General features: G+C 44.2%; 1 long non-coding RNA gene across 1 annotated transcript; it reads left to right on the top strand.

Moving 5' to 3' along the window:
* The first annotated feature begins 42256 nt into the window (after positions 1–42256).
* LOC116284341 (uncharacterized) lies at positions 42257–54300 on the top strand. The gene is made up of 4 exons (XR_012061474.1): positions 42257–42451; positions 52759–52829; positions 53429–53582; positions 54053–54300. It is a non-coding gene; the product is annotated as an uncharacterized lncRNA (long non-coding RNA).
* Positions 54301–72089: the final 17789 nt, after the last annotated feature.

The following is a 72089-nucleotide window of genomic DNA, read 5'->3' as shown; positions in this document are numbered from 1 at the left end:
AATCCAGATGTGTCAGACTCCAAATCTCTTTCCCCGGCACCATCCTTTTTTGCTAATGAGGACAATTAATAGCCTACTCTTAATAGGGTGACAACCCAGGCTTCTCTGTTGAGGCTCACATTTTCCATGTTACTTCAAAGTGTGTGAAACAAATGGATCAAATTTCATCAGAGATTATAGTCTGTGTTGCGTTCACCTTAGGCAAGACCTCTACTAAAACATCAGGCAACAATCTTATTTGCTCTATTTTTTTTCTCCTGATAACTGTTACAGTATTTCCAACAAGAGACTGTCCCTTTAAGAGTCAAGACGCCCTGGTTTGTTATAGATTCCCCCAGGCAACTCTGAGATCCTGCCCAAGGACCTCTTAGCAACTGATTAAATATAAATAGGGAGGTCGGGAGCTCACTCACTTGTGATCATTTCCCTGTAAACCCCCATTACCAAAACATGGCTGAAGAGGACTGGAAACAAGGCCAGCCCATTATCTATCCATTCTTCATCAACTGGCAGATTATAACGATACTTGGATGATGAGAAAGGATGGGTAGACAAGATCCTGTCTGTACCTAAGATCCGATCTGAACGAAAGCCAGGAAGCTAAAATGATACACTAGACACGCTAGGAGACGTGTGGGAGTCCATTTGCACTAAGTCCAGACATATCTGAGTGGGGGACCCCCTGGCTGTGTCTGATGGGCTCCCTGTGCTCACAGTCTGACGCCAAGCAACCTCCTTAAACAGGTGCTATCACCAAACTCTAAGGTAGGCATGTGCCTTAAAGTTTTATGTCCACCTCTACCTGTCTTTGCAGCTCATATTATTTCACACTTGGTCTGAGAATCAAGCGTCCAACCATTTTGTCGTCTACCTAAGGTCATAGTTTAAAAAAAAAAAGTTTGTAGTTGAAACAACCCAGGGGTTAGTTTGGAAGAGCAGTTTCATCTTAAGTGCCATCTTTAATGGGCTGGTACTGGCTGCTTGGAAGACTGTCAGAATCTCTGAAGCTTTGTCCAAGCTCAGCGGGAAACAGGCAGTAACGGCTTAGTGATATTTTCCACAGACACAGGGAGCAGCAGTGAGAGTAGCAAGTGTGTCTAACCCTGGCCACATCTGAGGGGCGTTCTCTGCCTCGCTAACGCAGACAGAATTTCCCGTCTGTGCAATTAGATTAACTGCCTGCAGCAAATTTGTGAGGCAGGCAAAGTCTCTGTCCTATGAAAGAAGCAGATTATGGGCAGGATTTGGAAGCAGTAAGCTTGAGATGCAACCTCATGGAGATGCACATGGCTCCTGGCCACACTTCGTTGCCATGATCAGTCTCACCAATATTCTCTCTCCCCTGGTCAGTCCTGAGACATGGACTTTTAAGTCCGTTTTGAACTCTTGGCTCTTAGCATTGGCTCCTGTCTTAATATCTGTGTGTACACATGTTCAGTATAATTCCCTAAGCAGCTCCCATGCCCTGATCAGGACCTGACTTCTCTAAGGATCTCGCAAATGATCTCCAGGGCCTCTTAGTTCTCCAGTCTTGGTACAGTGGGTAATATCCTTTCATGTGTCTTTATTTCAATCCCTTCACTCTGCAAAGGAGAAGTTTGAGATGAAGAAAGGGTAAGAGATTTGAGGGAGACCACCCAGAGATACGGTAATAGGAAAGCAGTGATGCTGACCTCCTGACTCCTAGTCCAAGTCACCCCAGTGTGATGTGTGTGACTCATCTCCTTCCAAGACCAGCAGCGGAGAGCAACGCCATTCCTGTAGGGTAACCCCCGATACTTATGATATTCTCACGGTCGTGAGCGTGATGGGAGCCCCTAGGCAAAGACTTCAGCTAAGTACTTCTGAGAGACTCTAGTGCATCTGGGGCATCACTGGGGAACACCATCGTGCTTCAAATTTCATGCAGTATGAGAAGTCAACTGGGGCCAAGCCAGAGCTTTGAGGCTGAGCTCTAGGATACATATGCTATCACGAGTAAAGACTGCCTCTGAATCCCACCCCAGCTCACCGTAAGGTGGAGGAATAACCCTGAGGGAGAGCTCACACGCTATGGTTATTCATTCGATGTCTTTCTCCCCAGGGGGCTTGCAAAGGCGTTTCAATTCTTCTCGAAATCTCTTGTTGAACTGTCTAGGTGTTCCTTGTGTGGGCAGGAATCGTATCTATCTTTATGACTACAGTGTCCCCACCCTCTTCCTCAGTGTCTAGGGCAGAGCCAGCATGTGGCTGGCGTGGATGAGAGAATACATGGACCTTTTTTCTGAAAGGTGTATGGGTTAGATAGCCTATAGCGGGAGAGACCTGCGGCTGGATATAGTCTAGGATTAGCTCAGAAAGGGTTCCTGGGAAGCCAGTGGCATTGTACTGACCCTGCGATATGACGACACGCAACATTCAAAAGCCAGAGTGTGGTGGGAAAGAGGAGAATTCAGAACCCAGCCTGCCTGAGTTCCAACCCCACCTTTAACACAGGCTCTGACACTTCACTTAGCTTCCTTTTCTGGAAGATGGAGATAATAATAGAACCTACCTCCTAGAGTTGACACGATTAACCAAGTTAATGTAGAAGGTCTTTGAAACTGTTCCTGAATTCTCTAGGCTGGCTGTGGGAGGATATTTAACAAGATTCAATACTTAGAGAAAAAAAAGTGAAAAGGAGCTGATAGTATAGTAATAGAAATTTATCTATCAACTGCTCAGCGTTATTGGGGTGACGATTCTAATTTTAGTTTAGAGACCTGCCCCTTTACCACCCTCAGTCTTCAAGATTTAGAAGGAGAAGGGGGTGGAGCACATGACCCAATGCATCTTCTTTCCAGGCTGTAGTTAAGGATGGGCACACGTCCTAAGTTTATCTGATCATGGAAATTCTCCAGACAATACAATACAGCTTTGACCACCTAGGACTTCTTTCAACTGGACGTAAAGCTGAAAGGAGCTGCTAGCAGCCACTTTACAGGAGAAGGAGAATCTACTGGGGAATGGAAACAAAACAGAAAACACATTTATTCAAGTTGAGATGTAAAAACTATATATACATATTAATGACATCATTTAACCCCCTTTATTGAGCTACATCTGACGGTTGTTACTCATGGAGTTTTCAGTCATACAAGCCAATAAATACCCTTTTCGCTTAAGCCATTTTGGATTGGGTTTTTCTGTGACTTACAGCTGAAAAAGTCTCTGGTTACAGATACCTGTGAGTTTGAGAGCAATGTCTGAGAGTTTGGCTTTGGGTACCACTTGTAGGAGTTACTGCCAAGCCTAATGCCTTGGAGTGATTAATAGCTCATCAAGGCTTTGGATACTTTATTCACCCTCTGGGACACTCAACTTCTTGCTATGGGAAAAATGGGAATGATTAAAGCCAACCTTCGGGGTTGCTTTAAGAATTAAATGATATACTATATAGAAAACACCTAACACAGTGACCTCCACATTTGAGGGTCTCAGTCAATATCCAGCAAGATGCCCTAGAAATGCAGGAGCTCATATGTAAATAAATTTGTAATTCAGATCATGAAAATTTCTACAAGAATTTTAACTGTCAAGATAAAAAAAGAGTGTGGAAGTCAGGATGGGTACTTGATGACGGGTGGAAGTTTAAAAAAAAAAGAGAGACAGAATGCAAATTGTTTTCTTTCCAAGACTGGAGCAAAATAATAGCAAAGCATCCTGGATTTACCATCAAGAAGTTTTATGTTCTAAAGCAGAGTTTGTCCAATTTTCGTAGGGATAAAATATAGGTGGTATACTGGTTCATAACCCAGGCTCCTGGGACCCACCTCAGACTTATCAATTGGAATATCTTGGGAATAAGCCTGAGAATCTGTATTTCATCATCATTATTCAATGTAAGTTTGGGAAAATGTAACATTCAAGATGCTTCATGAATATGTTACAACTCTTCTTCCCACTACAGCCCTGATTGGCTAAAGGTAGTGTTACCATTTTAGAAATTAAATAAACCAAAAAAGAGCTGTACAATTTGAAGAGTGCCAGAAAATGTCATAGAGACAAAATTTTCTGTAATTCCAAGGCTGGAAACTCCTAAGTTCCAAATTTAGATTGTGTCCCTAGATTCTCCAGAAAGGAGAGTGGGAAATTCACTATGCCCAAAGGTGCTTATTGCGATGAGATCTAAGTTAGGAAAACTGGAAAACACCCTTGAGCTCAGCGTTGTGACACCCTACCCAGATGTGCTGCAGGGGCCTGTAAGACAGCCCTCATCTATCTGCCCCTTTTGGGAACTTCCTCGCCTGAAAGTTACACCCCACATCCAACAATTGATCAATAGTGTGAAGGTTCTGTCTTCATGCCTCGACTTAAGACAATTCTGCAAGACCGTCCCAGTCTCAAACACCTACTTGGGATCAACTTCTCCCTCTGTCCAATTCTGCTTTCTATCCCTACCTTCCCCAGGTGTTGCCCACTCTGCAATTAACCTTCTGCTGCTAATCCCCCTCTCAGTGCCCTCTTCCCATGACACCCAACCTGGAACAATCCTCCATGTTTAGAAATGGAGAACTAGTTAAATACACCATTGGATGGAATACTTTCCGACCTTTTTAGAAAAATGTTATTTCTGACGACTAAAAAAATTAAAATAAAATATGAATAATAAAATATAATTGTTGAAAGCACTATACAAAATTCCATGGAGCTCATAATTACTATTAATGTAAGATTTATCCCCAGGGGTGGAACAGGAAGGAATGCACAAAAACTAAAGGGTTGTTTGGGGTGGAGCGGGAAGATGGGTTATTTTTTATTTATTTTGAAGTATTTGCAACCCTTGTTATGACATCATTTTCATAGCAGATTGAAAGACAGAAAGGTGCACTGAATAATGAGTCACAAATTAACCTGATAAAGAGAAGTCTAAAACAATGTTAATAGCATGTATCCTGTCTTGTCAAAAAAACATCTTAGGGAGAAGAGTTAGATGACATTGTTGATGTAGGAGAAACTGGGGTGCAAAAGGATGGCTGTGTCCCAGTTCTCAGGTGAGTCTCTGGGATGAACCTGCCAAGTGGACCATCTCTAAAGGCTATGGAGCAGGAGGCCACAAGGCACAGTGTTGCTAGTTATTATTGGCTGGGTAACTTCATATGCTAACAAGTAGGAGAATTATTCCAACTACTTTGGGGAAGGGGCTGGGATTCCTAGGAACTGGGCCATCACCCACTTTTTGACCTTTAGTGAGTAGACTTGGAACTGTCATGGCGCCTGTGGGAGTGCCATTTACCACGCTAACGTGAAGGTATAACGAAGCTCAAGGTCTACTGAAAGTCAAACCTCCTGCCATTTTGGGCCTCAGGTCTATTGGGAGTTGACTCTTCCGCCATCTTGGTGCTAACTGCTGTGTCATTCTTTTAATGGTTGCGCCCTGCCCCTTCCCTCCTGTCTCATTCTTATTGTCACGGTCCTCTGTTCTGTTGCTGTTATGCTCTCCCCTGGTTGGAAGATCAGGGACAGGAGCTGTCTCAGCCAGCCACGCAGGAGAGTTCAACCCCATGACTGTGTGCCAGGTGGGTCTGCAGGAAAATTGCACCATTTACCTTGCTCACCTCTGTGGTCCAGCATCATTTATACTTTCTCAGTTGGCTCGCAAATTTGCTCCAGTTTATCCTTCAGAGCATCAATACCTGCCCTCATTCTGAAAAGAAAAATTAAACTTAGAACAACTCTTGCCCTAAGTCCCTTGGAACAGGGACAGTTCTGAGTCTTGTTCTACAGTCTCCCAGACTTTGGTGGGGCTCAGCCCCAGGTGTGTGCAGAGCTGACCTGTTCATTAACTCATCCTGAATCAGCTTCCTTCCCTTTCTTATCTCACCTCTCCAGTCCCCTACTCACTCCCCAATTGCCAGATAAACCTCTCCACTCAAATTCTCATCTTGGCATCTGCTTCCCAACTTCAGCCAATCTGCTGCCTTTCTTCACTCATACCCTAAGAGAGTTACTAAAATGACACCCTTTAGTGTAGCAGACATTCACCAAAGGTTGATAGTGACACCAAGGAGATGATATAGCACGGAACATCAAGTTGAATGTTAGCTGTCATTGACTAAATATTCCTTGGCTGCCCCGACACAGAATTTCTCAGTGGTCTGCTTTCTCTCCCAAGATTCCGACCAAATGGCATTTTCTTGAGCTTTCTAACCTTTCTCAATCTTCCTCACCTTTCCTCTTTTCTCCAAGGTGGCCTATGAAAATACAAAACTTATCCCCACCCATCGGGACCAGACGATGCCCAGGAAACCCTAATGAAATAAGCACACCCCTTTCAACAACTATCACCCTTGGGTTTCCTAAAGAAAAGCAATTATCTACCCCTGAGTTGAATGCAATCCCTTTGTCTTATACATATTTTTTTCTACCTGCTTAACATCTTTGGCATTAGCATTTACTAGGCTCAAAGAAAAGACCCCTTTTTATGAATTCAGTTGCCACTCAATCTCTGACCCCAGGAGACAGCCACTCTCTTTCTCTGGAGGCATCTTCGCCACAATATGGATGATGACAGACTCCCTGAGCATCTTCCCCTAGAAGACCCTAAGTAGAGGTACTCCACTGGCAATGTCCTCTTGGGTGTGCCCCCACTATTTCTCCAGGGAGCTGAGCTCATTAGAGGAGAGTTCAGGAATGCTTAAGAGAGGTACACTCGGGTGCGGCAGTTTCTCAGAAAGTTAAACATAGAATTAGCATGCAAACCCACAATTCCACTTCTGGGTCTATACCCCAAAGAACTAAAATCAGAGACACAAATGGATGTTGGTACACTCCTGTTCATAGCAGCATTATTCACAATAGCCAAGAGGTGGAAGCAACCCAAGTGCCCATTAACAGATACGGGGATGAACAAAGGATGGTCTCTACATACAACAGAACATTATTCAGCCATGAAAGGGAGGAGACCCTGACACGTGTTACAACACAAACCTTGAAGGCATTATTCTAAGTGAAACAAGTAGGTCACAAAAGAAAAAATATAGTGTGATTCCACGTATGTGAAGCACTTAAAGTAGTCAAATTCGTAGAGACAGAAAGTGGAGTGGTGATGAAGGAAGGATGGGGCGTTTAATGGGTAGAGTCTCAGTTTATAAAGATGAAAAAGTCCTGAAGATGGATGCTGCTGACGGCTGCACAACATTATGAATGGACGCAATGCCATTGAACTGTACACTTAGAAAATGGTTAAAATGGTCAATTTTATGCTATGTATATATCACTACAGCTTTAAAAATAAAAATAAATGAAAAAAGAAAAGAGGAGCGCTCTCCTTCCCCGCTTCTGCTTCTTGGGAAGCTGGTGACCAAAAATAGCCCCCAAGCATTAGCATTGCGCCTGTCTTCTCGTTAATTGTCTTGTTTTAGATGCAGATGTTTTTCACTTAGAGACAGTGTTTGGGGGGGAAGAGGGATACAAAATGTGCTGGTGTAGCATTTCTGAACCCAGTAAAACTTTGATTGGTTTGAATGGCGGTGCTCCGCTCGAGATAAACATCAAACCCAGGAAAGCTACAGCCCTTTTCTTTTTTCACAAGCTCTGACTTAACGAGACCTCTTTTAAGCAGGAATGCCTGTGGAATCAAGCATTTTCTTTGTTCCCTGAGATACTATTTTTTAATGCTTATGAGGGATGTGTGTGTGTTTTCTTTTTCCTTTTTTTTTTTTTAAATGGCTTTTTGCCTGCATAAGGTAAAAAAGCAGAAATGATCAGTGAGCTGGTTATTGCTCGGGTCTCTGAAGGGATGCGGAGGGAGGCAGCCTGGTAGAGACTCTGACCTGAAATACCAAAGAGGAAACACAGCCCAGGGCTTGAGACCTTCCTGCTCATCTGCACCCTCACCCTTTGCTCTTACTCTGGTCACACATCAGCTACTCTTCAAAGAATTAGTGGCTCAATCAGGACCCAAAGGAACATTAAATTGGAGGGGTTCCCCTTAGGAGAGGGCTGGGTCTCTGAAAGTTGGAAGTCCTGGGTTTGACTCTAAGCCCTGTGACTTACTAGTTTTCGGACTTTTGGAATGAAAAATATTGCCAGCCATATCAGTAAACAAAGGATGCTGTGGCCATCAAGTCATCAGGCATAGCAAAGAAATGATTTCAATGAGCCCAGAGCTTTGCACCTTTCCATATATAGAAAAGCACTAACTTCCTTAACTTGTTTGTCTGGTTTTCTATAATGAACAGTCATCTCCTGATGTTCTGACTGCCTGGTCTTTATTGCAAAAACACCTACATATCCTGGCTTCTCTTTTGCCTGGGTGGCCCAGTCTTTCCCAGGCTCGAGTCCTCAGACAGTCCGCCAAATAAAACATCACTCTCAACTTTTAAGTTGTGCATTTTATTTCCGTCAACACTTTATTGAGCAGCTAAGCACCAGTATCAGCACCTGTAAAATGGGAATAATGATACAACCTACTCCATAAGGCAGTGGCAAGGATTACATGAGAAAATAACAAGAAAGCACCCAGAACACACCCTGGCACGTGCAGCTCAGTAAAGTTCAGCTCTTGCGACACAAAGGGCGTTTTATATTAGTGACTCCTGATTCTGGAGAAAGAGGGGAAAACTCACAGTTGACCTCAGAAGAAAGATTCTGAGCTCCTTATGATGTGAAAAATCCAAGCGTGCTCTTTAAAAACACAACTCAAACCGAAGGCGACTAAAGTGATGTACAATGGAATGTAAGGAGGTTTATCTTATTTTCAAGAGGGTTAGCTCATCCCCGATGTTTGGCAATAGTGATTTTCCCCACACAGGCAAGAATTTTATAGACTCCCTTTAATAGCGAGATGCCAGGATCAGTAACAGTGACAATATATCGTTTCATGACTCCAAATTCAACTCTTCTTAAAAGTACTGGAGCAAAATGCCAGCTAAGTGTGGGATTTACTGATTTAGCTGTGGAGGAAAGAAATTCTGCAGATCAGATCAATACAGCCAGTAAAAACGAACTGCACAATCCCCATTTTCTGCCGGAGGTCTATAAGTGAGGGCATTAGACGAGGCACCTGAATTATTCCTGAGCACTTCATCTTGAGTGGCTGGAAATGGTACTTTAAAACCATTACAGGGAAAGACTCTGATTTTAGGTCACCATGATTAAATTAAATGCCCTGTAAAAAAAAAAGTTATAGTTAACATTTTGGGGGGGTCCAAAAATGAAATCCATAAGAGAATAGTTTTAATCAGTCAGAGTACCGGGAGAAACCCAAACGGCCCCAATTAATTAGTTCAGTGACTTTTAGGAACCACATCTCCTGCAGTAAGAAGTTGTAAATTTAGAATGTAATTTTGGGGGGGGGGGGCAACTGACAACCTTATTCAGAAATATGATTACCCATGACTACTTTTAAAACTATTTCATCATTGTCATCACCATTATCATTATGTTTTTACTGATAATGATACTTCAGTACAAGGATACTTTCCCCTTTATTCACCTTAGGAACTTGTTATTACAAAGATCTGATACTATTGATTGCATTACGTACAATATCATGGCATACTATTGATAAGCGTGTAAATTAGTGGTTATCTCGAAGAACAGTTTAGCCTTGTCCATTATAATACAAAACCTATATTTGCTTCAACCCTAGAGTACTACTGTTAAGTAACTCCCCGAGAAAAATATTCACAGGTGTGTCCAAAAGTGAAAACATCCTGTAAGGTCCAGTGGAGTGTTGTGTGTGCAGGTGAAAACGTGAATATAATGTGCGTAACCATCTGTGATGTTAAAGATTTTGTAGCAATTAAGATAAATAAAATAAACCTACAGGGGAAAGAGACAGAGAAGTATGGGAGCCCATGGGTGATGGGCAGACTTGTCCAGGTGGGGCTGGTGGTTGTTGAGGTGTGAGAGAGTGGAATGGATAGGAAGCTGGAGGAGAAGGGCTGAAGGGACCTCAGGTAGGAACAAAGGCAAAGTCAGGTGCGCCTCCGTGGATCAGCCTGGTAGGGGAGGAGAAGAGGAAAGAGGGTGGGGAGCAGCAGCAGATCAGGGCCACGCTGGGGGGCGAGTGCAGAGGGTACCATGTAGCTCCGCTGCGGGAGGCGGGGAGGCAGGGGAGGGGGAGCTCCTGGGCCTGCCGGTGTGCTCTCTCATTGGATGGTGAGGAGGGCTTATCTGATGATGAGCTGAGGTCATCTGCTGACAGTAAGGGGTGAGGAGTTGGCAAAGTGAAGAAGGTTCAAAATAGTCCTTGGGAAGACTTGGCAGTAATGTGGGCTGAACCATCTAGGATTGCAGGACAGCGTTAAGGTCCGGCCTGAGTTAGGCGATGCGAACATATATTGAAACCGATTTTCCCTGTTAGGTAACCTTCTTCGATTTTGAGACCCTGGAGCAGACATGAAGAAAGGAAATAGGTGTGTTCTGAGGCAGAAGGATCCAGATTCACACATCTGCCCCGCACTCACAGTGTGACCAGGAGCATCATTTATTGTGTTCAGGCCTCGGTTTCAACATCTGCAAAAGGGGGAGAACAGCACGGCCCCCGTGGCTGTGACTTCTCGGGCTGTGAGGGGACCGAAGGAGCGACCGAGCGGCGGCACGGGGCGGGGCAGACATGCGCTGGGCGCGTCTTAAAATATCAGTGCCCGGCCGCGCGGCTCCCGCCTCTGAAGTCCTAATAAATCTCCGTGGAAGACGCAGGGTCCGTTGATAATGCGAAGCAGCTAAGCGAACGTGCCCCAGTCTGCAGTCAAGGGCGGGAGAAATTCCCAGTAAGTGGTGTTCCGAGAAGTGTCTGACCAAAGGCACCAGAGGAGGTGACTCTTCAAAAGGACACGGGCGGGGCCCTGACCCTCGGCTCCCGGACGGGCCCGCAGACGTCAGCGTGATCTCCCATGCTGATCAGTGATCTCCCATCCACCCGCTCCACCCAGTCTGTCTGTCTGTCTAACCTGTGCGATCTGTCTAATCTAGCTATCACCTAGCTATCTACCTACCCACCCTTATCGAAGTCCTACAGCAGGTTTGAGAAAGAAGCTGGAGAAAAGTGACTCTCAGAATTCTTGCTTCCATTCCCAGGGAGCTAACGTGGGGTTCCAGCTTCTGCCCAAGTTCCCTCTGTACTGGGGGGATCATAGTCATGATATAAAAATACCCTATTCTACAATTTGTAGAATAGATAAACAAGATTACACTGTATAGCACAGGGAAATATACACAAAATGTTATGGTAGCTCACAGAGAAAAAAATGTGACAATGAGTGTGTATATGTCCATGAATGACTGAAAAATTGTGCCGAACACTGGAATTTGACACAACATTGTAAAATGATTATAAATCAATAAAAAATGTTTAAAAAATACCCTAGTGCACGTGACACACATCACAATTATTATAATGATGAACACACCCCACAAAATACCTAGAATCTTCCTTCATAATAAATCCTGGGTGAATGAATGTTCAGGTCACCCAAATAGGAAAGGATGATTGATCATTACCTACCCCTGGCCCCCACAACGCATACTCACTTCCTTTCTGTTCTTTGAACAACTGTGATCTTTTTATACCTCAGGGCCTTTAAATCTGCTATAACATTTGCCTAGAATGCTTTTCCTTTATGTTTTCCCAGGACTAGCTTATCCCCGTCTTTCAGGTCCCAGCTGAAATGCATGACCTTTGAGGGGTATAAATGCAGCCTGGGATCATGACAGGCATCAAATGCAGTCCTAAGGAGTTAGGACATCATCCTGAAGGCAACAGGGAAGGCTTGATAGAATTTGAGCAGAAGAGAGACTTGTCTGAATCAGAGCTTTAGGTAAATCATTTTCATGGTGTTTCGTAGGATGAACTGAAAAGGGACAAGCCTGAAAGCAAAGAGACCAATTACAAGGCCATGGTGAAAGTCGAAATGAGCATGAAGAAGATCAAAAATAATGATGGGGAGGACTGACTGAAGCAAGGCTTAGGAATAAGTAAATGAATAAACACACATAAACACACACACACATAATTTTCACACACGTGCCTCAAACACAGAACATTCTTAGATCGAAGCACAGGGAGAAAAGATGTCCAACAAGGTGAAATGTGAAAATATGTGATGAAATCTGCACCTTGCAGGTTTCATCTGAGTTTTTGGATTTTAGGTCCAACTCAGCTTGGGGCGGGAACAGCGCAGAAAGATCATCACTCCCTTCCTTGAATCTACACGTGGAGAAGTCAGGTTTGCGTCTGAAAATCAGCTCGTTATTGATCTTAACCTTGTTAATATTCATGAAGCTCTATCAAGAGGTAGGAGATTTTAACACGATGGCCCCCACACTCTAAATCAATTCTCATTGATTTCAATAGACTTCTTCATCCAAGCATTGACATTGGCCCCCCTCCCATGAAAACCTGTTCCCAAGGTCCTTTGGAACACATCTGCCTTGCCTGCTATTGTCTGGAATTTGGGGACACTCAGAGTGGAGAGAGATGGTATTTGAGCACCATCAGCTCCTCCCTGGGGATCTGTGGGTCTGACTGCCCCCTAAGTCCATTTCACCCACAAAGCCATGCTCCCCTCAAGTCCCAGCTGCCCAGAGGGAAGATAGAGACCTTGACACCATTAAGCACATGTCAATTTCAGGACAAGGCTGATTTTTTTTCCCAAAAGCTTAAATGCTAACTTTCCTTAAAGGCTTCTAATAAGTTCAGATGACAACGCACTCTGTCCTCAAACACAATCAAGCTGAATTCAGAGCAGACTCTCACAACCAGACCCATAACTCTGGCTCAGGGCTCTTTTCTCTCCAAGGAAAGGGCTGAGCCTTTCCTCATCACAAAGGTTTCCTTTGAAGGTCTGGAAATCCAATTCAGGTGACTTTCCTTTATTTTTGTTATATTTTTTTCCTCTTCTTTTCTTTTTACCTCTATATTTTGTTTTTATATTTTTGTTTTATTTTATTAACCAAAGTCTTTGCCTCATCTGTCAGGGAAATGTTCACATGTTGAGTTGCAGGGAAACATTAGCTCCTGATTATACCCCAAGGAAGGAGAGTTATAACTGAACTTGGTAAAGTATCTGAACACCAGTCACATGCCAAGAAGCTGAAGGCAGCCTCTGGCCAAGAGCCTGCAAGAACCTGAATTCCGCCAATTACTACATAAGCCAATTCTTCCCCAGATGAGCCTCAGATGACACCTCAACCCTGACTGACACCTTGATGATTTATCGTCCCTTGTAGGAACCCAGCCAAACCCTGCCTAGACTCTGGATCCACAGAAACCGTTAACAGAATCAGCGTGCATTGTTTTCAGCCATTACGCTGTGGTAACTTGATACACAGCAATCTATAACCAACACAATGCCTGTGTAGTTTGCGTGATTGAAGGGGTATCATGATTTAGTAGTTGGAATATCAAATATCAGGTCCACCTAGAATCAACTAACACTCAAACTTCGTTTAAGAGAGTTTGGTAGGTATGTGGCACTGATTTTACCTTTTCTAATCTCCCCCAAACCCCATGAGGTCTATATAATCATTATCCCCATTTCACAGAGGAGAAGACTGAGCTACAAAGAAGTGAGTTAGCTTCCCCAGTGCTACACAGGTTTACAGTAGTGGAGCATTGCTTCAAACTGGGTCTGTCTAACACCAAAGGATGCTCTTCAACACTAAACTGTCTCAGGTGCCAAAACCACCCCACAGGGTGTGTGGCCCCAAAAAACAGATCGGATAGGTCTTGGCTATGTAGATGGCTGTGCCACCCTTGATCATGTAGGGGCTACAGAAGAGGAGACGGAGGCTCATGGATTTCAAGCATTTCCTCATAGGTCATCTACACACCGCTTGGGCCCAGGGTTGGAACTTGGGTGAGTTAACATCAAAGTCCATGCCATTCTTATCTCTTTTGCTTCTCCTTGCTCTGGAAAAAGTTTAGCCTGATCCTCCCCTTTATTTTTAGGTGTTATCCTGAGTGAGGACACTCCAGATTGTTCTTTCATGCGTTCATCCACCATGTACTGAGTATTTGCTTTGTGTCAAGGACGTTGCAGGCCTTGCAAATGCAGAGACAAGACAGCATCTTTGTCCGTGTCACACTGGAGAATATTCTAGCAGCCAACGTTCATCTGTGTCGTCATCTTCTTCTCCTCCTCCTCCTTCTTCTTTGGTAACATGGAGCTTGGAACTCAGTAAGTGCTATTGTTTTTTAATTAGTGGCACTGCGTATTGCTGGGGAAGCCACCTTTGTCCCTACTTTTGGCAGCTGCTTCTTTAACTTCACGAGACGATCCCAAAACATGCCACTAATTTTCAGACCTGCAGACCTCTTCCTGTGGGCCCTTTGCCCCCGCTCTACCTGCTTGCCCGCCCAGTCCTTCTCTGTCTGTCTGTACGACTCCTGCTACCCGCCAAAGCTTTGGAAGGTCACCGCCTTTCTGCAGCTCCTCCTTCCTCTACCAGCACAGTTATCTGCCCTGGTCACTTCTCCCCCAGCAATTTCACACACTTTGATTCTAGCACCTAGCATAGTCCATTATGGTTACTTTTTTTTTTTTTAATGTCTTTCCTCCATCTGGCTGAGAGTAACTTTGAAATCCAGCTCCCAACTCAGCACAGAGGAACACTTCAACGGACACAGGATGAATTGAATTCAGTTTATTCATTCCACAGATATTTACTGAGGACATCCTCTGTGCCAGGAATTAGCTTTGGGGATTCAGCGGTGAACAGAGTACGCAAAAATCCACGCCCTCTTGGAGCTGATACTGTGTTGACTCCACTTGAGATGCCTGGTTCAGCTGGATCCCACTGGCCGGGTTTTAATTAGCTTCCGTCATACTGCCTTTCCATCTGATGCCAGGCCCTGGCTATGAGACTTGGGATTTATCTTGGGAAGCCAGTTTGTGCAAACATCTCTCCAAGCCCTGGGAAATCCTCGAGAAGTCTGTAAATCGAGGAGACCGTGTTGTTAACAGACACACCAGCGCAAAGCTGTCCAAATGAAGTTGTCTTCTCAGAAGCAGCCTCCACAGGAAGTCACGCTCTCAGGGAGACTGCCAACATTTGGACTATTTTTGGACTCTTATTTTGGAACTGTATGTGGAATTTGCAGCCCATTTGCGAACAGACTCAGTGAGGGGAGATGTCCCTTTTCAAGGCTTCATTTGCCACTAAGGAACGCCTAGCAGTGTTTCATAGATGAGGCAGGTGAATGAGCTCACCCGTCCAGCTGTGCGGATGCAAGAAGGAGACAAGGAAGAACCAGGAAGGCATGCAGATGTGTTTCCTAGGCAGTGATCCCATCTCTTAGCAGAAGTTGCCCACACAGTGACCTATATCTTGATCCATAACCTCGCTTCCCTGGTTACAGTTTAATTATCCATCCCCCACTGGTTGTCATGGTTGCATTGATATGTATTGATGTGTGGATAGGATGTCACTGATATGTGTCACTGTTGCAACTGGTGAATCCAAAGTCCCTTATTCACAGGCAGCACTTCTGTGAGTGTTTGTGCCCATGTGTGAAAGATTATTGAGGGTAAATACCTAGCTATTGAAGTGCCAGGTCATCATAAAGTGTGCACAGCTTCAATTTTACCCGTTATTGCTAAATTGATCTCCAAATGAGTCGTACCAATTTACAGTCACTCTAGCAGCATGTGAGAGTGTCCTTTTCCCCACGTACTCAGCGAAAATCAGCATCGTGTAATGGGTGGGAGATGGGACCTCATTTTAACTTGCATCTCTGTGACGTTAACGCGGTTGAGCATTTTTTCCCCACATACATACTGGGTGTTTGATTTTCATGTTCCGTGCCTCCTCTGTTCGTATCCTTTGTCCGTTTTTTCCTAGCGGACTATTTGTCTTTATCTCATTGATTCATAGAAGTACTTCCTGTATTGCAGATAGGAACCTTTCGGCAGTTATTTATACAAATGTCTGTTGTCATATGAAAGACTTTATTTCATTTAGTTAAATTTATCAGTCTTATCCTCTATGTTTTGTGTTTTTGTTTATTGGCTTAAAAAAAGAACAACCACTTCTTGACTCCAAGATCACAAAGATATTCGCATAAATTTTCTTCTAAAAGTTCTATTATTTTGGTATTTATTACTTGAAGATTTGATGTTTGTATATGGTCCGAAGTAGGGACAAAATGTTCTTTTTTTTCTTTTCCTAGAAAGGCAGCCATCTCCCCTACAGAATTCATGGAATAAAATATTCTCCCTCACTACAGCTCCTTGTTTTCTGCCGCTGTATTTTACCAAGTTTCTGTGTGTGTTTAAGGGCATTTCCCACACTGTCCGTTCTGTTCCTTGGATTGGCTTGTTCATCTCTGTACCAAATTTACACTGTTTTAATTGCCTTACTTTTAAAATAAATATTTTGTATGGAAGACCCCCCCCCATTCTTCACAAGTGTCTTAGTTATCCTTGGACTTGTATTTTTCCAGGAATATCTTAGTATTAATTAGGTCAAGTTCCACCCAAAACAAAAACAAACAAAGAAAAAACATCTGTTTGGATCTGAGTAAATTTTCTTTGCTTTAAATTGACTTTATGTTTTCATCAGTGGATAAAATATGTCTTCAGGAAAAATAGATTAGAGAGACACATTTGGAATTTAGGACACTGGAGCCAGGAGTTTCCTTTGGTTTCTGTGCTACCATCAGAGACCTTCTCAGTGCCACCATTGCATCCCCAACCTGGGTCCCAGGCTGATGGGGGTCACCCAGCATGTGGGCATGGCTGCAGCTTACCACTGGGCTCCAGCTGCAGTGGTCCTACCCCCCCCCCCAGGGCCCAGCCCCAGACCTGACTCTAAGTGCAACACCTCCCTGCCAAAGTCCCGAATCCCATTCAATGTCCCAGGTCCCTGACCCTGGTTCCTGTCCTCGCCTGCTTTCCTGCCTTCACTATCACATCAGTCATTGTCCCTGAAGCATCAAGCCAGCCCACTCCCTCATCACACTGTCACTAGATCTTCCGAAAACATGATCATGACATCTCTCCAGAGATGCTGGCTGTGACTTCTCAGACCTGTGCTGATACAGTAGCCACTCCCTCTAAGGACCATTTAAACGTATGTCTTAATTAATTACAATTGAAAAAAGTTAAAATTCATATTAGACACATTTCAAGAGCCGAGCTGCTCAGTAGCCACACATGGCTGCCATCACATACATTTTTACCATCGCAGAAGGCTCTATGGGGCCAGGCCACAGAGACTCGCAGCATCTCTGGTTCCCCAGAGGAAGAGCCAGATGCTGCACATGACACCCATTGCTCCCGGCGTCACAGCCCCCACCTGTCTGTTTCTCTCCCTGCCCACCTGCTCAGATCAGTTACAATCAGGGACATTTTCACTGCCTTTCAAGCACCTTGGACCTTCCTGATCTGAGCTTGGGCTCATTCTGATTCTGTAACCTAGAAAGCCTTCCCTTCTCCAACTTTTCTCTCTCCCAAGTCATTTTCTTCCTTCAAGGCTCTGCTTAAACATCACCTCACCTCTAACATCTCATTCTCCCCCGTCTTCTCACGGCTTCCACAACCCCCTGTCTGCATCTCTATCACACTCAGACAGTATGTTATGGAACTAAATTCACACAGGGCAGCTTCTGCCCCACATGGCTCTCTGTCCCCCAACCCCAGCTCAGAGCCTGGCACGTAGAAACCATCAGTGCATAATTTCAGAGCCTAGTTAAACACAAAAGCCCTCCACCCCCACCCCAAGTCCATCTGCTGGCTCGAGGCACTGCTCTGTGCTATCACTTAGCCCCAGCCTACCCCCACGGCCCCTTTTCTATTCACTCTCCCACGTTTAATTACACTTAATTGCAAAATGGTCTGCTTGGCTCCCTTTGCAGCCAAAAGTGTTTGTGTAAACAGCAGAGAGATCCTGTTCATTATAAAGACTTCCTCACATTCATTGCAGCCAGTTCCGGTCTCCTCTGATTGTAGAGGAGATAGGACCAGCCACTTGGAGACAGGAAGGAGTTTACTGAAATGGCCCACAGCAGCCCAGGAGAAAGAGAGCAAGATATAACCATGGTGCAATGGAGTACATGCTTCTATCCCTTCGGAGAGACAGAGGAGGACCAAAAGAGCTAGAGAAAGAGAAAGAGAGAGGGCAGGAAGAAGAGCAGAGACGCACAGCAGAGACAAACACAGAGAGCAAGCAGACACAGGGCAAAGTCAGTATACAGAGAGACACAAGCACCCCCATAGATGGAGGTGGACAGACAAAAGTGGTCCCGGAAGCACAGCATCAGAGACGATGGATGGCAGGTAGAGATGCCCACGCCGCTACATCCTTCACCGCCCCCCAGCACGCCTGCTCCGGGCAGCACAAGTTACAAAGAGCACGATGGATGGAGAGTGCCACACACCGAGAGCTGGAAAAGCCATCAAGAGATCAAAGAGACACCAAACTCAACTGCAGCCACGAGAATCTTAAGGACCAGCACGATCGACCCTGCATGTCCTTCACGTTTACCTGATCCTGCCACTCTGAAAAGATACAGAAAGAAAAGCTTGCATGTGCAGAATGTGCTCTGCCCTAGGGGCTGGGGGTCCTTTGGAGTCCCCTAGCCAGAGTTCCCAGCAAAGAATCGGAGTCTTCGTGTGAACAGTGCCAAATGGAGGCTTTAGTGGAGCAAGCAAAGTATGATGCAAACTTTTTTTCCCTAAATCTGTGATTTCTGGAGTTTTCAGGGTTTCGACTGTGCCAGATAAAATGATGCCTGGTCACTGGAGAGGGGTGACTTTTTAATGACACTGAGAGGCTGCTTTGGAGCCACATTAAAAAAAAAAAATCTTGTCTCTTTCCAGATACCTCAAAAGTCTACGCTCAAGTCCTGTCAGCTCAGTCATCAATCTGGGCAACCCGTTTCCTCATTCGCTCATCGGTTCACACACATTCATCAAGGACCTCGTGTGGTTCAGCGTCACACCAGGTGCTACAGAACTGGGGAGCGCAGTGTACAGGGCGGACAGGCAGCCGCCAGAGAATGAATCATCCAAAGAAGAATTGCACGAGAAATATGGAAATGGGCAACGCATTAAAAGAGCATGGTGCCCCAAAGGAACTGAAAGCAGAGAATCTGTCTTAGTCAGCCAGGGCTACCATAACAAAATTGCCTAGACTGGGTGGCTTAAACAACAGAAATGTACTTCTCACAGTTCCGGAAGCTGGAATTCTGAGATCAGGGTGCCAGCATGGTCAAGTTCTGGTGAGATCTCCTCCTGGCTTGCATTCTTGCTGGGTCCACGTGTGGCAGAGAGGAAGCTCGTCATCTCTTCTTATGATGATGGAGGCGCTAATCCCATCGGGGAGCCCCACCCTCATGACCTCATCTAAGCCTAATTAATTACCATCTCCTAATGTCACCACATTGTGAGGACACTTCATTCAGTCCATAACGGCTCAACCAGATGCTCATACATGCATGTTCACAGCAGCACTACTTACAATAGCCAAAAAGTGGAAACAACCCACTGTCCGTCAAAGGATGAATAATAAACAAATTACGGCATATACATACAATAAAATATTCAGCCATAAAGAGGAATTAAGTATTGATGCATGCTATATCCTAAATGGACCTTGAAAACACCATGCGAAGTGAAAAAAGAGCCAGTCACCAAAGGTCTCAAATTATACGCTTCCACTTATAGAAAATATCCAGAATAGGTAAATTCAGAGACAGAAGACAGCAGGCAGTTGTGAGGGTCTAAGGGGAAGGGCAATGGGTAGCAGCTGCCTAATGGGTATAGTGTTTCCTTTTGGGGTGATGTGAATGTTTTGCAACTGGATAGAGGCAGTGGTTCCACAACATGGTGAATGGACTAAATGACACTGAATTGTTCATTTCAAAATGATTAATTTTATGTTATCTGCACTTTACCTTAATAGAAAAAAAGATGTGGCCCTAAGAAATGGAATATTACGGGATGACCTAATTTAAACTGGGAGCCAAGGAAAGGCAGCTCGGAGGAAGTGATGAGTGTATGGAACCTGATAGCTGAGTAGAAGTCAGTAAGGGCACTAGAGGAGGGCAGCGGGTTCCGGTCAGAGTGAATAAAATCCAGGCGAGCAGTCAGGTGAGAAAGAGCATGGTGCCCGTGAGGATGAGGACGTCGGGGCGGCTGGAGCTGAAACCGGTTAGGATGTCAGTGGCAGAACTTTATGGGCATTTTGATTTTTGTTTTATTTTGGTTTTGTTTTAGCACTGATGGGTATGAGGAAGAAAAATGACCTGATCTGATATACATTTTAAGATCTATCTGGCTGCTTCAAGAAGAATGGATCAGAGGTAAAGAGAAATGGTATCAAAATCTTAGAATCAATCTCTCTCTCCCTCTCTCTCCCTTTTTCCCCCTTTGTTTTTACATACGAACAGAATCTGGGCTGAATTTAGAATCTTTACATCACAGCTTTTCTACCATCAAAGTTCTATAGACATTACGCGACTTTGTCCCCTAACATTTCCGGTGGCAGAAAAGAAGTCAGGAGCTGGACGGATTTCTCATTCTTTCTATTTAGCAACCTGGTCCCTTTCTTATGTTCCTCTCATTCTGTCTTCCTTTTCCCTTAAGATTAAAACAAAATTACCAAGCTATATCTAGGTCTTGCACCCATGCTCTGTAACACTGTGGTTTTTCCAAGGAATCTTTTTTCCTTTTTTTTTTTTTGGCTCAGTAAAGTTTCTTCTATTATATCTCTGATTTCTGCTTTCTTCTTTTCCTTCTGGGATCTTTTTCAGAAGCAAATTCGATCCGTCCCATCTCCATTCTTGTCTCCTAGCCTCTTCTTTCTCATCACCATCATGGTTCTGGCTCGTTCCTCCATATTCAAAGGCACTCTGGATTAATTCCTGCTCCATATCGTGTATTTAACCCTTTCAGGGCTGCCTCGTTGTTTTAGGATTCCTAAAACAGACACAATTCGGTCCTTACATCTCTCTCTCTTAGTTAATTTAATTTTCTTTTTTGAACTACCTACATTTTTCTCATCTCTGTTTTCAGTTAAATTTTGTTATTCTCTTTCTTCTCTCTGTTTTCACAAAGCCTCTGATTTTTTGCTTGGTATTGAAGACACAAGATGTTCTTGGTGCGTGGGTATAGCTCAGTGGTAAAGTGCATGCTTAGTGTGCACAAGGTCCTGGGTTCAATCCCCAGTACCCCCACTAAAAATAAACCCTTAAAACAAAAAAATTTTTTTGAGTATTTTTGTAAAAAAGATGTTGATGTTGTCTTTCTTTCTTATGGCCTTTGCATATTGCAATGAAATTTCTGCATCTTTTGTATTTAAATTTTTTTCAGAACTGATGTTGCTGCTTTAGACATTCATCTTCCAGCGGCGGGGTGTGTAAGAAGCAGCAGGGCTGGTGTTTTTCCACAAACATTTTGAGTAAATTGTCTTTGCTTCCCGTTCTGGTTCCCTTTGGTTGTTCTTGGCTTCACAGATCTCAAACTGGAGGGCTTCTTTGGTGTGAATTTATAACACTCTCATTGTTACTGAGCAGCCGGAGGGGAGTTGGGAGGAAGTGAAGCTGTGAGCAGTGTTCACAGGAATATTTATCTCTGCAGCAATCCTTTCCATGCGTGGGGAAGCTGTTGTTCCCGGCTCAGTGTTTTGCATTCACTTTCAATTTGGCACAGCCTCTATCCCAGTGTAAACTTTGCCTGTGCCCAGGCCCCTTCCTGGTGCTACTGCTCGACACTTGGAGGAAATTCCGCTCTAACCCTGAAAGGGTTTTCTTTGATGTGACAGCTACTTGAGGCTGGGTCTTCTCAGTGGCCCGGATTCAGAAGCTTCTGATCTTTGTCAAGGAGGGTCACAGAGTCCAAGCACCACGGGGGAGCTTCCCTCCCCTTCAACACATCCTACTTCTAATCGGGAGAACTTAGGATTCCCCAGGGTACTCACCAAATTCTTTCCGGGATTCACAAGTCCTTACCGCTGTGACCTCGTTCTTCAAGCGGTTACCACACTAATCCCGGACTCTCAGAGCGCTACTGTTATAAACGATAGCTGATCCTTGAAGTTCAAGTGAAGCCCAGATTAAGAGGTCATCTTCTTTCACGTGGCCAAGCCGTGCACCAGGCCTGACTCCTCCAGATGAGCGCATAAGATCCCACCAGAGCCTGGATGTGATTCTTAATATGAATACCCTTTCCCAGGAAAGCATTGTAAGTTGAACCCTGGGTGTCTTCCTCGGTTCAATGCCTTCTGCACTTCATCTACCCAAGCTTTCTCAGCCTCCCATAGTTGTACTGGGTCATTCTTGAAGTTTTCAGCTCTCCCCTGCGCACTCCTTCCCTTTGTTATTTCTCCATTGGGGATTTGGCTAGGCGTGGAGGAGAGAGTTTAAAAGAGTTTAAGAGGAGATACATGTGTGCGTTCACACTGACGTCTAATCCGAACATCGGGGACTTGGACTTGAGGGCGCCGGCGACACTTGTGTTCACACCATATTGTCTTCAGGTAACAGGATGCGCAGGTGAGAACCTGTGCAGGGGTTATGACCTAAGGCAACAATATTCAGTGTGTTCAGGTGAGCACATATTAGATTACTCCCCAATACCTAGACTTACTGAACAAGCACAAAAACTGCCAAATTTAGAGGAAAAAAAACCTCACTTGGTAGGTAATTAAATGTCCTTTTATTTCCCTTTGCATCATAAATTTAGATAGCATATGAATCAAATATGGAAGAATTTAAAAGTAAACAGAAAAACTAATGATGGCTTTAAAAGGATTTAAAGACTATTCAAAGGCTGTTAAAATGTACGCCAAAATGAAAACCAAAGTAACCCATTACTGGAGATTTTTATGCTCCTCCTGTGTTGCTTCTTTTTTGGCAGCTGCAGATGTCAGAAGCAGAGAGCTAAACTAATCTTCATCGTTTTTAGGGTCCAAGTTTTTCCTACAATAAGCAAGCATATATGATTTTAAGAAATATAAAACAGGGAGAAAAAAATGAGGATGAGGGAACTGGTTGCTCAGCTAACAGGATAAGCACACTGCTGATCAAATCAAGAGGAGACATATTTTCATCTATTTCAAGGCTGAATATTCAGCATGATATTATCCCACCCTCTTTCCTGTTGTGTTCTGACAATATGGAATAAGAAACCTGAGAACCAGGAAACAGTCCATTATGAGTCTTTGGTCAATGTGACCAGGAACCTGGAGAAATAGCCCATCTGACTTAATGACAGAGAAGTAATGTATTCATGGAAAAAAACTGTACAAAGAATCGTAGTAATTTTCACAAGAGTCACAACCACTCTGGCCCCTCCCATGTGTTATAAATCTTCAGAACTGATTTGCATTTTTCTTTGGGCTCTCAGCTCTTGTAAGATATTGAATATAGGGGTGTAGGTGTATATTTTAGGGAAAAAAAGAAGTCTACTACAGAATGGAGACAGTGAGAAATAGCTAATGGGGCTGTTTTTTCATGTGATTGATAAAATATGATTTTCTGTGCGGGATTAGGGTTAGTGGTAAAAGTCTTACATTTTATTTTTTTCTGAAATAAGGCTGTGAAAGCAACCTGAGACCATCAACAGCTGAACGGATAAAGAAGATATGATATATATATGTGTACATGTGTGTGTGTGTGTGTATTTATATGTAATGGAATACTATTCTGCCATTAAAAAGAATGAAATTTTGCCACTTGCGGCAACATGGACTTGGAGGGCATCATGCTAAGTAAAGTAAGTCAGACAGAGGAAGACTAATGTATGATATCACTTATACGTGGAATCTAAAAAATACAACAAACTAATGACTGTAATAAAAAAGCAGACTCACACATAGAAAACAAACTAGTGGTTACCAGTGAGGATGGGGAAGCAGCGAGGGGCAATATCAGGGCAGGGGATTAAGAGATATAAACCATCAGGTACGAAATGAGCTGCAAGAACATGTTGCACGACACGGGGAATATAGCCAATAGTTTATAATAACTATAAATGGAGTATAACCTTGAAAAATTGTGAATTACTATATTGTACACCTGTAATTTCTATAATATTATAATACCTCAACTAGACTTCAACAGAAAAGAAAGAATGTAGGGCTGGGAAATGTTTCCCACGAGTATCTTAGGGTGTCATGACTTTCTAACCCGATGTGCTGGTTTTAACAACAAACAAAAATCAGTGCCACCCTCCCCCAGATCAAAATGGGCCATTGTCAGAACGGTGGTTTAATTTCTGCTGAAACGTTCGAGTCCTTAGTCGTTGCTTTGTTTAAAGTCCTCCTTCCTTTAGAAAGCGTCTGCTACTGTGCTGTGTGGGAAACGGAGACCAGCCCTTTTCCTCCTCCTTGGACGGGGCTGTGGCAAGTTGTGCTCAGAAAAAGTGGGGTCCTGTCCACCTCCCGTCATGCAAACAGCCCGTGTGACGATTATTTATTTACAACAGCTAATACAATTGGTAGTAACGACTTCGTAGGCAACCTCTAAGTGCAGGCAAGATGAAAAATTTACTAAATTGGAGAATAAAAATGCATAAGAAAATGTACAGAATCAATATTTCATGGCCTTTGCTTTACCTTGCTGTTCACAAATCTATTCCCGAGCTCGCATTAAAATTTAAAGCCACAGTCATGCGACAAGTTCAAACTGCGGGTTATTTCGCGTTAGTTTAGCTTTAGAGGAGTTTTGTTGTTGTTTGTTTCATAATGTCATGAGGAGCTGAGGAGGGGGGACACTTAGGAAACCAGTTAGCCAGGTGACCCTGGCTTTGCTTTTTTTTTTTTTTTTCCAACCAGGAAGACAAAATGGTGTCTGACATTCATAAAAATGTTGTTTTGCAATGTTGTGTCAATTGCTGGTGTACAGCATAAGCTTCAGTCATACGTGAACATACATATATTCGTTTTCATATTCTTTCACTCCATAAGTTACTACAAGATATTGACTATCCTTCAATAAAAATATATATACAAAAAAAAAACAAAACAAGAAAATCAGTAATACAATGGGGAAAAAAAAGTTGTTTTAGTCACTCTCTTTCTGAACTAAGCCTTAGCAATCTTCCTGTTCAATCTTCTACCAGATTAAAAAGACTGTTTTGCAAACCTTTGGAAGCCAATTATTTTGTCAGAAATCAAACATTTATTGACTAGCTCCTCTGAGCTAAGCACTAAGTCACATACATAAAACTTCTGTCCTGGGGAAGAGACTTAACTCCTAAGTTTTCCATGTTTCCATGAGTTTATGAAATGACACCATGGTGAATAAACAGTTCGAGAAACAGACACACAATGGATGCAACCTGGATGCTGGAGGCAGAACTTCTCGTGTGTGCGGTATCAAGTTTTGCGTAAACGCAGACAGAAAGACAGCGATTAATAACTCCCTTCTCAGTGCTTTGCCAAAGACTTAAAGAGACAGTGGTATAAAGGACTAGGCATTCAGAAAACCTACAAACTGGTAAAGTTATACCCGAGGCTTTTTTCTCACTTTTGTTTATTCGTTTGTTTATTTGGGCCAGTACACAAGGAATTTGGAACTTAGTAACACAGCATTCATTTCATTACTTATCATGAATCCAACATCCCTGAACTATTTTAATCTATTACTTTGTCAAGAGACGGGTTTGGATTGCACACAGGTGCAACTGGAATGAGAGAGAAAAACAAGAGCTGTCGCTAGAGGCTTCGGGACCTCCCAGGAACTGCTTCACAGGGAAGCTTTATTCCTCAGAGAGTCAAGCATGGGAAGATTTGTGAAGGTTTTTTGCCAATGCCTGGGGATTGGTTCCCATGTGGATACCCCGCCTCCTCTATAGGAGCCCCCGCTAACCAGTATACAGACGAGTATCACTAAGCAAGAGCACAAGATGGCCTACAGTCTTTCTGTTTGGGTCTGGAATTATTTCTGATCCCTTGTGGGTCAAAAAGTATTAACTATATTGTTTTAACGTCTGCCACCCCGCATTTGGCTAATTTAATCCTTAAAATATCTGTGTAGTCTGAATGTTTGTGTCCCCCCCCCCAAATTCATATGTTGAAATCCTAACCCCCAAGATGATAGTATTTGAGGGCAGGGCCCTTGAGAAGTGCTTAGATCTCAAGGATGGAGCCCAACACGAATGGGATTAATGCTCTTTTCCAAGAGACCGCCCAGAGCCCCCAGCCCTTCCTCCACGCGAGCGTACAGCAAGAAGTTCTAAGAACTAGGAAGCGGGTCCTCACCAGACATCAACTCTGCTGGCCTCTTGATCTTGGACTTCCCAGTCTCCAGAATTGTGAGAAATCAAAGTCTATTGTTTATAAGCCACTCAGTTTATGGTATTTTATTAGAGCAGCCCGAACAGACTGAGGCAAACCTCACGAGGCTGCGTGTTAGTCATCATTCCCATTTCACAGGTGTGGAATGGAGACACAGAGAGATTAAGAAACTCACTCAAGATTCTATAGCTCAGTGATTCCAGAGGCAGGATTCAAACCCAGGCTCTGTGGCTGAAGTGATTGTTTTGTTTTGTTTTTTTTGTTTTTTAATGCACTGGGATAGTCAGGGTTCTCCAGAGAAACAGAACCAATGAGGTATATATTTATAAAAGGGGATTTGTCGTGAGACATTGGCTCACAAGATTTTGGAGACTGAGAAGTCCTAGGGTTTGTTTTCTGCAAGCTGGTGGCCCAGGAAAGCCAGTGGTGTAATTTAGTCTGAGTCCGAATCTCCCAGAACCAGGGAAATCATCAGTGTAAATGCCAGCCTGGAGAAGAGGGGATGAGATGTCTCAACTCAAGCAGGTGGACAGGAACCAAAACGGGATTTTTTGTTCTATTCGCTCTCTTCCACGGATTGGATGACCCCCACCCAAGCTGGGGAAGGCCGTCTGCTTTTTACTGAGAGTCCTGATTCAAATGCTAATCTCATCCAGAGACACCCTCAGGGACACATCCAGAAGTATATGCTCTGGGCACCTTTTGGCCTGGTCAAGTTGATTCAAAATTAACCATCACATCTAGATATGGAGATAATCGAAAAAAGATGGTGGTGAGGAGGGATGGAGGATGTTAGCCAGAGGGTAAATGATGGCCTGGACAAAGAAACTAATATGAATTGGAATATTTTAGAGGCAAAAGAGAAATGAAAGGGAGGCACTCGGATTTGGGGGAAAGCTATTGAACGGGGGGCTCTCCCACCTGATGAGCAGTGGAGCTTTCCCTGGAACCCCAGCAAAAGCATCATGGAGCCCCCATTGCCTGCCGATGCATCTGGAGTTAGCATCTCTGTCTCGTTCTTCCTCCACTTGGCTATTGTGCTGAGAGGGGCCTCAAGGTGAGAGAAGGGAGACCTAGTTTAACTCAGGAATCAACTCTAATTATTGTCTCTGCTGCTTTTGATTTGCTTCCTGGCTTGCTTGCTTGCTTGCTTGCTTTCTTTCTTTCTTTCTTTCTTTCTTTCTTTCTTTCTTTCTTTCTTTCTTAATGCCACAACACGAGCATTCTCCTGTAATAATATTTTTTCAAGAACGTGACTTGAAAGGCCGCCTCACATTTGTCATCCAAATGCCTCCTAACTGTGTAAGTGACAGTAATTGTGCGGGGCCAGGATGAATGGCCTCATTGAGGAGCAGGCTGTCCTTACAAACGGAGGTGGGGCTGCGCCCCTGTGCCCAGTTGAGAGAGACCTCCGGCCTTGCCGTGTGTTTGGAGCAAGGAATTTCCTGAACAGGGCGTTGGGGGAGCGGTCACGGTTGCCAGGCAGCAATGATTTCTGTTCCCTGCATTCTCTGGAAGAACCAAATGGGCTTTTTCTCTGTCAGAGTCATGATGTGAGGGCTGTCCTCAGTGTCCACATTCTCAGAAAAGGTGCACAGGCTCTTGGCATGGGACGTATTCAAACATCTGGACAAGCCAAACTCACTTCTTTTGGCAAGGAAAAGTCGTCAAACGAGGAGCCCCGAAACAGACACTCTTAGAAACGGAAATAAAGCCACCTGGTGGCCATCCATAGTTTTATTACGTCTAGTGTGGACTCCAATAACAACGACACTTACTGACTCTGTGCCATTTGGCAAATATCCTCTTGCAGGCTTTAGATAATTTCTCTTTTTTCATCTTCATAAGAAATCCATGAAGGAGATACTATCCCTATTTTGCAAACAAGGAAACTGAGACTCAGAGAAGTTTGCCTAGGCAAGTTGGGCCTCACGCTCAGGTCTATTTGATCCCAAATTCCATACCCTTGACCTTGGGTCCAGTTCCACCTGCTTCAGGGTCTGATCTGAATGACATGCATGCATCATTTATGATGTGCCCAAGGTGACTGCTGCCCAGATCAGGGCTCCCCACCTCTTCCCACCATCCCCCCAAACCTCCACTTCCAGAGGCGGCACCTTTGCTCTCTGTGCCCCTCAGCAAGGACCAGCATCCTCTCTGAGTGGAAGGGCAATCCATGAACCCTGCCACCTGGTGTCTGCTGCTAGTCCTCCCCAACCCCAGGGGGCACTATCAGAGATCAAAGCCCTGCGTGGCTGAGCGTACCTGGGGTTTGCCCCGTCCCTGCAAAGGTACCGAGAAAACCCTCAAGGGCTAGAGTCCAGGTCAGGGCTCTTCCACTTTCCCCATCTGTACCAGGGTCCAGGGTCCTGCCCAGCCTGGCTTTAGGTTTTTGTGACCAATCACAGCCACACCCCCATCAGCTCAGGTGTTAACGTCTCTTAATACACATTCTGCCTTGGTATTTAGAAATGGTTTACAGGGAGGGAGATGGGATGTGGTAAGGTACTGGGTAGATAAAATATTAGGCATTTTTTATAGGTAACATTTTAATAACACTCACTTAACTTTCACGTAATAATCCTTGTCACTCACATGTTCTCTAGCTGTATGCACTTCAATTCTTTTTTTTTTCATTTTCAGACTTGACGATAAATTGTGTCCTTTATTGCTGGATACAGTAGTCAGTGCTCATTAAGAAGGTTTAAGTCTATCTTATCTACATCATAAATAGGACAAGAAAAAATCCAGTATCACTGCACTGGAAGTCGAGAGTGCCAAGATCTTAGGGAAAAGTGGTAATCACTTATTACTTATTATAATTCATTAAGCTTGTAGGAAATATTTAGATACTTAATTGGCATTTAACAAGATAGCTATAGAGAGTAAATGAGACATTAAATTCTCTTCTTAAATGCCCATTAGGTTTGCTTTGGAAATTAATTGATATCTAATTCATCTGCTATCAACTATTTTTACCCTTTGCCAGCTGAGAAGTTCAACATATTAATGATAAATAGAGGCACGATAGAGGGAAACTTACACTCGCTGAGCTCTGTGTCAGCCTAACCTAAAAGGCAAAGGTCTTCATGATGACTTAGTCCCATCAAAGGGGTGTCGTCACTGGGTTTGGAGGGAGAGGGGATCTGACCACATGCCCAGGTGGACCTGTCCAAACCCTCAGCAACAAAGACCCATAAAAGGATGATGAACAAGCAACACACTGAAGGAGCTGGAAAGCCCTTCAATGAGGAACAGGTAAGACACCGTCCATGAGGGCAGGGACCGCGTCAAGTTTTTCACCATTGTGTCCCCCGTATCTAAAACTGTTCTTGGTGTACAGAAGATGCACAGTGATGTTTGTTGGAGGAATGTGTGAAATTGAGTAAAGGGCACAACTTAGGACCATGGGAGACCTTTCGCAGGTCCTGCACTACGATCAGTCTTGGGGAAGAAAGTGACAAGCGATAGTTTGTAGGGTAGACAACTTGGAGAATTCTGTGTTTCTGCCATCTCAGATACCTCGCCTGATTTCCATCTGTGGTGGTCAACTGTTTTTAAACTTTATTTTCACTGAAACAAGAAACCAGGTATAACCTTGAACTATTAACTATGATGCACACTAGCCCAATACTGTGAAATCTGTACCAAAACAAGGTAAGAAGTTGACATCTCACATTTCTCCTTGAGCAAAGAATACATTTTTCTAGAAATACGAAGTTTTTAAGAGCCTAAATCAATGGTTCTTTGATCAGTGCCACATGGTCTAGGGCAGTAGTTAGGCTTCTAAAGCAGGGAATACATTCCTCTAGAAACTTCCAGGGAGAGCTGAAGAAGACACTATGGAGACACAGCAGTTCTGTTCTCTCTTACCAGCTTCCTAGATGAGGCAGCTGCCAGAGGCCAGAGGAGGTAAAGGAGACAAGAAACAACACAGAGTTTCTACGCCCAAGCCTTGCAATTCAAAATGTGGTCTCAGGGCCCTCAGCATGTGATGGCTAATTTTCTGTGTCCACATGGCCAACCATAGTTCTCAGATATCGAGTCAAATGGTATTCCAGATGTTTTCAGGAAGGTATTTTTGAATGGAATGAACATTTTCATCAGTAGATTTTTGAGTAAAGCAGATTGCCCTCCATGATGTGTGTGGGCCTCATTCAATCAGGTGAAGGCCTTTAGAAAAAGGCTAAAAAGCAGAGGGAATTCTACCAGCAGACTGCCTTTGGACTAGAATTGCAACTCTCCCCTGGGTCTCCAGCCTGCGAGCCTACCCTGCAGATTTTGAACTTGCCAGCCTCCAAAATTATGTGAGCCAATTCCTTTAAATAAGTCTCTCTGTTCTGTTTTTCTGAAGAAATTTGATTCATACAACATTCAAAAAATATCTCATAAATCCCTTTAACTCTGTGTCCTTTTTCCTACAGCCTCTTGTCTTCTAGGAAAACAGAAATGTCACCATTTTCTGGGCACCTAAACTCATAGTCTGTTATACTCATCTGGCACTTTTCATTAACTAATATGTTTTATAAGTTACAGTCTCTTTCTTTACGTAGCTGAAATGAAAGTTTTGGGGGGATGGGGTAGAACTGCCTAATGTACATTAGCACCATTCACAGCTCCCGGTGAGGCATCTGGCTCATTTAAGGTGATATGGAAGTCTGGTGAGAGCTGGAATGAGTTACTAGACCCAGTGTACGAGAGCTGTCCCAGAGCTCATTTTACCTTCTTGTATCAACTCTTGATGATCCCTTATGGAACGCACTCCAACATCTTCAGTAATGGGACAGCGAAGTCATATGAAATCAATTACTCCCAACAAGTCTCCCAATATAAGTCTTGTCCACATGCCAACAAAGCAGCAGGAGTTTCCGTCAATTCGGCCAACTGCAGCAAGACAATCAATGAACTGACAGGTTGTCCCAGTGGTCCACCTTCTGTCTTTCCATGCCACTTTACATGGCCTTAGCCTACATGCAGTGTGCTGCATATATTATCTTTAAATACTTCATTGTGAACAAAAAAAGGGAGTGCCTTAGTCATCTATGGCTCTCGAACATTTGTGAATGGAGGGCTCAGCTGGACATCTTGTTTAACCTGCAGAAAGCTGCTGCTTGACATCCCCTCCCACACCTCATCCCTGGATTCTGATTCACTTGGGAGGGGCCAGTTCCCTGGAATCTGCTGTTCTCCCAGATTATTTCAGTGTAGCCGGTCCACAGACCACACTGAAAAACACTAAGGTAGAGAATCTGGGCTTCTCAGCTAGATTCACTGACAAATTAAATGGACCTGGGTTAAAACAGTTGTGAGAATAACTCACTGAATTTGAAATCCAATCACTTGTGGTGAGTTGGATTTGGCCCTTAGGCCACAGTTTGTTAATCCCTGCTCCAGATAAATAACGTTAGAATTTTTAATAATTATTTCTGCTGGAGGAAACAGAAAAGAGAGGAATTGAGTGGATTTTAATGAACAAGGAAAGAATATTGATTTTTATTGGCAATTGTAATGGGCCAGAAAGGATTTAGTCTAGGGTAAGGCAAGAGAGGATGCAAAATTGAAGGAAGCTGTCACTCTCAGAACCCTGAACTTGTGCAAACCTGGTGCCAGGCACTCTGACGTATGTTTAAATTCACTGCCTGATTGAATCCCCGCAACAACCATGAAATACTCATGAAAAAATGAAATGAACAAATAGTGAAATGAATAAAGTAGTCATCATTCATGCTATCACCAACCCCTTCTGAAGTTGAGGAATTTGAGTTTCAGAGAGATTAAGTGGCTTGCCCAAGGTCACCCAGTTCATAAGTGGCAGAGTTAGAATTTCAATCCAGATCTGTAACTTCAACACCCACCCACGTTCTTTGAAATGACCATTTGTAGACAGTATGAGGGATATGAGCATTTGCATAAAGAACACAATGTGAACAAAAACACAACATCAGGAATGTTCTTAGCTTCATAAGTGTTTATTAAGAAATAAATGAGCCATTGTCTGAATGTTTTGGGAAAGTTCATCTGCATAGAGATTATGAGGTTGGTGAAGAAGAGCTCTAAAGATGAGAGTGTTTGTAAGTAAAAGAAAGGAGTGAGTCTCACGTTTAGCCCACCATCCAAGTGAGTGCCAGAGGGATGACCTCCAAGCATAGAGCTGGGAACAAGAATCTAGTGAACTTTCCTTTGGGACATTTAACACAGCAGTCATTTCACATTTCCTTGTATGGCCATTGCTTTAGTGGCTCTCTGACCCATTGTTCAGGTTGGAGTCTCTGGAAGCAGGTGCTTGGATACAGTTCGGGGTATATGATGCTTATTAGGGAAGAGAGATCAACACCTGCGTAAGGGAGGAGGAGGAAGCAGGACTGGGTGGAGGAAGAAGTCAAAATAGGGTGCCGGCTCCATAAGCCTCAGCCAAGCCTGCAGAGAGCTCCAGAACAAATAGTGCTGGAGGAAGGCTGCCCTTAGAAGGACATGACCTTGGCAAAGCAGCCCTCTGCAGCCAAAGCAGATGCTGGGCTGGGCTGGAGGTTCTCTACCGACCACCCTCCTCTCTGTCCTTGGAGGAATCCACATGGTGTATCTTGGTGTGGTCTACCTCACCCGCTATGGAGGATAAGCCACAAGAGGACAAAAATCTGATTTTGCCCCCAACCCACTGCATGCCCATTCCCTTGTAGAGCACAGAACATGTCGTAGGCACTCCAAAATCTCTGTGGTTACTCAGTTACTCAAAGCAGGAGCCGTGAGTAATTAATACCACCATGATGAATTCTCAGAAATGGCGACTTCTACTGATCTTTTCTAGGTGTGAAAAGGCAGGGAACCCTCCAAAACCGATTACATAAATTTAAGATAGAAATACGCACATGCTCTGGAAGCACAATAGAGGGGCACTTACGCCAGAATGTTAGCTTGAGGTCGGTGTCCCGTGGAAAGCTCTCAGAGTAGATGAATTTTGAATTGAGTCTGGAGAATTAACTGGAAATGTATCAAATAAAGGGGAAGGTGATGGATGTGAGTGAAGAGGTGATGAAAGGAGATGAAAATAACTCTGGCTCAAGCAGGGATGTAGCTGATGGCACCATTTACCAATCAGCACAGAAAATGGGCAGGAAAGGATGGGAAGTTCAGTTCTGCACACGTCCAGCTGGAATGGGGCATGCAGTAGCCGGGTGTGTGTGTCTGAAGCCCCAAGGTGAGATCCAGAGCAGAATTCCCCAGGAAGGGGCACCCCTCTCCATTTCTCCATTCGACGGGAAAAACAAAAACAAAAACAAAAGCAAAAACAGGCCAAAGAAGGAAACATGATACGTCCAGATATTTAGGGATGGGGGTGAAGAGGGGCATATTATTCAAGAATTTTCAGTTACAAGGGACTGGAGAAACCCAATTTGGACTAACGCAGCAACAGCAACAAGGAAGTACCTCTTCCTCTCCCTCCTTTCTGCACATCAGCCTCTAGTTTCCTTCCCTGCACAGACAGATTCCAGCAAATGCCAGTGAGCATCTGAGTGTTCCTGCACCAACAGTTCCATCACTAGAGAGGAAAAGTTTTCTCCTGTCATTTCAAGTTAGAAACATCCAGGGAATGACTCTGATGACGAATCTCATGCTCTCTTTGAACTGATGGCCGTGGCCGTGGGGGTTGGGGAGGGGGCCAGGACTGACCCAGCCTGAGTCATCTGTTTCTGTTGTCAGATTGGTGGCTTCTGTCACCAGAGCAAGGGAGACCAGGGTGCTAGATGGACCAAGACCGCAGACACCACAAGAATGAAGAAAAGGCCACAACAAAGACACAGCCAGGGAAGGATGTTAGCCCGGGAGAATAATGCCCAGCCCCTGAGTGACTCTGAAGGCTGTTAAACACATATTGATACAAATATCACACACACACACACACACAGACTGAAAAACAAACAAAAACGTAAGGCTGTGTTATGACTAGAAGAGCATCCTACGGCCTCCATAGCAAATTTACACAAGCCTATTGGCTTAAATAAAAGCAATTTATTCCCTAACAGTTCTGGTAGCCAGGAATCCCAAATGCAATCTTGGCAGGGCTGTATTCCCTCAGAAGACTCCGGGGGAGAATCCTTTCCTGCCTTTTCTAGTTTTTGGTGGCCCCAGGCCTTTCTTGGCTTGGGGCAGCATCACGCCCACCTCTGTTTCCATCTTCACGTGGTCTTCTCCCTGTGTCTGTTTGTCTCAAACCTCCCTCTGTCTTTCTCTTATAAGGACACCTGTCATTGGCTGTTAAGCCTACCCTAAATCTAGGACAAGCTCATTCGAGACACTTAATTGCATCTGCAAAGACCCTCTTTCCAAATAAGGTGACACGCACACAGTTTCCAGCAGTTGGGACTTGGACTTATCTTTTGGGGCTCCACTGTTCAGCCCACTATATGTAAGACAGATCTATGAAACAGACTGAGCATAAGGCAATAAGGAGCAGTGGGGACTGCAGCATATTGGAGAGTATGTGTCCCACCTAACGCCAGTCATGTTAATTCTATGAGGTCAAATAAAACATATCCAGGGTCTAGACATAGTCCATGGGTGCCCAGTTGGGAACCCAGGGCAATCCTGGATGCTCCTCTTTATGGGTGATACCTTAATAGTTATGTCTTTGCAAATCCCTGAAATGCCAACCACAGTTGCATTGGCAGTGAAAAGTGCCAGATTCTTCTTAAAGTCTGATGTTCAGCTCAAAACTGACTTCAATATCCCCCCTCGTTCCTTGGCAGAAACTGAAAGAAAGCTTCTATCAAGTTGATAAATTGACAAAAGAGTAAGTGGCTGCAGGCCACTTCTGCACAAACCATAGTTCTGACTCCAACAAACAAAGCTCAGTGAAGTGATCGGAGTCAGCGTAGCCTTTGTTACCGACGGCACCACCAGAACTCAGCCTTAGCTGAGTTTTCCTGGCTGAGTTCTGGGGGCCATAAGCTGGGCCTTTAACACCTGCCTGCCTTGATGTAAAAAAGCAGTGATATGAGACCTTTTGCTTGACAGTCAAAAAACAGTGAGTTCTGGGCCCTAGACCATCTCTGTGTGTCTCTCTGTCCCAACTCTCCCTCTTCCTAAGCTGCTGTTCAGTAGCAAGCAGTTGGCATCACTAATTTTGCTTCTAGAGAAAACCTGAAAAGCTAGCACAATCCGTGCAGTGTGGAGAAGAGGGAGCAGGTTAGCAAGAACTGGAGGAAGCTGCCCCCAACACACTGTGTGACTTGTCAGAGCGCTGCCTGAGTGTGCGTCCGCCGCACAGGAAATGCAGGGACACGCACGTGTGCCCTGCCTGGAGTAGTCTTCCCGCGGGGTGGAACCACAGACCTGCTGTTACACTTGTCAGTCGGAAGCGTGCCGTCCCATTGGCTGTGTGTAACTAACTCCCTAGGGACTGACTTGCCCCTGGTTTTGTAATGGCTCCAATTAAAACCAACAACAAAGCAACAAACAGACAAACAGACAAAAAGAACTAGAGGAAGCTTTTAGCGGTTCTGCGAGAATTGGAGGAGGAGGTCCCTCCTTGGAGTGGAAACACTCCCAGGAGCCTGACTCAGGCCTCAGAAGTCCCGGAGGGAAAGTGGGTCATTAGCATTAAATAGAAGTCTGGCCATGGACCAGCGCAGCCAGGAACACTAGCTGACTCATCTGGGTGGCAGGTGAGTGTCGGGGCTGGCTGTGGACCACACCGCCTGTGGCCCATCAGCAGCGGTTTTCCTCGATGGCAAATTCACAGCAAGCATGCAGGGTGATAAAACGTCAGTGACAAATCCAGTGCCACCGGGCGGGAAGTCCCCCCGAGTAACAGCACCTCCTTATCGCCCCTCCCCACCTCCTCCCCGGCCACACAGCTGGCGCGGAGCTCTCAGCGCGATTGTACCTTCGGCACCGAGCTCTGCGCAGGTAAGCTTTGGAAAGTCTCCTCTTCCAGAGCCCCAGGGCACTGAGAGGGTTAATCTTGTCATGTCAAGACTTTCCTCAGATGCCAGCCCGACTCAGCATCAATTTGACACAGATTTCTTTGGGGGAATCTGGGTTAATCTTCCTGGGCGTGCTGTCCATTTGACGGGCGGAAACCAGTTCTGGAAGACTCCAGACATGCCTGGACACCACCCGCATGTCTCCCCACTAGCCCTGTCTCCTGATTAAAAATTTAAAAGGGCAATTAAATTTAAAAAAAGCAATCTGATGTTTACAGGCCCTCATAGGTAATTTATAAATGCTGCCTTCCAGGTCCTGTTTTGCTTAAAGAATTTAATTTGGAGAGAGGCTTCAGTGGGAACGCAGGATCTGTCCCAGATGCCCACGGGAGATGAACTGAAAAATACAAAATGCTTGGCTGACATTGGTGGCTGGGGCAGTGACGGCTACCCAGTTTCCCAAGGATTTCTCTGATCCTCTGTGCATCCAGGGATGTGGACTTCCTACCCAAGTGACACTTTGCTCTCTGTGTCTGATTTTATATCTGTGTGCTAAATAACTTCATGGAGGCATGAACACTTAAGGATCCCAAAGACGCTAGACTAAATGCAATGTGGTCTCCTTAATTGGATCTTGGAACAGAAAGATGGACGATAGTGAAAAAGCTAGTGAAATCCAAATGAAGTGGGGAGATTCGTTATTAGTAATGTACCAATGCTAACTTCACAGTGTGAACAAAAGGACCCTGGCTATGTAAGCCGTTAACATTAGGGGAGGCCATACAAGAACTCTCTGTCCTTTGTCTTTGTTACTCTGCTGTAAACCTAAAATTATTCCAAAATGGAAGTTCCATTTTTTTAAAAAATGCTACAGGTCGTCGATCTAATATTTCCCCAAATATTCTCTGGTCTAAAGATCTGAAAAGTGAATATTTGCACCTGAACAAACTCTCACAACCACCAGCTAGTGTAAAGAGAGCAGGTGGCAACCCTGATCCCTTTTATTCTCTCTCTTGGCCTTCTACATGCCTCACAATTTGCAATTATTTGATTTACTAATTTTGCATCTGTTTCTCCCAGTAGAGTGGAAGCTTCCTGAGAACCAGACGCATGACTCCTTCATCTCATCCCAGTATCTCTGCTTCCTAGCAGGGTACCTGGTACACAGTATACAGTAACATAATCTTAATGAGCCTAAGAATGTAGGGTCTCCAGGGATTGATTGATTCATTCATTCATTCATTCAACAAGCATTTACTGAGAGGCTATTCTATGCCAAACCTAGCAGCAGGCACACAGGATGGACCACTCAATTGTCAAGTCTCAAAAAATTCATATCTCAGGAAACAAAATAATTTCAACAATGCGTAATGACTTTGAAAGACCTCACCTGTAATATATGCTGGACCAGAAGCCTTATTTGATTGAAAATATTTTTTTTAACTTTGCCACTGGATATGTGTCCATTCTGTTTCATTATCCCTCAGTCAATGATGACCACTCATATGACCTACCTTAATTGTCATTTTAAATGAGATTTTAAATTTTATTCAGGAAAAAATGTACCTAGTATTCTCTCTTTTAAAAATCTGTGTGTAGCTATCCTATTACATAAATCCCAGTCATGATTTTATATTTTTGTTTGACTCTTCTTGATCAGGCTTGCACACAATCCAAAAATTTTATTGCTTCTTGGAAATTTTAAAATTTTCTTTTCTTGTGCTATTTTTAGGCTGATTTTGCTAACCCTTAAATAACTTCTCCAGCTGAATATTTTCCTTTAATTCTTGATTATTGAATACGAATGCTGGGGTGTTGTTGCCTGGTATAGTTCTGACCATTGCCTGTGAGATTTGATATGTACTAAGTCCATTATCTTCTAAAGAATTAATACTAGTTTTTAAGTCATTTGATTAATTGAGGAAGGGTTTTCCTTTTCCCCACAGTTCCCAAGTGGTTTTAATTTAAATCTATTCTTTTAATTTCTACAAGTTATTGTACTCTGGTTAGAGAATATGAGCAGTTTAATTTCTACTCATTAGAATTTATGGAGAATTTCTTTATGGCTAAGAATACGTTAAATTTTAGTACATCTCTATGGATATTAGAAAGAATTTTTTCCTTGTTATGTAAACTAATGCTAAATATTCATATATTCAATCTAATAAATTTTAAGATAAAATTCCACTTATAGATTTTTGTCTTCATGATCAAGAATGAAAGTATTTTGTTTCATCTCCCATATAATTGTGTTTAAAATTTCTTGGCTTACTTTTAAACATTTTTTCTTTATATCATTTGATAATATATATGAAATATAATGAATCAAAACTATTATAGCATTATTTGGAATAACACATTTTAGCAGCATAATTTACCCTTGATCCTAGCTACTGTATTGTACTTTAAATTAAACTTTGGGTGATATTAATTCTCCACCTCTGCTTTCTATGTGTTTGCATATGCCTGGAGTATCTTTTCTAATGCTTTGACTTTTGATGTTTGTCATTGGACATTTAGATATAACTCTTGTAAGCTGCACAAAGCTGGGTAATTCTTTAACTCAATTTATCTTCTAATAAAAGGATTTAAACCACTGGCATTTACTGTAATAACTGATACAACTACTCTCATATTCTTTGAGTGCTTTATTTCTGTTTCTTCTGGAGAAGCTAGAGAATGACAGAGTACATGAAAATTTCAGAGTTGTACCGAATGCTTAGCTTACACGGTGACAAATCTGCTACCGTTAAAATTTCTCATCCTTTAGTCTTTGGATTAGACAAAGTTTTGGTCTCCTCTGTATTTACATGGCCCTTGAGCTTACTTTATCAGTTGAACGGGACCACCCATTAATAAGTGAAGCTCATTTAATATCTTATGGTGCTTTTAACTTTCCCCTGAAGATAGATGAAAACATAAATAATTTTGGAATTAAACTGATCTATTAGCGTTAAGCAATAGAAGTGATTGAAACCACATAATTGCTATCGAAGTATCTCATAAAATCAGAATGCTTCCATTTACAAGGGTATAACAACTCTCAGTAGAAGCCAGAAACTCATGAAGAAAAGATAAAGACCTTCTAGAATAAACATACCCAAGTTCATGGAGAAAGCTGCCACCTCTGATGGAACTTCTTGATAAAGTTTTCTCTAACACCATCATCTGACTGATGTGAGAGGTTGGTACGTAGAGGAAGCCTGCATCAGGAACATATCCTAAAATATTGCACTGGATAAATGTGACCTAAATAAGTCCACATATAAACATGTACACATTTGAGACAATCTGGACAAATTTACTTTCTTTTCTTCTCATTCAGATTCAAGTTTGATTGATGCAATCAATCTGTAATTGATTCTTGGCATAAAATAATTTTTACATTATTTATTTCTCTATTTTCTCATGTACATTATAGCATAACCATAGTTAAAAAAAAACAAGTATATATACTTAACTCTGTATTTCACAGTTTTAGTTGTTTTCTTCTAATTCTGTAATACCATGATTTCCCATTCATGGGTTTTGGAGGTTTTTTCTATGTTGAATCTTCTCTATCAGGTTACTTCTATGAGAATATTTCCTTTTAAATGAATGTTGACTTTCTGAGCATCTGTCTTTCTGAAAATGGTTTTCTTTTGCTCTTGAACAATCACAGCCATTTTATATAAGTAAAAAAAAATTTTTTTAATCTCAGTATTTTTTCCTCAAAACTCTGTAACCATAGTCTAAAGTATTTAGAGTCTCCCCACCAGAAGATCTGAGATCATCTGGTGTTACTATCTTTCTAAAAAAACTATTTTTTTTCATACAAAAATGCTTGTAGCAAAGTTTATTTTAACTTTCTCATTCAAAATAATTTCTTGGGCTATATCTCAGCAATGCTGTCTTTTCATTTTTTTTTGATAATACTAGCACGGTGAGTTGGTCCAACTAACAAAGCCATTTTCTCAGACCTAAAAAGGTTTTGTTTTTTTTTTAATTCCTTTACTTTGAATCTCCTCTGTCTCCCCTTTCCTTCTTCCCAGGATTCCCCTTGGATCTGTCCTCTTTTATCTCCTCACTATTCTTTAAAATGTACTGTTCCTTTGAATTCCAAATGAATTTCTTGGGCTTTTCTTCTCTTTCAGTATTCAGCTTTCTAGAGTCATGTTAGCCAATACAGCAGTCACTAGCCACAAGAGGCTATTTAAATTTAAACTTAAATTAAATCAACTAAATTAAAAGTTTAGTTGTTCTGCCACACTTTCAAGTGCCCAACAGCTACATGGGGCTGGTAGCTGTCAACTGATAGTGCAGATGGAGAACAGCATTAGCAAACTACAGTCTATGTGTCATATCTAGCCCATGGCTCTTTTTAAAATTAGGTTTTCTCTTTATTCGCTTATTTTAATTGTCACAAAATACCCAGAACGTAACCGTTGCCATTAAATCCTTTTAAGGTGCCCAACTCAGTGGCATGTGGTACACTGTCAATTTTGTATAACCATCACCACTATCTAGCTCCCGAATGAAAGAATCTGTATTTATTAATCAATCATTCTCCACCTCCTCCAGTCCCCGGAAATCACTAACCTACTTTGTGTCTCTATGATTTAGCTAGTCACATAAATGAAAACCAGCCTTCTGTAGAATCTGACTTCTTTCACTTAGCATAATGGCTTCATGGTTCATCCGTGTTGTAGCACAGATCCTTTCATTCCTTTCTATGACTGAATAATATGCCGTTACATGGACATAACGCTTTTTGTTTATTCATTCACTTGTTGGTGGACACTCATTTGGTTGTCTTTACCTTTTAGTTATTGTGAATAGTGCTGCTACGAACATCCATGTGCAAGTTTTTGTTTGAATTCCTGTTTTCAATTTGGGGGGTATGTAACTAGGAGTGGAATTGCCAGGTAATATTATAATTCTATGTTTAAATTCTTGAGGAATGGCCAAACTCTTCCACAGAAGTCAGACCATTTTACATTCCTACCAGCAGTGTATGAGAATTCCAGTTTCTCCACATTCCCACCAACACTTGTTATTTTATTTTATTTTTTTATTATAGCCTTTCTAGTGGATGTCAAGAGATATCCATGGACTGATTTTGTACATCCCATTGGCTGCAATGTTTTTCATTCTTTCAGGTATGTTTTTAAAAAATGAAGACTATGCAACAGACTATATGTGACCCTCGAAGACCAAAATATTTACCATCTGAACCTTTACATAAACAAGTTTGCTGTTGGGAGAGGGTATAGCTCAAGTGGTAGAGCGCATGCTTAGCATGCACGAGATCCTGGGTTCAATCCCCTGTACCTCCTCTAAAAATAAATAAATCTAATTACCTCCCCACCCCGCCAAAAACGTTTGCTGACCCTTGATATAGAACATTATCTCCATTACAGAAATATCTATTGGATAATGCTGAGTATCTCATGGGCTAGTTAGTGACTCGTTGTCATTTTAAATTCAGCAATCTTATGTTTCATCTGTATCCATTCTTTACTAGTCTTAAACTTTTTCCTGCTTCCTCACACTTTTCAGATTTAATATCCTCTGGAATATTGTTGAAGATGCAAAGTCTAGCTTTTCTCTTCTTAGAATAGCTATTTAACATGGAGATGTTTGTGTTGAGTCTTCAAATAGGCTCCCTTCTTTTGACATTCTCTATCCTCTCATACGCTTGAAGAATTTTCTCTCCACTCACCCTGAGAACCAGGGGCTGAGATAGATTTGGCAGATGGTGTAGATTCCTATCTGGCTCCTCAAATAAAGAACAGCTTAGACTTATTTTTCTTTCACATTGCCAGTTCAGAAATCCAGTAGCATGGTACAAGTGGAAATGGGGCCCAAGTCAGACAAGTTTCATCATTTCCCCATTAGGCTGAACAGTTCCCCTCCTTTATTTGGAAATGGCCAAAAGTTAATTGCACAATACCCACCCTCTTTGACAGGCACAGTTATGCAATTGGGAGTGAGCGCTGGCGGTGCCAGCGTTCTTGGTCCAGCCTCCTTGCCAAGAATAAGTTTACAGTGCTTGGCATGACCACCCAGAGTGATTGGTGGGGCTCAGAGGAGCCTCCCAAAATATCCACGGTCTTCCCTTCCAATCATCCCTTGCTGATTGGTAAAGTCGTTCTACCAGCTTCTTTTCCAGGTCCTGCTTAGGCAGACTCGCTTTATATGTGGGAAACTGGGCATGTTCATCCTTCAATCCTTTCTCCTCTGAACTGGATCTGGCAGGAGCTCTTTGATAATTCTGACATATAAACGGCACCTTCCCCTGGTTTCACTGCAGACCTACAATTTGTCACTGCAGCCCGGTGGTAAGTAATAGAATCATGGATACTGGGGTAAGCTCATCATGCTTGCAATGTCGTTTGTCCACAAATCCCAATTTTAGGTTTCATCTTTATAGTTTGGAGGAGTGTAATTTAGAAAAATGATGCGTTCCCCTTGGTTATCTAGACCCTTAGAAATCCTAGAGGCTAGAAACGCCAGGACCGAAACCAGGCAGCACCAACCTTCTGGCACGAGCTTAGCCTGATTCCAAGAAAAAGCGCCCACGAGCAAAAGCGCAACCTTTAAACTAATAACAGATGTCGCAGCTGTTGCAAGAAGCATTGTGTGTTCCCAGTACCCAAATTTCTAGATGAATTATGAAAAGGAATCCGTCTTTCATCTGCATGTTTGACAGCGTGTAGATGAAACATCCGTCTAAGACAGTAGGCACTAAGCAAATATATGGGGGGGGGGACGTCTGACTGGCTGACTTGCTGAAAGACTGGATTTTTCACGCGTGATCCAGATGTTTTGGCTTTATGGAGGCACCGGCAGAATCTGCCAAGCTGACGTGTGATCTTTGAGTGAAGGGTGATCCGTGAGCGCAGAGCATCACACCGGCAAGTGCGTACACAGCGCCGGGCTGTGTGAAATCGGCTCTCACCGGCTGCAGCCGTGGCGCGTGACAGACCCGCCCGTCCACTTCCAAGTGCTTCTGACAGACGAGCCCCTCTGTTCGCATCCATCTCATCGTGACACGTGCTGAAATTGTTAAGTTATTATTAGTCCTGATAATGGAGTCTTCACCAGGAAGGTGTTCATATTCGTGATGTCGTCACCGCAGGTTGTTCTGCTATTAAGGAGAAAACCTATCAGGTATAAATATTTATGCCTGGTTGGATGTCAGATTCTTTAATCAAGAATGGAATTGGTCTTAATTGAATCTTGGGCACAAATTTAGGCTCAGCCTCGATTGTGTTTTTCACTCCATGTGACCAGGGCTTCCTCAGAATCACCCCAGGATCCTGGAAATGGGGTCCTCTGTTAGGCGACCGGGTAAGCTCCCTCTTAAGGGGTGCTGGAAACTTAGCATCGCCGGGGTGCAACTGTTTTGCAGGAGACTGGGTGGGGCTTCGTAGGACCAGATAAAGGGAATGTCACCCGTCTAGAGCTGCCATCCAAAAGTCATTTTACCAAAAGAGCTTATTCCAAGCAGGCACAGGGCTGTAATCATCATAAAGACAGGGACCCTGTCCCGATGGCTGTTGTTCTTTTATTGTCCGTCTGCTGGTCCAAGGCAGACAAGATGTCTGAACAAGATGGCCCAACAGCATGTGCAGGAAGACTAAATACACCGATGGGAAGAAGCTACGGTGGGGAAAATTCATGAAGCAGCAGCTTTGTGATATTAGCTTACATGCGCATCCTACATGTGAGCTCCCACGTACAGGGACAGCACCGCTGTGATATTAGCTACATTTTACGGATGTGGAAAGTGTGTTCCAGGTCCTGTGCTCCACAGTGATAAACAGATCAAAAAGACAGAGAGATAAAAAAGACACAGCCTGTGCCTTCAATTCACTCACAGTCCAGTGGAGTCTGGACAGAGGGGACAGAGGCTGGCGCAGGCCACGTGGGGTTCAGGAAACTGGATTCTGAGAAAGAGAACTGAGACAGTACCTGTGACAGGTGACTGAGCCAGTGTTACGGGCAGAAGGAGCCACGGGGACGGGGGTCAAGCTCTCACGGGGTTCCCAGAAGCCAGCTTATTTCACAGCAGAAATGATAAAGCCCATGAGGCAGGTAGCTCAGCAGAACAGAAGAATATGTGCATTTGATTTAGCCACTTGAGGGTCCAAATGCCAACCTGGCCAATCTCTCACGCAGCATCTTGGTTACCTGATCCGTAAAATGGACAGAGTAACGCTCACCTCAAAGGGCTGCTCTGAAGTTGAAAAGGAATCAAATAGGTAAAGTGCTAGTTACATAGTAAGTGCTCAATAAATGCAGGTTTACACTTCCCCGCTGATGGCTCTGGGCTCCCCATGTGATGTACAGAACAGAGACCCCAGGGATGGGTACCACTATTTAATTCAGGGATGAGGATGGAGGAGACGAAGGCTGCTGCTCTCCTCTGGGTGCTCACAAGACATGAAACACACAGCTCTCTATCAAGTGCCTTCTTTAAATTTTTTTTTTTTTGTCTTCTTCGAGATCAGGTGAACACTTTGAGGTCTCTTACGCCCGTTTCCCCAGCACCACGTGCAGAACCTGACAGGTGACGATGCTTAGTAAAAGCTTCCTTGCTTGAATGGCTGGGTGGACGGTGTCACAGGTGGGCTGATAGGTGGGGAGGTGGGTGAGAAAGAAAGGAGCCCAGAGAAAGAACAGGTCTCTAATTCTAGTCAGTCCAGTCTCCCTAAGAGTGATCTTCTAAATCATCACACCTCAGTCCCTTCTAAGTAAAGCAGATGGCATCCTCAGACACCGGGCCCTCTAGGCTTGACATATGCACTGGGGGGCTGGAAACCGGGCTAGTCAGATCCATTCGCGATACAGACATTAGATTAGGGATTCTGGCTAAAAGCAACCAAGGGAAACCAAGGTATCCTTCCATATCAAGGAAAGCAACTCCAACTGCCCCAGATAAAACTCGTCACGTGACCAAAACTGTCAGCGCCTACACCAGCCCCCGCACTGAGCCCTGCGTTTTCCCTTTCATTTACCCTTTTTTTTCGTGGTGGGGGGGGACCCTTAAAAACATCTTCCGAGAGAAACTCACAACGTGCACTTTCAGACAAAAATAAAACAGCACCCAAGACAAGATCCCCGAAGTCATGTTTACAAGCAAACTGGCCTTTGGGTGGTTGGCAGTTCCTGGACCAGCCCAGCCCAGGTGGGCTGCACCCTCTGATGTCACAGCCCCACAGCTGGCTTACTCCAAGCGGGGCAGAAAGAGTTTCTCACTGTTTTCTTCTCGTTCCCCAGCCCTCTGGTGCTCCCAGATGTTTTAATTACAGAGGAAAGGGAGCGGGTGATTCTGGCCATATGTCTCCACTCCACACAAATAAATCTCCTCGCTGTCCCGTGCAGCGCTGTGGCGCTGTGACTGTCCCACCGAAACGGATGCCGTCGGGCCTAATCACCATCTTCAATCCTTCAGTGAGCATGTTAATTCAGGGAACACCGGCTGGGACTGCTGTCCCAGGGAAATACTCAATCCAGAAACAATTAGACTCCGTCGTGCCAAGATGCTGTCCCTCCTCTGGGGAACTGGGCGCTGGCTTGGTCTGAGCTGGAAGAAGCCTGCAGGGAGTGGAGGGGGAGGAGCGAGGCAGAGCGGGGTCAGGACACAGGGCAATAATTTACAGCTGGGGCATTGGCATCCCACACAGCACGTAGAAACTCAGGCACCAGGCCATTACCTAAGGCTGTGAAAATGCCCTGCCCTCCTAGGAACTATGGGAGGAAGTCAAAGGAGGTGTCCCAAACATGTAGCTAGAGTGTGCACACACGCACACGCACACGCACACGCACACGCACACGCACACACACAGGTTACAGTGAGCTTTCCCAAGGAAACAGCAAAATCTGGCAGATGTATTTTGCATTCTGATTCAGTTTCACTAGATGCTAAATTTGCTTCTTAATCAAAGCATTGCCACGTCTAGATTAAGAAGAACAAACCCAGGAAAATTCTACATGATTTGGGGTTACCAATAGAGTTCTCTGGGTTTGTTTTTTTTTTTTTTTTCTGTCCAGGTCATGCTGTAATTTGAACACAGTTATTGATCTGGTGGCAAGGAGGCGAGACGGGGGTAGACCACTAAGGTGGTATATGTTACCTCGCAAGGTAATAGACCTTTGAATCGTCTTCAGGCATAAGGAAGTGGTTGCTTGTAACAGGGAGGGGTGGGCTGCTCCTACGGACCCAAGGAGTGGGAGCAGGTCAGGGGGTTCCAGGTGCTTAAGTGCAATCACCCAGCTGTTCTTACCCCACGTCTCAGGATCCTAGCTCTTTCTAACCAGGGCTCTGACTTGGCATGGCAGTTATACTAGGGTTGATGAGTTAACCTTCTTTGAAGATCTAAAACCCTTATAAATGTGTTCTGGGGCCCAACATTAAGCCTTTTCTGCCCTCCAGCTGCAGAAGATGAAACTTTCTGCATATGTATATGTATATTATATTGGTGACTAACCATCCCCAGGGTTCCAATGTTATTTTTCTAACACATCGATTATGCCAGCCACCCTAGTCCATTGTCCTTATAATTTTATCCCTTGAACATCTTAAAAATCTAGAGGTATTATATTCACCAATGTGTTATCCTCTACCAGTATCCGACCCGAGTTCACCACTGGTGCCTGTTAACAATTGTATCGCTACCTCCCACCAGGGGAAGCTAGTATCCACCTGCCATTGCTGATGGGGTGCTCATTGCCAGCTGGCTAGTGGGTAATCCAGCTCCAGAAATCCCACTTCGAAGTTTACTGCCTTGACCACGTCTGACCTCAACTGTCTTAGGTTGGGTTCCTTGGGAAACAGAATTTGCGATGAGGATTTCCATGCAGAGGATTAGGGAGCGCTGTTAGGAACAATCCCTATGGGAGAAGTTAGGAAGCAGAAATGTGCCAAAGGAGAAAGTGGACTGTGATGCAGTCACAACAAAGGCTTCAGCTGATTCCATCAAGGAGCTCTGGATCTGGGATGTCCCTTCAGGTTGTTTCTTATCTAGGAAAGGTCTTTGTACCTCCTCATTGACCAGTGATTGGATGAATTGCCCTCCCTGGGGAAAGGGTACGACCTAGGGTGAGGCAGCTGTCTTTGGCCAAGGGAAATTCCAAAGAAGGACTCAGCTATAAGCCATCAGCAACTCACCCGTCAGCAGCTAGGGGTGTGGGTACCTCATATGTGATGGGGCAGTGAAGATAGCCTATGACAGTATCCACTACAACCTACACATGGTAAATGGTGATACATCATCTTTCAACAAAAATGCGTCTTTGGAGGTGGTGGGAATCACTATCATAGATCAAGAGTAAAGAACTTTAGACTGAGCTTGGGTGGAAAAGGAGAAATTTGACAAGCTTAGGTGAGGACCTCTAGGAATATTTGCTCTGTGGCATGTTTCTGTGTTCACTCAACCGTTGTTGGACTCTTGGGTTGTTGGGTGGGAGCTTACCACACGCCCGACACTGTAATTAAAACAGTGTATGAGACAAGGAAGTTCCTAACCTTCACGAAGAGACAGGAAATGAACGAGGCTTACGTAGTAAATAGGATCATTTCAGGTAGCAACAAATGCTGTGATTAAAACAGGGCAGTTTGCTAGAGTGATGAGGGAGAAAGAGAAGCTGCCTTCAGCAGAGTGCCCAGAGACAGCCTCCTGGAGAGCAATATTTAGGCTGATCTCTAAACAAATGAGAAGGTACCAGTCATGTGAGGATCTAAGGCAAGTCTAAGCATTCCATGCAGAGGGAATTGAAACGGCGAAGTCCCTGAGGCAGAAATGTGCTCTTACAGGTTGGAGGAACAAAAAAAATGTGACCTTCTTAAAGTGCTGACTACAGGTATCAGGAAAATGGGAACCATGATCATCCTGAGGCCAGACTTGGTCCATCAGATCATCATTCATTCATACAACTTCCTGCAGGACAGCTCCCCAAGGCGCTCACAGACTACAGGTTAAAGGTCCTGACTATCGGGGGCGTAATGTGGTGATGGGAGGCTCAAAGAAAAAGTGGTATGTGGGGGCAGCACTGGAGGAGCTAGGACTTACAGAATGAGAAGTGGGTGCTTGTCCTTGGGAACGAATACACTCAGCGAGGAAGCATCCTGAACAAAGGCACAGCGTGGGCAGAAACTGTGGGACATGGCAACGAACAATTCCTTTAAGCCAGAATGTGGGATGAGTAAACAGACTCAGTATGGAATTAGGCTTATAGGGGATTTGGGGATCACAGGCAGATTAACAAGGGCACCCTTGATGCTGTGGGCATTGCAAAGCCACTGACCATTTTAGAGCACAGGACAATGCTCTAGTTCAAGTTTTCAAGATGAATCCATCAGCACAAACCCTGCACTGTGGTAGAGGAAAGACTATAAAAGGTGGGGTAGGTGGGGAGGCTGTGATAATGATCCCTGTAAGATGAAGAAATAAGACAAATTCCATGAATTTATTATCTATTGCTGTATTACAAGTTACCACAAATGGAGTGGTGGAGAAAAACATAAACATGTTATCTGCTTGTCTCCATGGATCCGGAGTCCAGTGCATTTTAGCCGTGTTGTCTGCTCAGGGGCTCACGAGGTTGGAAATCAAAGTGCTAGGCAGCTGGGTCTTCATCTGGAGGTTCAACTGGGGAAAAGTTCGACTTAAGCTCCCTGAGGTTGTTCAGTTTCTTGCAGTTGTAGGACTGAGGACCCCGTCTTCTTGCTAGCTGCCAGCCAGAGATCGCTTTAGTTCCCAGAGGCCACTCACTGGTCCTTGCCACGTGGCCCCTTCCGTGATTTGGTAGTTTGCTCCTTCAGGGTCAACAGGTGCTGTTTCAAATCTCTCTGACTTTGTTTCTGGCCTCAAGCTCCTTTGTTAAAAGTGCTTACCTGATTAGGTCAGACCCACCACACTCTTAGGGAGATCATTATACAGGGTGACCCACTGTGGGGGTAGGAATCTTGGGGATCATCTTGGAATTCCATCTTTCACATTCCTAAACCCAGTGATAACCACTGAGCTGTGAGACCACAGATGGCTCCAGAAGTTTCCCTTGGAAGAGCCCCAGATGTGGCTTCTCCTTTCAGAAACATCCACATCTATCTGTTCCAGGCTCCTCTCCACAACCTCAGGAGCCTTCTCCATAGACAACAGAATAGAAATATTCAAAAGCATAATTCTCATTCGAGTCAAGACCTGATTCTACATGGTATCACAATCTTTCTCCTGCTGCCAGATTTTTTTAAGTGTTTTTTCTTTAATCTTTGTTACAAATTTACTTTTCACATATAGGATGCAGGAAGAGTGTTCAGCTAAGTGGGTTCCTCCCAGGGATGTGGTAGACAACAACCATGTATAGCAGTGTCCCAGGGAGCCATGTGCTGTGAAACCCCAGCCCCCTGTTCAGGGCCAGCCTGTGAGGTGGGTGCGGAGGAGCAGGGGTGGGCTTGTGAGCCTCTGCCCTCTGGGTTAGCCTTTCAGTCCCTAACTGACTGCCTCCACACTCTTCCGCATACATTAAAGAAAATGTATGGGTGCAAGAGTCTGGAATTCAACAGCTCATAACTACAATTAACCACCATTAATTAATGGCTGTGAGATAAATGAGCCATGCGATCCGTTTATCCCTGGGTTGTAAGTATTTAAATTCACAGTAGGATGCAGGTCCATTTTTCACCACTGTGAATTTGAGTTTGAATCAGGGCTGCACGTTGCAAGAAACAAGCAACAATTTCCTCTCTGAATAGTTCACCTTTCAGGTCCTCTGTACTGGCAAGGCAGACAGAGGCAGCGAATCCCCATGCACCGCAGGAACAGACAGTGGAGTCCAGGATCTGAGCAAGACCTTTCGAAAGTAATAAGGAGAACGATGATGTGATGGGACTGGCCCTGTGCTGGCTGCTGTGCTAGGAAATGTCTAGGTAGGGGTTGGTGTTAATTTCACCATTTCCTTATGAAGCACATTATTATCCTCATTTTATGCTTAAAAGAACTGATGCTCAGAGATGTTAAGAACTGCTCTAGAAACCAAGCTGTTCTTCCCCATTCCTAAATTTCTTCCGGGATGCTCCCAACGTGTACCTTCAGATGACCTTGCCCCTAATTTTCACGTAGCATCACAGCCTGTGTCCTGACTTATCAAAACTTCCCAAATAATAACTGAATATTCTGCTTGCCATTAGGGTATCAATCCAACAACCAGACAGAGATAAGATTCAAAAGACAAGGAAAAGAGGAAAAGAAAAGATTGTGATCTCCCTAAACAGAAAACAAAATGAGATGGGGTCCTCATCTTCCCCACTAAGAGGTTTACTAATTACAAAGAGAAAAATAGTAACCTTTCCATGAAGAAACTTGCCGGTCACCATCTAAACCAAGTGGTCAAAGCCCGTGGGATTTTGAAACAAAATTTGGGGTAATGTCCAATCAGAGAATTTTTTTTTCTTTCTGAAAAATCACTATCTTTATGCACGGGCATGAAGAAACTACTCTATTTTAAAATGTCTCATTCAGCTGACTTTACTAAATTTAAAAGATGGGAAGGAAATGTGTCCTATTGATTCACAAAACAGTTTGAAAACAAAGGTAAATTCTGCTTGAGATCAGCTTGTGGAAGCAGCATGGAGTTGGTAAATAATACATTCTCATCCCTTGTAACGTGGCACCCACATGGCGATATTCTGCTTGGTAGAAAGCTGCTATCAGATTAGAGAGGGAGAAAAAAGGAAAAGCCTGTGAAACCCTTATTATGACTTGGAAGAGACTGCAGAAGAAGATATTCTGAGATCTTTGCTTAAAGAAATCAACAGAATTTGTCCACTTTATCCACTTTATCCAATATCCAATTAACCATCTCTTTGTCAAATGGCATTTTAATTGTTTATTTTTGCACAGCATCTCCTGGAACACAAATTGAAAAAAATATATATATAAAGTCTACATTTTGAGGGTAAAGTCAAGAAGCAGAGAAGAAGGGTCATGACTTTTTAAAAATCTTTCAGAGATAAACTTGAGCGTGTTAGCAGTGAGAAAGGAGAAAATGCAGACAGAGAGAGTAGAGGTAAGATACACACCAGATGAGCTACAATTAAGAGAGAAATTTCAGCCCGAAGCTGCCTGCACTCAGCATCTCCCAGGACCAGAATCACTGCGATCACAGGCCAACAGAAACTTAGCAACTCCTTCCTAACCTGACCAGGCTTGGAAGGAATCATTTTTTTTTTTTTTTTTTTTTTTTTTTTGCTCAGCACTGGAGGACAGAGTGTGCAGAAGCCAGCACAGCTGGAGAGTCAAACAATGGTTGCCGTTTTCGCCTGTTCCTGCCCGGCCCCTAGGATGGGTGCCCCCCGCGGCTAGCCTGTAACTGCCTTGATGGGCCAGCCAGCCCCTTTTCCAGACTGGGATGCCTTCCCAGCGTGCTTTGCCTCCAATAACTCTTTCATGTGGCATCAATCAGATACGATGTGAATGTTACTTTGCAGAGTTGGGCAGCGTGGGGGTGCTGTGCTTCTGATGCTCCAGGTAGCTTTGCTCTGAACATCCAAATCTAAGCATTTGTGCTGCTTCTCAGTGGGTGAACCCTCCTGGCTTCCCTTGATTTTCCCGAAGCAACACTCAGATTTGTCATACCCGTTAAAAAGAAATGTCATGTTGCACCTGTATCTTGCACTTTTCTGAGTTTGGTGTATGCGTGTATAAATCTACCTCAGCACGTGCTAGGTTCTTCTTTGATCTTCCTAACTCAATCACATTTAGTAATAATACCTCTAAACAGGGGAAATAATCCAACAGGGACAAACAGCTGATGAAGCAGGTAAACACCGGTCACCCTGTAAACTTGTACCCGGGAACATTTTTAGATCCTTTTGCAAAGTTTGAGAATTTTATTCAAAGAACCTAATCCTTTAAAAACAAACACACACACAAATGGTAAAAGCACTCTGCATGAAGATATTTATTTCTGGGTTAGTTGAATATATAACTAAAAATAATTGTGAATAACATAAATATCCAACAATGGGAAAGTGCTTAAGTAAATAAAATTGTATCAACCTGACTTGAATAGTATGCAGCCAATAAAAATGTTAATTAGTAACAGGATGAAGAAACTCGACATTTGTTTGTGATATAATGCTAAATGAACAAAGCAGAATACAAAATTATATGTACACTGTGAGTCAAACTATAAAAATTGTATCTGCCTGGGGACAGGGTGGGGAATAAACATGAAAAATGAAAACAGCTTTATTTGGGGTTTTTGTTATTGTCATTATAATGCTGTTGCACAGTAAATTAAAAAAAAACTTTAAAAATAAAACGACGAAAGAGTCCAACTGAAAATGGAACAATTTTCAGGAGGAAGACACTTTTTGGGGGTGCCTTAAAAATCTGACATTCTGTCCCTTAACTACCTGTCCAATTTTTTTGTTTTGTTTTTTAAATTTTTTTCTATTTTTGTTTTGTAATTATGTTTATTTGTTTATTAGTGTTATTATTTTTTTAATGGAGGTACGGGGGATTGAACTCAGGACCTCGTGTGCTAAGCATGCGCTCTACCACTGAGCTAAACCCTTCCCCCACCTGCCCGGTTTTGATGTTTCCGTCACATTGTATTTCTCCATGGTTTTGTATCACAGGCTGGTCCCTGTTCCTGGAATGATTTCACCCCATTTGTTTGAATATGAAGCTCCTGTTCCTTCTCTGAAAGGTGTGTATTACTAACTGCATCTCACAGATGACAAAACTGAAGGTAAGTAACTCTCTTGAGGTCACACAGGACTGCAGAGCTGAGATTCAAACGCAGATCTGTTCAACTTAAAACCCCACCTTGGTTCCACCACGCCATGCCCCACGCATACAACAAGCGTATAATGTAGGGTCACAGGGTTTATCCAACCATTTTTATTGTCATTAGTTGTTTACATGCTCATTGTCCCCACTGAGCTGTTATAAGCCTGATGTCTGTTGAATGAATATGAAAGCTTAACTGTGTAACATATACATGTAGGCACATCCATAAGGGCCTAATTCAAAACCACCCCTGTTCTCTTCACCAGAGGCTGAGGCCCAGACTCTGGCCAGGAGGATGTTTTTCATGGGTCGTGGGTCTCTGAATTCCCAAGGAAGCCAAGAATCTGGCTGACTTCCTTTCCCTCTCAGCAAAATGATGAGACCATAGCTTCAAAATATTCAAATACCCTGGAAGGGGAAAAAAAATGCCACTTGCAAATATGGTTTCATTTATCTCATGAAATATGTATTTCCAAATGGAGAAAGATGACCGGACACCTCCTTTTCTAATGCAAGAACTGGCCTGCTGGCAGAAGGAAAAGCCTTCGAGACGGTGACGTGGGTCTTGATGAAGAGAGCACCAGGAGCGCTTTGCCGCAGTCCCAGCCCTGACTCTTTCCAGGACTCCCCATTGTCCACCCGGCCAGCGCATCAGTGCTGCGGACAGCAGGTGGGCAGACAAAGGGCTGAGCTCTGCCAGCGCTGTGCTGGTAAATGGGGAACGGCTGGCTCTCTTGGGCAGGAACAGAGAAGGTATGCCCTGGTGGGTAGCGTCTGCCAATTTTCATGGCGTGAATACTCCCAACCTGGCCAGCTTCATGCTGCCAGTGGGACTTTGACTAGGGCAGTTGGGAGGGGTACAGGTTCATGAGAATGTGATTCTGGAAATTCTCTCTAAGGTCTGTAAGCCAGGTCAGCTTTACAGAACCTTTGCTTAACACAAAAGTATCACCTACCCGACGAAACACATGCCCCATAGCATTAAATGCAATGTGAAAAACACAAATACATAGTTACCTACATTTCTCTATCTCCCCCCACATTAAAAGGAGATTTTTGTTTTTCACTAACTCTTTTGGATCAATGTGTAACTCCCTTCTTCTTCCCCTGAATATGATGACAGACCAAACTGTTTTGTAGGGAGTAGAAATGGGAAAGCACCAAGAGGGGAAAACGAGGAGGTGATGGAGCATTGACAAGTCTGCGACACAGGAAAGAAGAGTAACAGTGTGGGCGTCACCACTGGCCACCAGCCCTGGGGTCTTGGGCTGGGCAGACAAGAGGTGGCCTGAAGCAGGAGCCCAAGAAGATTCATTTGCAGGCACACAAGGAGCCTCGTCTCCCCCACCCTGTCTTATTTTTACAAAGTCATTCAAATAAAGAGAACTGATAGTGGAGCTGTAGTTCTAAATCTACCATGTTTTCTTTTCCCTTTCCTCAATCAATGCACCCTCTCCTTTTTGGCCCCGAGCAGCTACCTGGCTTCAAGTTCTTCTGGGTGGCTCTTCCCATATCCCTTTAGGGATCGAGTCTCAGGTCAGGTCTCCAAGGCCAACCCTGAGATGAGGATGTGTATACAGGTGACTCCTGAAGGCAGTGCTCCCTGGGGGAACCAGGAGGGAAGGGGCAGCAGGACAGAGAAAGGCTATTGTACTTACTCCCTCAGTGCTTCCATTTCCTCGTCTGTAAAGTGGGAATAATAATAACCATTTCTATCCACCATATAGGCTTGTTATATAGGAGGAAATGAGTTAATTCCTATAAAGTACTTAGATCCATACTGAGCCCATAAATCTCTATATAAAATGTTTGTTTAATAAAATCTGATCTTTCCAGGCTACAAGATCTTATCCCTGAGGTCAGAGCTGCTGGAACAGAAAGTTTACAAACTCTCAAGTGAGAAAAGAAAGTGGCAAAATATTCCAAAGCTACCGATACCTTTAAAGAAGAAGAATATGCAAAGGAAAAAAATATATGATGCTCAAACAGTACAGACAAACTTAAAGGAGTGGAGTAACGACACCATTTCTGAGCTTTACTGAAAAACAAACACCGTCTGGAAGGATTAGCAGCAGCTTTTAAATTTGAGAGTGTACCCGCATGCCATGAATGCAGCTGTGTTTCCAACACAATGGTGGGCACTGAGTGTCTGCTCCAGGAGGCATATGGAGACCAGTCAAACACATCTCCCTATTCAAATAGCTGTTCCCCGAGTTGGTTTCCACTGCTGGGAAATATCAGGGGGTGAGGAAGACACTAGCAGATGCTACGTGGTACCATGTGTGTCATTAACTATTAATAAGCCGACTAAGCTATTACTCACTAATATTAACAGTTAGTGTGTGTCACTAAGCTGCTTAAGACTCTCCCGTGACACATCAGCATGCACAACAAGCCTGCCCTGAGCTGCCAAAAGCCACCCTCTCCATCCCCTAGTTGGCACTACCCCTCCTAGACTTGTACCTCAAACATGCTGGCTCATTCCCACCCCAGGGCCTTTGCACACATAGCAGGAAGATTCTTTCCTGTATATGAACCCCCCTCTTATCCTAAAAACTTCAGCCTTCCCTGATCACCCTCACCATCATAGGTACCCTATTGGGTTCAAGCCCTTTGTTTACTTCCTTCCTTTAAGTTAATGCAATTTATAACTATACATTTTCTGAAGTACTATTTCATTTTGCTGTTATCTGTCTTGATCTACTAAAATGTGTCGTCCATAAGACACAGTATCATGTCTGTTTCACTCTCAGTTGTGGTCTAAGAATTTTCCATAAGGACTAACGTGTAGTAAGGGTTCAATAAACACTCAATGAATGAATGAATGAATGACGAATAAACAGTTCAAAGGAGTTATAGCAAACATAGATCTAGGTTCAGCTCCTAACTCTAACACTCAATCTATACTGTCTTGGGCAATCTGTCTCTATGTCTTTAGTTAATAACATATAAATGTGATTAGAACAGAGTCCAACACCTGATAGACACACAATAGGTATTGTTACTATGGTTACTAGTATTAGCATCAGTGGTTCTAGCACTATGTCTCAATTTCCTCTTCTAGTAAAGAGGAAGAAACAGTCTGGTCTCACCTGTCTCTTGTGGACTGTCCCAAAATACGCTAATGACAGTAGCTCACATTGACAAGGGCATACGTGTTCGTCTCTTCTTGCCTCCAAGAGCCAAGACTGCACCCCAAACTTCTCACACTGCTGGAGGAGGTGTGTTCAAATGCCAGGAGGGCCTGCGGTGAATCCAGCTCCCTACACATCACAGCAGACAGGCAGCCTTGATGCTGGCAAAGGAGGGTGCCCAGCCCGCACAGCATATGGACCTGCGGCGGAGCATATGGGTCTAGTCCTAGAGAAGGGGCCCCCATATGCTCCCCGAGCCGGGCCTGCCTTGCCCACTCCCAGCCTCCCCACACTTTTGGCTGGCTCATAAATCAGCCGTTTCCCACCACCCCAGTGCTCCGGCTGATCCACGTGTGATTAATGCACACGTTGGCCTGCAGCCTGGCGAGAACCCCAGGTACAGGTGGCGAGGAAGGAAAAAGACTTAATTGGAGGTGGGGGGAGGAGGAGGAGGGAAGTCGAGGTCGTTCCTCATTGCCATTGAGCCAGCGCTATCTTTAGAAGTCCTGGCTTTGGAAGAATGAGTTTTCTTGGAAATCTGTCTTGCAGACTCCCCAGGAAGCCCACAGCAGCCTGGGATGTTGCCTGGAGTTGACCTCCGAAGACTCAGAAAGATGATTGCTCCATTTGCTTCTGTCCCACCCTCCAGGATCCTCCTGGGCCTCTTCACCTGAGCTCAAACATACATTCAGACCCTGTAAGCCAGGCCGCAGTCCCTGGAGACAATAAGATGAGATGGGTCGGGAAGCAAATCCACTCAACTGGGGTTTAGACCAATATTTTCCAACTGTGCTCATCAGAGGGCAAAGGGTTGTATGCAGCGGCCTCGGGGAGGGAGCGCTCCAGGGCCCCGTGGCTGGTTCAGTTGGAGAAATTCTGCTTCGACTTGGTTTTACAGGTTAGGCTGTTCAAACACAATGTAGCTGTGGTTTTGTTAAGGATCATGTGGCTGAAAAAAATTGAGAGCCACTCAAATCAAAAAATGCTGCAGATACAATGAGGCGTGTCTGCTTTAGGAAGCATGATAATAAAATAAATGATAGTCGGCATTCGCTGGTGCGAGACAGGGCAGCACCGTGATTAACAGAAGAGATGCTAGGTTACTTTTCCATTTGGTGATTGAGAGACCTTGGGCAAGAAATTTTCCTCTCTATGTCTCAATTCCTTCATCTGGGAAATGGAAATTATAAATGGCACCTGACTTAGAGAGACATGGGGGAGACTTAGTGATGTTAATCCACGCACTGCCTTTGCGTGATGCCAGAGCATAAAAAGTAACCAGGACATATTTGCTATAATTCTCCTTGAACAATAGTACCAAAATATCTACTTGCATCATGGAGAACATTGGTGTTCTGGGGAACCCAGTTTGAGCATCATCCATCTGGGCGACTCCAGTTTTATGCAATTCAACACAATGCAGTTTGAAGCGACTAGGCTCTCTGCTCCCCTGTCTTGCGTGTATTCTCCTATATTCATTCAACTATCCGTCCTCTGAACAACCAAGCCAGTTCAACATTTATTGAATGCCCACTCAGTGTCGAGAACCTTAGAAGAGTCACTTCACTTCTCTGATGATCAAAGAGCCCTTCAGTACGTTGTGGGTGTTAAGACGAACCACAGCGTGGGATTTTTATATAAAGTGAAATAAATTATCTAAAAAGGTTTTGCAACCTGCGAAGTGCTCTCTCTGTATTAGGGATACTCAGGGACAGAGTGACCACACGTCTCGGTTTGCTTAGACATTCCGGGAACAGTTATTAGTAGCAACGCTTTTATTCTCAAAAGGGTCCCATTTATAAGTTAAGTCCTACATTCACCTGGTGTGAAGGTGGCAATGCCGGCCATGTGTGTTGGCATTGGTTTGCCTAGAAGGAGGGGCCGCTTTTCCCTCTGCAGAAGTCTGGACTCCAGGTTAGGGATAAAGAGGCTCAGAGTGTGTTTTGAAGTATGGGCTTCGTGCCCTTTAAAGAGATGGAAAACTGACTCTAGCTCTCAGTGGGCGGACTGCATCCCCACCCGGAAAGGGCTGGCAGCGGGGAGGGGAAGGATTCGTGACCGTGGTTACACGACCGCTGGGGACAAGCGAGCTACCTGGGAGAACTTTATATGAACCAGTGCAACCTGATTTAAGAAAAGGCCAGAAGAGCCCCCTTCAATCATTGCGGGGAACCCACAGAAAGTGTTTCCCGTGTGTTAATTAAAAGACACCATCAGCTAATTCTAGCGGCAAATTTATTTCTCTTCTCCAAAGCCATTTCTCCATTTCTTAGATTTGTCTCCAAACTTTCTTTCTGTGATCTCGTGTTGGGAATTTATGACAAATCTAAGACACTAACACTGGGATGGACCCTCAGATAGTTCCCTGACTCATCCCTCCTGAGCGTTTTATGGCGCAAAGCTGGATAAACCTGGCACGCTGCTTCTACGGAATGAGTTCAGTCCCAGGAGCTTCCCTGGAGTTTCGTTCAAATCGATTTGAGCCAGTTTCTCTATTCTGTAAAACACAGCATTTAAGAACATGGGCTCTGAGGGCAGATGCATGTGAACCCAGTTCCAGGCTGGGCTTCTTACTAACTGTGATCTTGAGCAAACTGTGAGCTCCTCTAAGCCTCAGTTTCATCATCTGTGAAATGGAGATCATAAAAGCCCCGATCTCTTAGGATTGTGATGGATATATTACAGCAGCGTAATGAAACACTGCCTGTTCATCTTTTCATCTTTATTTTTTTATTTTATTTTTTTAGGGGAAGAGGTAACTGGGATTATTTATCTATTTATTTTTTAAGTGGAGGTACCGGGGACTGAACCCTGGACCTTGTGCCTGCTAGGCAGGCACTCTTACCACTGAGCTATCTCTTCTCTCCTTTTCATCTTTATTTTTAACATCTTTCTTATGATTATCTTACTAGTGAGCACTGCCTAGCCTCCCGCTGGGAGACGAGAAGGGCTCTCCTGTGAAAGGCAGAGTAAATGTGAGTGTTACCTCTGTCTCCACCTTCAGCCTTCATGCCCTACCCTGCAGCCCAAAGGCAAGCTCTTATCAATGGCTCAGATTTCAGGGGGTCAAGGCAGAATATCTGCTTCCTTCTGTCTTTCAACTGAAAATCCATTTTGGGGTGGGAATTAAGGTGACCCCCATCCATCTAAATAGTTCAGTTTCTGTCTGAATGTTTGCCAGTCTGTTAGGAGAGTGTTGATAACAAGGAAGATAAAAAATGTATTTAGGAAGAATGTGAGTGAGTGTTTTAGAAATCTGTATAAGTGAACTCCTGATTCAGGATATGTCGGCGCTGGGGGCAAAGGCTGTCTTATGCAAGTCTCGTGAGGAGAGTGACTGGTTGAAAGCCAGACCCGGATTATCACAAATGGATGCAGAGGGAGGCTGAAAATCAGGCCTCCTGCACACTCAGCATTTCTCGGCACTGGCCCCATCTCACCGTCTAATGCCACTCTCGCATTAGATGCTGCAAACACAATTGACTACTGTTACTTATGAAACCAACCACTTTACTTCATTTAAACGTTTAGGATGGACTTCAGAGATTTCTGAGAGGCTGGACGGCAGAACCAGTTACAACCAGTCCACCGCTCCATCCCCCACTCAGACTCCATAACCAGAGAAGAATATTCCTTCATTCTACATTCAGCATCCGGTCCCCATCAGCAGATGGCTTTAAAAGTTGTCATTTCTGCATCTGAAAGGTCTGATCCAAATATGCACACCCCCAACATTCTGTTCTTGTCATGTATTCACTGGATCCATATTCAATGTATCATCTCTATGCTAGATCGAGGAATATAAAGGTGGGTCATATATCGAAGAAACCTTCGGGATGCTCACAGTCTACCCCAGGAAACAGAGAGAGGCAAAGAGGCAAAGAAGTGGGCGGGGCATAGCAGTTCTAATGCTGTGATTATGAAAGAAAGAAAGAAAGAAAGAAAGAAAGAAAGAAAGAAAGAAAGAAAGAAAGAAAGAAAGAAAGAAAGAAAGAAAGAAAGAAAGAAAGAAAGAAAGAAAGAAAGAAAGAAAGAGGAAGGAAGGAAGGAAGGGAGGGAGGGGGGAAGGGAGGGAAAATAAAAAATAAGAAAAGAGAAGTTTTCACTAGAGTGAGCTGGCGCCTTCAACACCACCAGAGATAGGAAGACACAAATCAGGGAACCCCAAGGGACAAGGCAGCCTTCTAATTACTCTACCTGCTGCTGTCTGTTGATGTGAATAAGAATGCTGTTCACTTAGGAGCCCACGTGGGTTAGTCAAGATTAGGTATGGGTGGATTCTGTTTCTGGCAGAAACTCGGGCGCTTCAGGAAGGACCCTGGAAGATGCTCTGCACCCTTCATGCCATCAGTCTCCCAGGTGAGGGTCCACGTTAGTTGTATTTGAATTTCCCGGGCTCATGTGGGCAGGAGCTGCACTCATCAGTGTCCGTGAACTTCCCTTGAATCTCAGCATCTTTATATCTGAAATCTCCCTCTGTGGACAGCTGATTCCTTAACACTTTCATTTTCTAGGACAGGAGTGAGCCAACCATGGTCTACAGGCCAAATCAGATCAACAGCTTATTATTATAAATAAAGTTTTATTAGAACACAGCAACATCCATTTCTTTGTCTGTGGCTGCTTTCATGTTGGAACAGCAGAATTCAGTCTTTTGCGGTAAAGACTGCAGAGCCTGAGAAGCCGAAAATATTCACTCTCTGGGACTTTACAAAGCACATCTGCAGACCCCTGGTCTCAGGCTTAAGTTCAGGGGTGGCATTCATGGTGACTGCAAGCTGAGTGCTGAGCACCTGACGCTCACAGTCTCACCCAGTCCTCACCGCGAGGCTCAACGGGGGCCCCTGCGAGGAGGCCCATTTCACTGATGGACTCATTCACCGAGCACCTCGGGTTTGCCGGGCTCTGTGCTGAGCACGGGCACCATCCCAGTCGGCAGGGCGCACCCAGTGCCTGCCTTCAGTCAGCTCCCATCTTGGTTCACTGATTCAAAGCATCTGAGCTGTGACCCAGAGTTATCCTTACTTATCACCTTTCAGTAGCTCCTCCACAGAACCCACCCCACCCCATACTCTTTTTTCTGAAAGCCTGTATCCCCCATCCCCCAAGGGCCCAAATCAGAACCAATGTACTCAAGGAAAATCCATGTGGGCGGTAGATAGAGCTGAGTGGTAGAGCGCGGGCTCAGCATGCATGAGGTCCTAGGTTCAATCCCCAGTACCTCTACTAACAAAAAGAAAAAAAAAAAAAGAGTTAAAATAAAAAAAAAAAAGAAAATCTATGACTTTCCAAACTCCCCCCATGAGTGGTTTAGGCTGTCAGAGGAGCCTCCTCACAGATGGACCACAGTCAGAGCCCCTCCCATCTATCAGTGGGTGTTTACCGCATCCAGTGACCAACCAGGGTCACCTCCTGCTGATGACCCTCTGGGGCAAGGAACTGAGACAGGTCCTAGGCCAGGCCTCCCACAGCAGCAGCTGGACCTCTGGGTCCCACTCTGCGCAGGGTCTTCCGCTGGCTCCTGACGGATGAGATGTTAAAGGAGGGCTGCATCCTTCCGAGAGAAGGGCGGCTGAGACCTTCTCCGTCAGCGGTGCCCCTGGCTTTGGCCTCTCTTCCCTTTGCCCAGCACCTCCCAAGGAGCCCACTTTTCTTTCCCTTTTGTTTTAAATGGGCCAGGATGAAAAATGCTCACAATGGGACATTGCTGCACAGGAGGAAGATCACAGAGGGAGAGAAGGGCAATAGAAGAGGCCTGACCGCCCAGCCCGGGCCGCTCCGAGCACCTCCTAATTAGGAGGCTGGCAGAGCATCCCTCCGCAGGAAGCCGGGATCATTAGCGTGGGCACCGCCCACACTCCGACTGCAGTCAGCGTTCACGCGGACCCTACTCTTGGCTGCCGCATCAGAACAGATGCCCAGAGAGGGGTTTTGTTTTTTGTTTTTCGTTTTTGTGTTGTGGAGAATTTTTCTTTTTTTTTGAAGCATTACCTGTCCTGGTGCCAGAGATTTTTTGTGCCAAGATGAAGGTTTTTGATGGGTCAGGGGAGCAAGACAAGAGGGATTTAAACAGTGCTTGTGTGGGTTCTCGGGCTGAAAAACAGAGATGTCAAAAGAAGCTGGATAGCTCTCTTGGAATTGGAGAAAGCGACCAAGAGGCGCCTTCCAACGTGGCCCCAGCAGCAATGGGACTACCCCTGTAGAATCTGCCACTCTGTACCCACTGCTGGAACCCCAATTTGAGACACTGCTGTTGTTCATCTACATCAGGGGTTGGCAAACAAGAAGTCATGATGGTTCATTATAATCTTTAGTGTGTATGTGAACATACATACGCAGTGAGTTTCAAACATATGTGGTCACACACCTATAAAACATGGTACATGTATACAGAATGTCTTCTTCTGGCAGCAGCAGATGACAAAGTGACTCCTCTGGTTTGACTGATGGGAAACCCGAGGAAAAGGTGATTAAATTCATCCCTGGATATTTTAGAGTAAATGAAACCAGATCCAAAAGTGTCAATGTAGGCTTCCCATTCTCTTTGGGATTCTGTGTAAATATGGATGATACTGCCTAACATAAAAACTGGGGTATCTGAACTGGTCAGCAAAAGAATGGATTTTTTTTTTAAAAATCAGAGCTAGTGTGGAAAATCCAAGCTATACCATCAGTGAATGTACGACGTTAGAATTTAGTAAATTTTCTGAAAGCTAACTGATATAGCAAACTCAGTCCATGCAACTTGGCCCAGAAAGCCAAGGTACGTAATTTCTATTTGTGCATATTCCAATCAGATCTTTCCAGTGCAGAAATGAAGACCACATGGTATCAGAACTTTCAATTAAAGTGCCATTTGTTTAGATGTTTGACCATATAACTCCAACAACTGGTTTGACGAATGTTTTCAATTTAATTGGCCAGATGTTTTAGTGGTAGGTGTCTAAATGAGTAGGAGAAGTGTTTGTTGAATTAAATGTGCCTGGGAATGGACAACCCCATTGGGAACGGGGGCTTAAATGCCGTTACTGCCATTAACCAGAGCTGGTCAGAAGCTCTGAAACTCTCTCATCGCCTTGATAGTTAACCCTTTAGGAAAGCCTGCTCTTCCATTTGCTAAGCTCAGAGAGAATGGACAGTGCCTTTGTTTGGGTTCCCCCAGAAGAAGCCACGAAACCCAAAAGTCAAGGGCAAATTTAGAAGCAGTCGGTAAACCAAGAACAGGTTAAACACAGATGAAACAGTTTTTCAAAGGGTAGCGAATGAGTGGATTTGAGGGTGGATGTCTCAGATTTAGGGTCAGGCGCACCATTTACTTTGAGTGTGACAATAAACACAGCATCTTACACGGAGAGCTTGTGCTCAGCCCTTTAAGTGTGGATTCATTTCATTGAACTCACACTGCATTCTTTATCTGTAGCCATAAATAGGGTCAGGGAATAGGGAGGAGGCAGGGAAGGCAGTCAGGTAGCTGGGTGGTCCGAAAAGGCCACTTGGACAGACAGGACCTGAGCAGACAGCACAACACCAAGGAGGAGGTGGCCACACACACATCTGGTGGAAAGCATTCTAGGCAGAGGAAACAGAAGGCACACAGGCTCCAAGGAGGTGTGAGCTTGACATGTGGTTGAAAGAGAAGGAAAGTGAGTAGCTAGATCGGACGGGCACTGGCAGAGACAAGCAGAGACCAGGGTGTGCACAGTTCCATGGACCTTATCAGGAATCTGTCTTTGAGTCTTGGTGTAATCAGAGGCCCGGAGGGCTTTGAGAAGCAGGGTCTCATGACTATTATGTGTTCTGAAAGTTGACTCTGGCTTGGCTGTTAGAAAAGTGAGACGGGCAGGGATACAGGGCAGGGGGTTATGATAGACTCTCAAGAGGGTTGGTGGCCGTCTGAACAAAGGCACCCCAATGCAGTTGGATTTGGGGAGAAACTTGGCACCAGACATTGAGTGGTGGGGGTGAGATGCAGATTCCAGCCCTAGAAGGGTGGGCTGACAAGATCACAGCAGACCTGGCCCAGGAATAGGTAGGACAGACATCCAGCATCACCCAGGGGACGGGACTGCTGTCTGTTCAGGGTTTGTGTTAAACAAGAGAAAAGGAGGAAGGTGCGCTCAGGGAGAAGCAAGATGAGAAAGGAAGCAACGAGGGTGGTGATGAGGAGGGTGGTGACCACGTGGGAGGAAGCAGCAGGGGCGGAGCAGGAGGAGTTGGCTGACAGCTTCCAGATTCCCCCAAGTCTGACTCCGCTTCCTGCTTTTGGATGCCCTGGACCCTGTTTGTGTCTCCCGGCAGCTCTGCCCAGGGGGCGTGGTAAGAGGAAACTGAGCCCAAAAGAGGTCCAGTTCCCAAGGTCAAACTGTGTCCAGCCGGGTCTTGGTGGGGGCCTGTGCCTCCCAGGCCACGTGCCTTTGCCCTGAAGGAAGGAAGAGTTCTAACCTGGTCATCCTCATCAGCTCCAGCTGTCACTGGACGTGGCTGGGAAGAGGCTGAGGATGGAGGTGACGTCAGAGGGAGGGGCAAGTCTTGGCAGCCTGACCCCTGAGGTGCTTCCGGTTCTAAGAGTCACAAGCGTACCATGCACACAAAACGCCATCCTAAAAGCCATAATGCCATCAAGTCTCCATTTGAGAGATTATACAATCACATAAATAATAGCAATGAAACCAAAAGAGAAAAAAGTGAAGTAGAAGAAAAGACCAATTTTTTTTTATTTTGCTATATTTCTGGATTATCTTAGTGGTCTTATGAACAACAAAACTGCTGTAATAAAACTGCCTACACATAGAATAAAATGAAAGCCATGATCTGTGAGTCATATTTAAGTAACCCATAGTTAGAGGCCATTATTTTATAATCCTAATTCAAATGGAATGGCTTCCATTCGAGCCATTGAACACAATAGTCCCCCTTATCCATGGTTTGGCTTTTCGCGGTCCAGAAATATTAAATGGAAAATTCCAGAAATAATTCACACGTTTTAAATTGCACGTGATTCTGAGTACTTGGTAAAATCTTGTGCTGGCCCTCTCCGTCCCGCAGGGGCCATGAATCCCCCCTTGTCCAGTGTATTTGTCTAGATTATCAGATCGACTGTGGAGGTGTCACAGTGCTTGTGTTCAAATCACCCTTATTCTACTTGGTAATGATTCCAAGTAGCAGGAGTAGTGATGCTGGCAAGTCAGATGTGCCGGAGAGAAGCCGGAAAGGGCATTTTTTTAAGTGAAAAGGTGAAAGCTCTCAACTTAATAGGGAGAGAAAAAAAAAGCGGACGCTGAGGTTGCTAAGAATTAAGAACGAATTTTCTAGCCATGAAATTGTGAAGCAGGAAAAAGAAATTTGTGCTATTTGCTGTTATACCTCAAACTGCAAAAGTTATGGCCACAGTGTGTGATGAGGACTTGGTTACGATGGAAAAGGCATTAATGATAGGGGCTCAGTTAAGATGGGAAAGACATTAAATTTGTACAAGAAGATATTTTGAGAGAGAGAAAGATCACATGACGTAACTTTTCATGACAGTATGTTGTCATAATGGTTCTTTTTTATTTGTAGTTATTGTTGTCAATCTCTTACTGTGCCTAATTAATATAGTATAATTTATCATGGGTACATACATATAGGAAAAGTCCTTTTACACACAGAGGTCCGTATGTCCGAGGTTAGAGGCATCCACTGGGGACCTTGGCTGTATCTCCTGTCTATGGGGGCCGGGAGGGTGACTGTAACTACTGAATAGTTGTAAAACTCAAAGGAAAAAATCTAAATTGTTTTAGTTGATAAAGAAAAGCATCTTGCTGTGGTTCTAGAGCTTCTGTCCAGCTCATTGGAGAGCAGGATTAACTCAAAGATGACTCACTTCTGCTTTCGGGCTGTCTGCACAGTCTGGTGCAAGGCCTTTCTTGTGGCCAGTGGAGGAGGTGCAGGGCAGGGGTGTCTGTCAGTGGGAAGGTCCCCTAGGCAGTTTCTTCCTGGTCCAGAACTGTGGGTGGCGGGAGGAGGACAAAGAGCTCTCCAGGAGCTGCCCCCTCGGGTCCCTTTGGAACATTTAATGTCTGACAAGAGGACATGGTGGAAGACCAAGCCTGGGCCAGGGACACTCTTTTGTGGTGGGAGAGATGAATGAAAATACCAGAACACCCTGTCATGCTCTCAAAGAAGAGCTTCTGTATCAGGAGAGAGTTGACCCGATAGAGGGTCTCCTGATCTGAGAAGATAGCACTTGTCCCACATGAGGCACGTGATTCTGAATCCCCACCCCATTCCCAGCCTGATGCTCCTCTTTCTTTGAGGATCTAAGCACCCAGAGGGTTCCCTCGTGGTCCTAGTGGACCTCTGCCACATGCCCAAATTGTAACATCAAGGACGTAAGAATGATTTTCAAAACCTTTAAATATTCCTTCGTATTTTTTTTCCAGGATGCATTCTTTTTTCTTAAGTTATGAAGGTGTCTTTCAGTCAACAAAGCTTTCATTATCATGAGCTTTTCTCTCATGGGAAATAAACTGACTTCCATAATAGCCAGAGATTCTTTCACATTTTCCTGAAAGAATTTTGGCTTGTACTTTATAGGTGTCCAGCTCATCACATGCATGGTTGGGCCTGTCAACTGCTGTAGAAGGAATCTTTGCTACCTTACAGGGTAAATTCTCTCTAAATCAGATATTTGGTGAGATTTCTTTTTTTTTTCCCCCTTTGATGCAGTCCTAACAGAACTAGAAGTTTCCTCAGAAGCTGTTACTTCTGCCTTTCTGGCTGTGTTCCATGTTTGGTTTTTGTTTTTTTCTTACTACAGTAAAACTTTACCAGTTCAGAGACTTTTCATACAATTTTTAAGTGCATCATTTACTTAATCTTCTTCAGTTAAATTAGCGTTTATTTCATTTCCTTATTTTTCAAGCGTTTTTAATATTTAACTCAGCCACATTGATCATTAGTTGCAAAACTTTTTTTTTTTTTGACTCATTTTCTACATGGTCTCTGTTTCCTGATGAATCCCAAGCTCTCAGCATCCTTGCTGTCTCCTCCGGGATCTCTCCTGTTCCTCGCTGTCACCCAGAGGCTTGGCCTGACTTTTCTTTAGCATTTTCTAATATTCTTCTCTTTTGTGTGATAAGATTACTCACTGTCCCTTTCATTCCTTCAGCTTCTCGTGAAAGAAGCTTTAAATTTCTCTGACGATTGGAATTTTTTATTTCAAAGCATCTTTTAGAGCTGCCTGAAGCTCTTCTTCCTTCTTCTAGTAGATTTTGAAAGGTGTCATGGTGGCAGCTACTTGATTTTGGATGTATTCCAATGTATCTGGTAAAGACTAGATCTTTCTGGAAATGTCAACTTGCTTTTTGTTAATCCATTTGTTCATCCATTTGCATCCCATGTAGTAAAATATCATAACATTTAAATTTTAACTGTTTTAAGTGTACAGTTCAGGGGCATTAAGTACATACATATTGTTATGCAACCATCACCACCATCCAGCCACAGAATTTTTTGTCTTCACAAACTAAAACTCTGTACCCATTAAAATGTAACTCCCCAGTTCCTCCCCATTCCATCCCCTAGCAACTACCTTTCTACTTTCTGTTTTTATGAATTTAACTACTCGAGGTATCCCATGTAAGTGGAATCATATACTATTTATCCTTTTGTGTCTGACTTATTTCATTTAGTATAATCTTTAAAGTTCCAGCATGTTGTAGCATGTGTCCAAATTTCCTCCTTTTTAAGGCTGAATAATACTCTGTTGTAGACATATACCACATTGTGTTTATCTGTTTATCTGTTGACGGACACTTGGGCTGCTTCCATCTTTCGGCTATTGCAAATAATGTTGCTATGAACCTGGGTGCACAAGTATCTGTTAGAGTCCCTGCTTTTAGCTCTTTTGCATATATACTCAGAAGTGGAATTGCGGGGTCATATGATAACTCTAGGTTGATTTTTTTGAGAAACGTCCATAGTGTTTTCCCACAGTGACTGCACCATTTTACAGTCCCACCCATAGTGCACAAGACTTCCAATTGTTTCACATGCTTTCCAGTACTTGTTATATTTTGTTTTTTTATTTTTCTTTCATTTTGCTTTGGTTTTTTTGTGGAGTGAAATGGTATCTCCTTGTCGCTGTGATTTTCATTTCCCTAATGATTAGTGACGGTGGCCATCTATTCATGTGCTTATTGGCCATTTGTATGTCTTCTTTGGAGAAATGTCTCTCCCAGTCCTTTGCTCGTTTTTTCAATTGGATGGTTTGTCATTGAGTTATAGTTCTTTATATATTCTGGATATTAACCCTTTATCAGATATATGATTTTCAAATACTTTCCTCCATTCCGCAGGTCACATTTTCACTCTTAATAATGTCCTTTGTTGCACAAAAGTTTTTAATTTTAATGTACTCCAATTTGCCTATTTTTGTCAATTTGTTTTAAATATTGAGAGTCATCCTCTCTTAATCTTTCTTGGAAAGTATATTCTATTCTCAAGTAAAGGATTGTCTCTTCCTCTTTCTTGATGGCTTCCAGTTTCGTATATCTGATACTGTGGTCTCCGAACTGTCTTCTGTTGAAATCAACTGCAACTTTGCACTCGATTAGCTTGAGCTCATCAAAAATGTATTTTCTTCCTTCCAAGAGATCAGGGACTCCAGGTGCCAGTTAGTCTCTACCTGAATCAAGTTGGTTCTTAATAATGACAAATCCTACCATGGCCATCAACACTGCCATCTCACCTAGCAATCCACGGGGAGCCAGACCTAGTCTAAGGCCCCCGACAATGCTGCCACCAACTGGCACCATGTCTCCGGGATCAGTGTGGCACAGAGCATCACGGCCATCAGCAGACCCTCCATGGCCCAGAGGCCATAGGGGAGTGCCTGAGGGTTCCCGGACCCTGTTGGACACAACAGACTTCAGAGAACACCAAGAACTTTCAACTTGGAACCAAATATATATCAAGCATCTACTTTGTGCCAAACAACTTCCTCTTTTTGCAAATTAATTTGTTGTAGTTTTTGAAACACAGACATAGAAAATGACCCACAACCAACACCTGTGATAGTATTACAGCCGACCCTCTGCACTGGGGAAAACCTGCGCATAACTTTCCAGTTAGCTCTCCGTATCTGTGGTCCCACATCTGAGGATTCAACCAATGCAGACTGTGTAGAACTTAACCGTAGTCCGCATTTACCGCAAAAAAATCCACATGTAAGTGGACCCACGCGATTCAAACTCATGTCGTTCAAAGATCACTTGGTATTGGCATGTCCTTACGGGGCATCTGCACTCCCAAGAACTCCCAAGGCAGCCTGGTCGGCCAACTTCACTAGAGAGCCACAGGTTCCCTTCCCATCCTCCGATTTCATGGCCATTTTGTAAAAGCAAAGCCGAGGTGGGAGCTCCCATCTCCCTCACGGTAACCTGGACTTGGCCCTGGGGGCAGGGGCCGGGGTGTTGGAGGCATCTGCTGTGCTGTGACTGACTTCTAATAAACATTCACGTGGAGGAGGAGATTGGTTAGAGCAAAATTTGCTTCAAATTAGAGCTGGCAAAGCAGGAGCCAGTTATCCACGGCAAAGAGCAGCTTGTGAGCCGGCCAAGATTATCGCGCCATCATCCATCAGGGGGAAAGAAAAACACGCCTTCCCTCGCATCCTCCCTCCCCCTCCTCCTCCCCTCGCTAATGCTTTCCAGCCTCCACCACGGAATGTTTTGTTTAAGGAAAAAGTTGTTGGACATAATTAGTAATTCTATTATCGTAATATATCTTTATCTAAATAAACACAACGTGCTTTCCCACCATGAGAAATTATGTGGTGAGGATGGGGGAGGAGAGGATGAGGCTGAGGTCTGGGGGCACGGAGTGAACCTGCCCCCCGGGGTTCACGAGAGTCCAGCCCCCAGGACTGCGGTCCCAGCGCAGTCTGCAGGATAAGTAAATGGGCTGATGGGAGATGTGTTATCAGAGGCTGAGTCAGCTCAGCTGCTCTGCTGTGACCCCTGGCAACATCCCAGCGCGACATCTCTGCCCCTGCCCTCTCTCTTACAGATGCTTCCGCCTCCCTAAAAGATTGCCCAAGAGCGGAGACCAGCGCCGGTTTGCAACCCACCTTCTTTAGGGAGAGCAGGAAAAGAGGACGCGGGAAGAAATCCAGCAACCCCAAGTCCCGGCATGGGATTTGTAGTTCAAATCATTTTCACACTGAGGATTTTATCGACCTGCATAGCAGCCTCTGTCCTTTGCCCCGGAAGTCCCTCTGCTGGCGGGAGGAGAACAAGGCTTTGCGATGTAAGTCAGAGAGGTTGGCAGAACATTCTCAGAAAGTTAAACCAACACATCAGTCTCTGAGAGCAAAAAAACGTCAGGGATCGCTCTGCTTTCTCTCTGCCTAACCTGCCTCTTCCAGGGGGTTCTCACATTTGCCTCTGGGCCCTGGAAGACGATTACGCTTTCTCTCAATTAATGGACGTTCATTTTAGACATACAGTGAATTTTTCAGTATTACAAATAAATATAATACAGCCTCATCTTAGAAAATTTAGAAAAAAAACATAAATTATAAGGGTGGTTAGAAAGCAGTTCTTGGGAAGAGGGTATAGCTCAGTGGTAGAGGGCATGCTTAGCATGTATGAGGTCCTGGGTTCAATCCCCAGTACCTCCAGTAAAACAATTTTTTTAAATAAATAAATAAACCTAATTACCTCCCCTCCCCTCCCCCAATTCTAAGTCACAATGAGCTCCAGATAATAGCTTGACTCCATTTCCTTCCAGTCTCTTTTACATGCAAGCTCTTTTGGTTCATTTGCTTTATCCAGTCATGATCAAACTATATAGACTACGTGTGTTGAATGCCTGCTGCGTCAGGCCTTTGTTTGGCCAAGCTGAATCAGGGTCCTGGAGCCCCCGGAAGGCAGATGATACCTCGAGGTCTATAGTCCCCATTATCTCCCTACCCAAGTCCAGCCAGGACAAGGAATGACACTCTGGCTACAGCAGTTTTTATGAATTTGTGGTTACCTGTGTGCTTCTGTTTGCAAAGACAACTTTGAAAGATGAGAAGGCAGAGAATACATGAATGGGACGAAGGTTTACAAACACAGCAAATAACATTATTATCATCATAAAAACAATCGAACATAGTGACCGGCACAGAGTCTTCTCAATAGACACCAACTCCCTGCAGCGTCGGTTGTGAGGGAATGGAACACCACGGATATCCCAGGAGGAACCCAGCCACGCATCATCCCGGGAGGAACCCAAGACCAACAGGAAGGAGTCTGTGTTCATATCAGCGAAAAGGAAAGACAAGAGAGATTTCCATGTGCAATACGTCCCCTGTCTCTAGCTCATCTTTCTTTTTGCTCTTTGCCTCCTAAAGCAATTATAATAGCCAACAGTGTTGAGCACTTTCTACCTGTCAGGCTAAATAGGTTCTGGTACCAATTCCAACGGGGGTAGGAGGTCCAAAGCAATTCTTGGGACACCAACTAGGTGTCCTACAGGTCAACTCAATTCTGACACTATCTACCTGGGCGTAGCATCAGACTCCACGGGTTAAGGGTTCAGTCCTACAGGACTGCCCACCGCCTTCACACACCAATCTGAATTATTGGTTGCACTCTATACATCTGAATTCATGTATTAGAGTAACAAATACGAATTTCACTCTTGGATCCTGAGCATGCAGGAAATATAGTTACATTGCTTTTCTAAATTCAGATTGATTCTCATTCTTAACCCCCATGCCCGTGAGACTGTGGGAAATGTGGGCGTAAACACTGTGAAGGCTCCTTCTCCTCTAAAAGATTTCTAGAGATGGAGGAAGAGGTTTTGTGACACAGGCTGTGTCCTGCTGGAGCCCTCTAGGCTTTGGATCAATTCTGCTGTTCCCCCGCTCTCACAATGAGCTCTCTGAGGCTGGGAGACCTGGCTCAGCCCCTGAGTGCTCATGAAACCTATCTTGCTGCCTTTCCTGGGTACCAGAGGGGTAGAGGGCTGAGGCACAGAACCCAGCTACTCCTGGAACCCAAGATCACTGTGCC

Source organism: Vicugna pacos, chromosome 19 (genome assembly GCF_048564905.1).
Source record: "Vicugna pacos chromosome 19, VicPac4, whole genome shotgun sequence".
NCBI classification, from domain to species: Eukaryota; Metazoa; Chordata; class Mammalia; order Artiodactyla; family Camelidae; genus Vicugna; species Vicugna pacos.
This window is presented reverse-complemented; position numbering and strand designations above follow the sequence as displayed.